General features: G+C 33.9%; 6 protein-coding genes across 7 annotated transcripts; all 6 read left to right on the forward strand.

Annotated features, from left to right (window-relative positions):
• Positions 1 to 22086: 22086 nt before the first annotated feature.
• LOC145011338 (E3 SUMO-protein ligase SIZ1-like) lies at positions 22087 to 26983 on the forward strand. The gene is made up of 15 exons (XM_078970038.1): positions 22087 to 22467; positions 23211 to 23291; positions 23422 to 23464; positions 23558 to 23630; positions 23721 to 23999; positions 24129 to 24197; positions 24303 to 24393; positions 24507 to 24582; positions 24665 to 24738; positions 24831 to 24938; positions 25016 to 25177; positions 25288 to 25392; positions 25514 to 25594; positions 25887 to 26364; positions 26464 to 26983. The coding sequence occupies exons 1-15, from the start codon at positions 22441 to 22443 to the stop codon at positions 26613 to 26615; spliced, it is 1899 nt and encodes a 632-aa protein (XP_078826164.1). The 5' UTR covers positions 22087 to 22440; the 3' UTR covers positions 26616 to 26983.
• Positions 26984 to 28622: 1639 nt separating this feature from the next.
• Positions 28623 to 30509, forward strand: LOC145012006 (Transcription initiation factor IIF, beta subunit). Of its 2 annotated transcripts, none has more exons than XM_078970763.1 (6): positions 28623 to 28940; positions 29363 to 29471; positions 29576 to 29706; positions 29798 to 29872; positions 29994 to 30140; positions 30232 to 30509. In XM_078970763.1, exons 1-6 carry the CDS (start codon positions 28671 to 28673, stop codon positions 30355 to 30357), a joined length of 858 nt encoding a protein of 285 aa, XP_078826889.1. In that variant the 5' UTR covers positions 28623 to 28670; the 3' UTR covers positions 30358 to 30509. The 2 variants fall into 2 exon arrangements, with proteins under 2 accessions (XP_078826889.1, XP_078826890.1); XM_078970764.1 differs by having other exon boundaries at positions 29997 to 30140.
• Positions 30510 to 31851: 1342 nt separating this feature from the next.
• Positions 31852 to 34060, forward strand: LOC145012254 (uncharacterized). The gene is made up of 4 exons (XM_078971049.1): positions 31852 to 32038; positions 32480 to 32633; positions 32864 to 33151; positions 33258 to 34060. Exons 2-4 carry the CDS (start codon positions 32499 to 32501, stop codon positions 33807 to 33809), a joined length of 975 nt encoding a protein of 324 aa, XP_078827175.1. The 5' UTR covers positions 31852 to 32038; positions 32480 to 32498; the 3' UTR covers positions 33810 to 34060.
• Positions 34061 to 36724: 2664 nt separating this feature from the next.
• On the forward strand, positions 36725 to 39466 carry LOC145011358 (Pseudouridine synthase family protein). The gene is made up of 13 exons (XM_078970063.1): positions 36725 to 36878; positions 36978 to 37035; positions 37350 to 37424; positions 37517 to 37607; positions 37704 to 37848; positions 37931 to 38018; positions 38103 to 38187; positions 38293 to 38368; positions 38452 to 38519; positions 38629 to 38698; positions 38817 to 38895; positions 38975 to 39068; positions 39207 to 39466. The coding sequence occupies exons 1-13, from the start codon at positions 36761 to 36763 to the stop codon at positions 39267 to 39269; spliced, it is 1110 nt and encodes a 369-aa protein (XP_078826189.1). The 5' UTR covers positions 36725 to 36760; the 3' UTR covers positions 39270 to 39466.
• A 16298-nt stretch (positions 39467 to 55764) lies between these two features.
• LOC145009456 (uncharacterized) lies at positions 55765 to 56784 on the forward strand. Its single transcript, XM_078968148.1, has one exon. It carries the CDS (start codon positions 55765 to 55767, stop codon positions 56782 to 56784), a length of 1020 nt encoding a protein of 339 aa, XP_078824274.1.
• An 81-nt stretch (positions 56785 to 56865) lies between these two features.
• LOC145009457 (uncharacterized) lies at positions 56866 to 57270 on the forward strand. Its single transcript, XM_078968149.1, has one exon. It carries the CDS (start codon positions 56866 to 56868, stop codon positions 57268 to 57270), a length of 405 nt encoding a protein of 134 aa, XP_078824275.1.
• The last annotated feature ends 9106 nt before the right edge of the window (positions 57271 to 66376 follow it).

The raw sequence follows: 66376 nt of genomic DNA on the forward strand, positions 1-66376 counted from the left end.
ATATCCACAAGTTTATGAATTGTTCAAAACTTGCCCTCAAGTTTTGGAATTTGTAAAGTCTCACACAAACTTTAATTCCAAACCCTTAGAGTTTTAAAAGTTAAAATTCAACACTTATACTATTTATAACATTAATGGTTAGTTATTATATATATGTATAAGAACATGTCGTTTTACCGTTAGTAGGCCTCATTCACGAAGCCGGTCTATAAGGTGGGTATAAGGTTGTTGCCTATAAAATGGCAACTTAATGGGTGTCCACTCTCACCCACCGCTTGCTTGACTGGTAGAGGGTCGTTAGCCGAACGGGTAAGACAAGGAATTATAAATTATCATTAAGTATGATGAATATTATAAAGTAACTAAATGTTTTATTTAATTCCCAATCTTAGTTACTTTAGGAAAAATGTGAATTTGGTGCTAGCCCATGGAATTCACACTTTGTACCTTACCAAGTCGTTGGTGGAGCGTGTGTGGTTAACCGGCACACTAACTTGGACTAGTAAGGATCACGAAGGGTGACTTAATGTTTGTCATAGATCAATGGAGTGTGTGTGGTTAACCGACACATTGATTAGGTGATAATATTAAGGGTACCAAGTGAATTGGTACGGTTATTCACACCTTGTTTTGTGATCCTTGGCATCCTAGTCACAAAATTTGAGAGGGCACACTCGAGATTGAAACATGCTATTGAAAAGTTCAATGAATCTCAAAAGATCTAAGAATTTCAAATCCAATTAAAACCTAATAAATTATTTCTTTTTTCATGGTGGAAATTGGTGAATCGTCATTCGCCTACCTTCAAATATTTTATAGCTTGGATTACGGCATCCCTCTTCCAAATTATAAAATATTGTGTTGGGTGCTAGCCTTAATATTTCATATTGGGTGTTATATTAAGGACTTTGAATCAACTAACTTGATTTTCTCCTATTATAGATGTCTGGTTCAGATAACTATGATCTTCCCAAATCTCTTGAAGATGGTGTCCCTCAACATCATGCTTCACTTCCTCCACCTCCTCCATTTATTCTCCCAAACCCACAAGTTTAAGGTCACTCAAGCCCTGTTGGCAAGCAAGATCTATATGTGATCACATCTTGGTGATGAAGTCACGTATTGACAAGCCGAGAGAGTTGGGTGTCGAAGTCTTGTGAAAGTTGGATGTTCAATCACTTTCTTCGTGCTATAGTGAGTCCCTTTGGGACTACTATGAGACAGACTATGACATGACCCTTAATGATCTTATCTATTTGCTTTGTTCTGCGGAATCAGCAATGATTTGGAACACTAGTAAAGCAAATTGTATTAGAAGATCAACTTCCCAAACCTTAAATGGACATTGACAATGGTAGCATTGGATATCTAGAAAAGCATTTCTCTTCCCAATGGAAAGGGATCGGTCATAGTCAACTCAGTTGACCAAATGGTAAAGAGAAAGGCTAAGTCTGAGATAGTCTCATGTGCCATTACCAAAGGGTCTATATGTTTTATTGCCAAAGGGAGGGACACTGATTGCGAAGCTACCATATTTACTTGAAAGATCATAAGATTGATCAAGTCAAAAAGTTTGACTCTACTTCAGCTAAAGTCCACTGACTAACTCTATTAAGTTCCTATTTGGAGATTCTTATTACATAATGTGAATGGGTCACATGTTGATGTTTTTAAGAATCAAATAAAAGATAGGAAGCTTAAAGAAGTATATGTTGATTCTGATTGCGAAGATGGGTTTCAATCACATGGTTGGGTTTCAGAATTTTGAGTTGTTGCTTGAGAGTTATGATATATTACTTAGGAATAGATAACAACAAGGTTTTCATATGAATTGTAAGGATAAGTTTTTCCGCAAAGTTTTAAAATAAAAAAAGGTGTTTGAATTTTGTTTATTTTAAAAATATCCTTACAATGACATTTGTGAAAAGTTGTTGCTTATATGTTTCCAGTAGTAGCAATATTGGAAAGTGGATTTGATTCTTTCATTTGTGGTAGTGTCTGAATTTACCAAATGAGGAAAGGTTCTTATCACCCAAGTTTCAGTTGGACCGAAACTTGGAATCATACAAGTTGTATTATATGATGGATGAGAATTTTCATCTTTGGAAAATTCAGACTAATTCCTTATGTGAACAAGGATAGGACTAAAGGGATTGAGTACACATGCTTGTGCACTGGTCAAGTCCACCACAAAGATTGATAAGACTATTCGTCATGATTTTTTAAAGCTTAGTAAATATGGTTATACTTACAAGTTTAAGTATAATTCTGAAGCATTGAAAAGTTTTCAATGTGTGACAGAACGAATGGAAAAGAATCAGATTAGGTAGAAAGATAAAGGTTTCTCAAATCTGAAAAGATGGGAGAGTACTTTAGTATTGTGTTTTATGATCATCTTAATGATTAAGATACCATATCACAAATTCATACTCTAAGGACATCTTAGTGCATTGTTATGACTAAGAAGAGGGGTCATGAATTGTTGGAATGGTTAAAATCAAGAAGATGAATCATAATTCGTTCCAAAACAACTCCTAGAGTCATACTCCAAGATTGTAACATTGAGTGACATAAATTAAGGTTTAAAACACTTATCAAATGTAGTGTAAAATGTTTTCTACTCCTGTACATTTGAAATTGGTAAGTGTGATGTCTTGGACAAGACAAAGACAAACTAAGACCAATTGTGTGAAGTGTTTATCTTGATAAGAATCGACACTATCCCTTGAATATTTGTTTTGTCAAGGAATGGTCCTTGACTAGGGAAACTTATATGTCAAGAGGATAGTAGGAGTCTTAAAGATCCTGAAAGGATTTCAAGATTTAATCAAGAGTAAAACCTATAGTTTATCACTAGCACGCGACTTAAGGTTTACAACCTATCGTGTTGACATAATTCTTATTTTTGTGCCTACTTCAAATAAGTTAAATATTCATGTGAGTTATCAGAGTTCAACTTGGAAGCAATGGTGGGCTTTTGTGCTACCAAGTGGCATCAATTAAGATTGAACAAGTTCAATCCATATGAGTTTGAATTTGTCACTAACCTTGTCTTGTGATTATCATTATGACAAATTAACATGGATAGGGACTCATACACCATAAAATCTAAGTGTCATAAGGTTTCTCTCCGATTCATGAGAATGATGGTGAGGAAACGCTTTCACTAAGTAGATTTTAAGTAAATAGCAATTGTGTTATTTGCATTTTCAAAAGTCGTTAATGGAGCGTGTGTGGTTAACCGGCACACTAACATGGACTTGTGAGAAATGGCAAAGGTCTAAGAAATTGAGACTATGATTACGGCATCCCTTTTCATAGTTCTTGAAATTGCTTAGATACACAGGTGAGCTATCTACGGAAAGGTGTACGAATCTAAATTTTAGAAGTCCAACCGATTTCTGAATACATGTCAAAGCTAGTGGGAGCATAAGTGTTATGCTAATAATCATCATGTTAGTGGGAGCATGATAATTATGATTAGTATTGCAATCTAGCAATGTTAATTATAGAAAAACAAAAGTTTCAATTCGTGAAGTTGCAGGGGTTGAAAAAGTCGTTTTGCTATAATTAAGGGAGAGAAAATTATACTTCATTTCAATTCTAGAAGCTTAGATTGAGATTTTAATCATCTTTAGTCAAGGACATATATATGAATTTTATGTCTGAATGGTTCGACTTAAGGAAATTCTATATATATATATATATATATATATATATATATATATATATATATATATATATATATTGCATTCTCAAAATTCAATTATGACTACGGCATCCCTCTTTATAGTTAAATTTTGAAAACATGACAAATAAAAAAATATTGTAGCAAAATACTGGTCTAGTATCATGTCTTTATGTGAGACATCATGAATCATGTCCCATATGCTTCGGATATAGGATCGATTTCATGTGCAATAATATTCATCCTTTCTAAATTTTCCAAATGCTCAGGGCATTTAGAAAGGAAAAGTCTAGAACTGGATATGACTAAAGTGATTAAGCAATTGTCAAGGACAATCTGAGGTTTCCCAAAGATTGGTTGCTCAGGGACATTTGGAAGTATAGTGTTAATTTTGGCAGGACCATATTGACATTTTCTGAAAAGAGGTAACTCTTGTTCAGAAGTGATAGTCAAAATGGGACTATGGAAATGTCCCATAGGAGGAAGTTATTCAATCTGTGTAACATTAGAAAAACTTAATGCAAGAAGGATGTTCAAAGATATGTACTTTGAATATGAGACTTCGTTTCCATAGAGTTGATCTCCTTTGGAATCCTCTGTAATGACTGATGACAAGGTTTTGGTGACCTTGCGCATAATCATTATGAGAGGATCAATGCATATAAGTCTAAAGTCTAACAGATTTTTGGTAAATGGTAGAAATTAGAAATTCCTACATTTACAATAAGGATTTGGGATTGTGAAATGAGCAACATTGGAATCATGTTCAATTGATCTACTTCACAAAGTAAAGATCATAGACAAACATAGTGTGCATACTTGAAGTATGGCATAACTATTGTTTAGAAAAACAAAGTGTACATGCTAGGAGCATGGGATAACTATTGTTTTATTCAAGTATTAAGTTGATTATTTGAAACATTATACAATGAATAATGTGTAATCAATATGGTGATAAATAAAAGGTGGTTTTATTTATATTCAAAAGGGTTCTGAGACCATATTGGATTCGATTATTATTGTGTTTCACTTTGCATGTTTTGACTTCCAGAATAGCTAGCTTATTCTTTCGAATGACTAAGTTATTTAAACATTCCACAGTCATTCATATGTTGGAAGTAGGTATGAATTAAGACTGTCATGAATCAAGGTTCTAGATGGCTAAATGTGTTTAGACATAGCAATGGTTGCTACAACATTCATGAGTGCTCATAAGTTATGAGTATTGGATTAAACCCACACTCACTTGTATCACTTCATGGAATTTATCTCGAGTGATCGTGAGACAGTAATATCATATAAGTCTTCAAACCTAGAGATATGAGTTGTTACCTATGAGTTGGTTGTGCATTGATTGCACGTAAATGCATCAGTAACTTGATGTAATAAAACGTGCATTTGTGTACAATTCAACAAGTAGTAGAACAAGCATATGAGTCGAAGTTTATCTGTTCCTTCTAGAAATAGAAGCGATATATGGGCCCCTCGATGATTTTGTGTTGACCCATGTATCGGGCTCGGTCAGAATCTAATTGATGTGTTCAATTTAGTTCTTTGTCAAACAAATCAGAAATCGAGAAACAACTGCCAGACAATAAGTAAGACATTGTTCCATGTATTTGTCCGGCTGATATCATGAGAACAGAGGATTGTACGATCACTTATCTAAAATGGCGCTTCATAGTTCAACAAAGTTTTCGAGAGCTACGATTGCTGGTTGGTTCCTGAAGTAATATACGCAAATATAGTTATTAGACTTATCCAAGTGGGAGACTGTTGGATAAGGTGTCTAAGTCCATAACTTATTTGGTACATACTTGACCCGACTCGGCATGGTCCATTTGGGTTGCACTTCACCCGAACAATTTATATGGATAAACTTATGAGAATAGTATGTTTATGATTTATTTATATATTATAAGTTATAATATATTAATATAAAGTCATGTTATTTAATTAGTTTTAGTCTTAAATTAATTATGAATTAATTTAGTGATTAAAAGGAAGACTAATTAAACATGGGCTATTGCATTTTATATAATGTGGGCTTAAACTCATTAGGAATGGGCTAAGCATGCATGGGGGGTCCATGGAGCTTTTAACCCATGGATACTTGGAAAGGAAAAGATATGGGTTATTAGGGTTTACCCTAATCCTCCATGTTATATAAAGATGCACATATTGCAAGAAATGGGAACTAGTGGTGTGAGAACTAAGGGTGGCCGATTTCTACATAAGCATATTATTCTCTCAAGGTTTTTCCAAGTTTGTGGTGATTTGTGATTCCACTTGAGGCATTCACATTATTGGTGCTAGGCTCTCAAACTCGAAGCAATCAACCACCATCAAAAGGTATGTATTTCTACTAGTAGTTTTATGATTCATAATCCTTATACTGTGCTAGTTAGGAAGAAACCTTGGAAATTATTATTTGCATGTATTTTAGAAGAAAACATAGATCCAAGGTTTATAGGGTTGCATGCACACCATAGGAGTGTTAGAATGCTCAAAACCCAACACTATCTTCATGTAGACAGCCATAGCAAGAATCTAAGTCACTTTTTTTCGATGAACAATAGAAGAAAAAAGAAGAAATGGGTAGATGAAACCGACTAAAGAACATAATTTCTTGCAGAGGAAGGGTTGGTCTCATTTATGGATAGAGTTATACGTGGCATGTGATTTGGACATATGAGCTAACTTTTTTTAATGACATGTCGAAGACAAGCTGCTGATTGGGATTGGGGTCACCGGGTGACCCCTTCACTTTTTAGAAAATGCTCTTATTAGCCGGTTAAATGTTAATTCATGCCCTTATAAAGCCAAAAAATAACATAATGGACCTTTTAAACCAAAACATGTAAGTTCTTGGGGCTACAGTGACATTTTCCCATTTATTTATGAGTATCGTACTACCTTATTCAATTATGTATTCTTGTGTTTCTTTTTGCACGTTTATACTTCCTGAGTAATTTAAATTATTCAAGCTTCCAATGTCTTTCATCCTTTTGGAAGTAAGTATTGAATGAAGGCTATCATGAATTGATTGTAGATTGTCAATTGAGGTTAATACATTGGAATTTTAATTACTACAATATTCATGAGTACTCTAAAAATAGGGATTTGAAGTATTGGATAAAACCACGCTTAGAGATTACTTCACGGATCTTGTCACGAGTAATTCTAAGACAATAATATCTTCTATTCTTCAAACAGAGATACATAACTTGTAATTTACAAATTAGTTATGTATTTTTGTTACATAACGCATCAGTAGCTTGATGTTATAAAACACAATATCATATATGATTTGGTGACTAAGGGTTACAATTATATAGTCAAAGTTTATTCTTTCATTTTTCCCTAATAGGAAAAGCGATATCTTTGGGCCCTTTGATGATTTGATGTTGACTATATAGTGTTGGGCCCAGCCAGGACTAATTGATATGTTCAATTGATGTCCAGTAATGTCTTTACAATTCGAGAGATCGAGAAACAGAATCTTGGACAATGAGATTGATTATGATCCATGCCTCATGTCCATAAAATATCTTAAAGAATGAAGGAATAATTGATCACTTATCTTAGGGTTGGCGACTGATTTGAATCCGAGTTTGGCAGTGGCTTTAGAAAGCACACTTTGCTCCTTTTTCATAATTCAGGAGTTGGATAGTTGACATATTTTAGATATTATCATTATATTCAAATTAGGGTTATACAAGGCTTCCTTATCAGCTATAAATAGGACCTTAGGGTCTCATATTTTCGTCCATGCTTCCTTAGCCTCCTAAAGCCAAAATTGTGCACCTCTCTTCTTTCTCCTCTTGAGTACTTGTTACTAGGATTTGGGCACAAACTATTAGAGGCATCATCTCTTTGGTGCTACTCTTTCTAAGCTTCAGAACTACAAGGATTAATGTGATTTGTTTGCAATAACAAATCAAAAGGTACGTAATCTTAATCCTTACAATTTTCGAATTACACTAAGGTTATGCTAGTTTAGTTGTTCATTGTATGTTGCTATCAAGGTATATAACATAGATCTTTTATAAGATGCATGTACCTTATTAATTGTTAATAATTTTTCGCATTGTACAATTTTTTTTTCTATAAAACCCAACATACATACAACTAATCTTCTTAGATTCTCCTTCTAGGATCTCTATTACCCAAGTTCCCACACTAGCATATAGTGACATTCTTCCTAAGTCATAAGGGATTTCCACCCCACCCTGATATTTGCTGTAGAAGAAACTTTTTATATATGTCAATGTAACGCCCTGAGTTCAGAAGTGCAAGTTCAGGGTGCTGGGTATAATTAAGGAGGATCGACTCGGTGAGTTGAGTCGCGATTTTGGTCGCGTGTTAAGTGACCAACTTAACGAGTTGGCAGCTGGACTCGGCGAGTTGGTGTTGAAGGGAGAAAAACCCTAATCCGAGGTTTGTGCCATATATAAAGCACATTATAGCCACCCTCAGCCTCTTTACCTTCCCTTTTAGTTCCAGAAAACCCTAAATCGTGAGAGGCTCCGTTGTTGAGAAGATTAAAGCTTGGAAGAAAAATTTTGTGTAGAGAAGTTAGAGGACATTGAGGATAACATCAAGAGGGCTTGTGGATCTGAAGTCTACATCAATTTAGACTCATCTTTGGGGTAAGAAGCCACTGCCTTAAGCCTTTTTCCTTATTGTCATCCATAGTGGTTGTTTTGGGGGATTCTTTAGCTTGGTTTGGATCCACTTCGGGTTTAGAGGTTAGATCTGGAGTTGCAACTTCAGATCTAGGTTGTATTGGAGTCATAAGGGCAGAAAGCATCAGTCCTTGGGCTTGATTGAGAGTGTCCTTGCCTTAAACCTTCATTTTTAGGTTGTTGGAGCTTGTTGAGCCTTGCATGCACGTAAAGTTGGAAACTTTACGTGTGAATCTGGCCCTAGGAGTCCAAATCAATGTATTGGAAGCAATGGAATGGCTTGAAATCGTCTGGATGAAGATGTCACGTCTGGACTCGGCGAGTCATGTGGGTGAACTCGCCGAGTAGTATGAATATGTGCATGAGCTCGACGAGTTGGAAGAACAACTCGGTGAGTCCGTTGAATATTGCCTTAGACTTGGCGAATCTGTTCTTGGACTCATCGAGTTCCTTCAGTACTCAGAAAAACGAGAAATACTCGACCCAACTCGTCGAGTTGTTAGAACAACTCGTCGAGTTTCTACAATATCCAGAAAATGGGAAAACTCGACTCAACTCACCGAGTTAGCTTGGAAACTCGTTAAGTTCTTCTAGTCTTAAAGCATTCAGCCAATTTCCAAGTGATTCTAGTGCCGCAACCATAGATCTGGTCCCTTAGAACTGAAATACCATAAAAAGTTGCTAACTTTACGTCCATGCATGACATCAAGAGGCTAAAACACTAAAACAATGCTTACTAAGGGACTTAGGGCATGAAGGAGGGCCAAGACTTGATAAAATTGACGACTTTAAGTCCATGGAGGCCATGAGATGTCCAGCTCTGAAGTCATATCCTCATAACATGCTCAAATCCAAGAATTGTCCCAAAATAAGCTAATAATGGCCACACATTTTCAAATGAAGAGATCTAGCAAAGAGATGATCAGGATAACGACTTTATACCTCAAAATGACTGCAACAACAATGAAAATCCCGAATCTAAAGCCTTCCTCTCAATCAATCCTCTTCAAGCTTCAAGTTCCTTCCAAAAGAGCACCAAAAATCACATTCCAAGCTCACACACACTCAAAATGAGAGATGAGGCACAAATTTAGGTTTCTATGGACTGAAGGGACGATAAGGGAGGCCAACAATGAGTCAAAAGGTCTCTAAATAGGGTGCAAAACCCTAAAAATTTGGGTTTCATATTTAGCCTTCAACTCGTCGAGTAGATCTTGAAAAATGTGCGGCCATTATAACTCTACACGATGAGTCGGCACCTCCCAACTCGTCGAGTTGCCCTGAAATATATATATATATATATATATATATATATATATATATATATATATATATATATATATATATATATATATATGAAACTTTTAAAATCATACCTGAAGATTGGGATGTTACATTAGAGGTGTTCTAGAGGAGGTGGAGGCTGAAAATGACGGTCTCTTAAGGTTATTGTCCTTTACATACTCCAAAAACCCTAAAAATTACGCAGCCCACTGAGCCGAGGGTGCCCTATGCTTTCCAATAAATTCTTAATTTTCCGGTTGAAAATGGCTGAAATGACGTTCTCTTAAGGTTATTGACAAGCCCCACAACTCTATCCACTTACTTTTATCTTAAAGCATACGTAAATTAATTTATTAATACACACAAAAGTATATAATATTACTTATCCCATTTTACCCCTTTAGCTCCAACTAACAATACAAGAGCTTAAATCACTTAATCAACCTTATCAACGTCCAATAAGGTCTAAACTTTATTTCCTTGAAGCCCAAGACCTTTACCCGATCAAATTATGGTCCACTATCTTGAAATCAGGAACATCTGAAACTGGATGTTACATGTTTTCATTTTATTATATAATTGATCTTAAATAACTATTTTATTCATAGTTTGATTTTTATATTAATTGATTTATATTAATATCCTAAGCCACACCCCAACACTACAAACAAACACTACACCTATGAGGATTACATCTCTTGGTTTTCTTCCTAGTAGTCATAATTTAACGTTGTTTGTTAGAAGCATGGGCACATGCCATATTCTATTATCCTTATATCTAGATGACATGATTATGATCATTAATGAATCTGATGGTATTAATTTTTTGAAGCATGAATTGTCTCATTATCTTGCTATACACTTGGGGTTATACATTACTTTATAGGTATTGGGATTTCTCAATATTAGAAGGGTTATATTGTGTCTTAGAGAAATACATATATGATCTTTTAAATGTGTAAATTTGTCAGACAACAGTACCGTTGATATGCTTCTTAAGATGTATGGTTGATATTACATGATTGATGGTGTTATGCTATTAGATTCGTGCTTATATCGTACTATTTTCAGTAATTTGGTTTATCTTACAATCACTCATCTGTAGTTGGTAGTTTGGTTTATCTTATAACTCATGTAGTTAATGTGATTATCAAGTTTCTTGTTGCTCCTTTTATTATTCACTATGGAGTTATTACTTATATTTTTTAGATGTCTTTATGGCACTTAGTTTCAGAGTCTTTTGTTCCATTTTACATATTTTTATGATTATATGCCTATAATGATGTTGATTGAGATAGTTATCATAATGGTCACAAATCTTTTGTTCTAGTTGATGGATTTTAGGTAAAACAAATAAACTAGAAAAACAATTCCTAAGTTCACATGCAACCTACTTTGGATCTATGTTTTAACTATTGGACATATAACTTTGCAATTGAAAAACAAGAACCCTAAGTAGAGATGCTATTTTTTAAATCAACCAGATAGGATTTTAGAGTTACATACCTTTCAATTGTTATTTTAAACAATTGGTAATCCTTTGATCTTGATCTTCTTGGAAGCCTAACACCACAATTGTAATGCCTTTTATGGTATCACACCCAAGAGCTAGCAAGAAGGAAACTTGTGAGGAGAGAGGCTAGGATATGTAAAAATCGACCTAGGTTTTCTTCAAGAGAAGGAGTGCAAATTTTGGGAGCCAGGAGGCTCCTTATATAGCTGAGGGATCTAGGGTTTAGGGAAAACCCTAATATTCCTCTGCTTGGGGCCTAAGCTTATCCAAAGGCCTTATCCAAGCCCCTTGGACGAAATCATTAGGGTTTCCTCTATTGATTTCGTCCATCCCCTTCCAAGGAGGTTCTGGAACCTTCCACTCAACTATTAGATAATTGCAAACTAGTCCCTACACTTTATAGTTAATACAATTAACCCCAAAATTAATTCTAATTAATTTCTGGCTAACTATTAATTAAACATTATGATTTATAATTAATATATTAATCTTTTAACATACTAATAAATCATTTATATTAATTTACTAATCTTATAATAAATCAATATCTCTCCTTTTCATAATTTCCTTGTCTAGTTGCTAGGTTTGAGGGCAACCCAAAAGGATTGTGTTGCTATCAATTCAAGTACACACCAATTATAGTTATGGACTTAGACACCTAATCCAACACTAGTTGTGGGTGAGACATTAATTTCCCTATGAGCTTTACAAGGGAGGCATTTCAAATATATTGTTGTTGCTCGTCTGAAAATTTTCTCCCAATCTATTAGTTCATAATAAGATCGACCTCACGTGTATGCAACAATTATCATAGTCCTTTGTATTTGATAGATATTATATGTTTGGAATAATCATTAAGCTGAGCAAACAAAAAAAATGAAGATTCAGGAAACCATCAACATGGAAAAGTAGAGAATGTTCCCAAATAAAAAATGTTTTTCCTTATTTCATGTTTTGAAAAAAATGCATTAATGAGAAAATCATCGGGTATGAATCTAAGAAGTAGAAGATGCTCTAGAACATACTTTTTGTCCAATTAATTTATTAACCCAAACTATCAAACCGTGAAGGAGTTAAGAATGACCAAGAGGAGTAAAGGATGCTCTCGAAACTAAACCTCTTGTTAAATAGAGCATTTTGTTTAATCTAAAAACACAAAATCTAAGAAGTCATCGAGCATGGCTTAAAGCCATAATGACACCTTCTTCTAAAACATAAAATTTTCAAAAATAAAAATATATATATTAAAGTTTGTTTGGTTTTGATGTTTAGGACCCTCATCCTAACTTTGAGCTTTGCATTGTCCTCAATGCATTAAAAATAAAAACATATAATAATTAAAATTAAAATAATAAAGTAAAAACTAACTAACCATATATTTTCGTTGGGATAATCGATTGCAATAAGCACGTGCAACAAGCCGTTTAAACGCCTTGATTTATTCTAGTGGACGAGTAAAAGCTTATGAGGGTTTGTAGTGAACATATCCACAAAGTTCAAGGGATTGCAATCGAGTCAAGATTATATCAATATCAATTTGGGAATGGCATACTCATATGTTTCTATATGGAAACATAATCGAATTGATATTATGATGAAGAACCAATAGTTCGAAGATACTACTATACTAGACACTAATCTTAAGATATAAACTTCAAACACTCAAATAGACAAAATTAGGTCCCATTGCGACTCTTTAGCAATAACAAACTAGCGTTATATCCGTCCGGTGGTCGGGTTAACCGATGTAAAAAAAACGTATTAATTTTACTTCTTTTTATAACATCTTACTTTTATTTGTTTCCAGTACAGCATCTGTATTAGTTTGTCACCAATGATGGTTAGATCATGCAAACACATGTTAGTTGTCAAAACAAAAACATATATGCATTCCATAAAGTCCAATGACTTGTTGGTTTCTTTTATACCATACCAAGTTGTGATCAAGTATTGCATCATAGCATCATTAGCTAAGTAAGAAAAGACTTTTCTTACGCAATTATGCAAATGTTGTAAAAAGAATATGTATAGAAAAAAAAACAAAAACAAAAACTATCATGTAACAAAAAAATGTATCTCCATTTATATGTTTATATCGCAACTCATTTTTACTTTTCATATTATAGTATTTAAATTAAGACCTTATGTTTTTTTGAAAAAAAAATGGAATCGGTGAAAGGAATTGTAATAAAGATGATATATTCGTATACTAATAAAAGAGTAGTTCTTTTGTCATGTATCACCATATTAAACCTCTTAATTAATGTGTTGCCACTTGTCAATCTATTAGTTTTCTATTTTAAATTTATTAGATCTCTTCAATAATGTGATGTTATTTGTCAATGTATTTATTCTCTATTTTAAATTTTATATTATTGTTTTCATTAATTCACAAATAAAAATATCTAATATATATTAAAAAATTAATTTTACATATTTATTTGAATCAACGATTATAATTTGACATAACTAATAAAAATATCTCTTAAATTAATAATTTATTTAAAATAACTAATTAATAATTTTAAGATTTTACTATAAAAGTTTAATTAAATTTATAACTGTGGTTCTCACGAGTTATAAACTAGTGTGTGTGTGTGTATATATATATATATATATATATATATATATATATATATATATATATATATATATATATATATATATATATATGGGAAAGTGAATATACCCTTAAGGGTATATAAGCTTAGGTACCCAAACTCACCATATTATGTCGTTTTGTATCATATATATACATTGTAATTGTCTAATGTTCTTATAATTCAACTTCTAACTTGATTTCATTCAAAGATTTTTATAAATTTCACATTTATTTTCCTCTTATATAATTTTCATTTTCAACTATAATATATATAGCTTAATTGATGTTCGTCAAAAAGATGTGATGTAAGAGGAAGATAATAATGAAATTTTGAAAATTTTGAAAGTAAATCATGTTAAGGATTGAAGTTGAAGAACATTATAATAAATATATCAAACAAAATCACATATTATTGTGAGTTTGGGTACCTAAGCTTATATACCCTTAAGAGTATATTCACTTTTCCCTATATATATATATATATATATATATATATATATATATATATATATATTGTTAACAGATGAACAAAAAAACATGACAGAAAACTCAAACTTCAATTATTAAAAAAATACATTGTTATTATGACCAAGTCTTGCAAACTTGGTCAGGTAACAAAGTTATCATTTACATTAGTTCTAAATTGGGGACCAAAAGGCTTAATAAATAAGTAGATTAAGGGTACTGTGACATACAATAGCATCATAGTTATATTTTGTTTTCAATAATAACAACATACTTGTCGGTCACAATAAATAATAATAATAATAATAATAATAATAACAATAATAATAATAATAATAATAATAATAATAACAGAAACACGGTTGCTATTTAGTACAAGCCTCAAAAGAAAATGAATGCAAAAAAGAATAGTTTGTTGCTATTTATTGTTGGTAGGAAAATGAAAAAAAAAAAACAATATGTTCCCATCCTTTCTTGACATGGCAACGACCGATCAATGTTTCGTCATTTTATGAAAGAGTTAAGATTGAAAATTATTAAATATTCCATATGTTTTTAGGGGATTTCACTGAAAAGATAAAAAAGAAAATTATGGACTAAGCAGTTGATCAAAATCATGAAAAGCCTCTGCATCACAATGAAAAAGAGGGTGAGATTTTGATGGCAACAATTTCTTATTCTCATGTCTTATTCAACTTGTTGTTCTACCTCGATTTTCAAGTGATAGTATAGTGACATCTACAACATCAGTGCAATAAAGTTTAAGTAAAAGGCACAAATGATCAATAAAATTTATTGAAACTTATAAAAGAACTACAATTTAGAAAATAATGAAAGTAAATTGATGAGTAGATTACCAACCAAAAACCATCCTTCATTACAACAACTTTGAGTTTCTTTTACTACTTTGAGTTTCTTTATCTTCTTCTCCTCATATCTATTCTCTGTGCCATTTTATTTTCCATTCTCAGTGGCCTGGCCAATGAAAGAAATTCATTATAGAATTGGTCATTATGTTACAAAAAATTAAAGAAATGGCCACTCTGCACAAAAAAATTACGAAATAATCTACCGAAACATCACCAAAATTAAAACAAAAAAATGAAAATGAAATCATATCGTGATCAAAAAATTGCCCATAAATGAGACTCTAAATCATACCTACATCAAAACATCTCTAAAATCAAAACCACACATCTCTTAATAATCTACCAAAACATCACCAAAATTAAAAAAAAAATGCAAATCAATTAGATAAAACAGAATAAGGTGGAAAATAGATTATGAGAACCAGAGCAGTCGCCATCACCCAACAAAGAATTTAAATTCAAAAGTTAAAGCTTCAAGTTTACTATAGTTATCCTAAATGTTTGTGCATCTTCTCTATAAAAACCTCAATTTGATCAAGAATATAACATCTTACTCACACTTCAAAAAATATTTTTTAGAATATGGAAAATTGTTTTAGAGTAAGTTTCAGAAGCAGAAAGGCGATACCAATAAGGGGGCATATCAAACCCAAGTTAGCATCAACTGCTATGATTCTGTACTTTCTATCTTCTTACGAGCATCTTTGAATGTAACGCCCGTGTTTCTGGGCTAAGCATTAAAGACGATGTAATAGTGTAGGTCAACTATTGCAACGTGTTTTGAAGTAATAAGAATAAATTATGTGAATTTATGTGCTTTATACTTAATTATTATAATTTAATAAATTACGGATAACAATAAGCATCAAAAATAAATGTTAGATAAACCCAATAGCTATGAAGAAAGTTGTAGTAGTTGAAACAAGGATTCCGGAAATATAAAGAATACCGAAATCCAAGTTATAACGAAGAAGTTATGACCTATCGAAGTTTCGCGACAGAACCAGTACGACGCTGTGTGACGTAAAAAGTGAATTTATGATAAAGTGTTTTTTAGCCTTAGCAATCTAAATGAAATTCGTAGTACACATTAAACCAAGAGCGTGCATAAAAACAATGTCCAAATCTGAATTCGTATGAGGAAATTATGAATTTTCTAAGATTTGACATAACACTATGCAACCCGGAATTCAAATTATAGATCGAGCGATTTTTAGCCGACACAACCTAAACGAGAATAGAAGATCTCGTCAATATTAGCCCAACAGTAAAAAGACAGACGAAAACGGACGTCAGATGAAGAAGTTATGAATTTTTAACGGACTTTTCCTATCTCGGCCTGTTAAAAATATAGCTTTAAAAATAAAGTCAAAATTAGCCGACGGAGTCTAAACGAAACTTGTAAAGTCTCAATGAGACTTTTTGCTCCCAGGTTGATGGATCAAGAAATTAATGAAAGGCTGGAAGATCCTGCCCAGGGGGAGAATTCTCAATGGGATGCATTTGCAGAGAGAAATAGAGATGCCGCTGCTACCAAAGGTGCACCCCGACAAAGCTACACTGCCTAAGGAATCCCACCTACGTGTGGAGATAAAGAACGTAAAAAACAGAGCCTGTACGCAAAATATATGAAATTTTGAAGTTTTAAATATAAAATTCGAAGCTTGTCTAAAGTCGTACGCCCAACGTACTCGGACTAGGTCAGAAGTTGGTCACGTCACCTCTTTCTTCGGAAGGATGTAACGTATCTCGCACATCGACGCGTCTGAAGCCCGGTAACCGAACCAGCGACACGTCTCTACGCCAGTGTACCGAAGTTACACCCAACGTAGAGCATCAGAAGCCAGTACGCCTCGCATACCTGAAGATTACGCCCAACGTACCGAGGGTCAGGAGCATACTATAAATAGCAAGCGAAGCCCTCTGGAAATGGTTGCTAATTTTTATACTCTTACACTCTCAATACCCTCTCTAGCTACTCTAAATCACCCTGAAGCCTAAGGAACATCCCTAACACCCGAACAAGTCCTGAAGCCTCGAAGTCCCCGAGAAAATAAAATTTTCAAGTCAAAACTCTGCCCTCGTGAAGCCCTTTTTTTTTAGAAAACATCACGGTTTCATCGAAAAAGCTTGTTTTAAGGGACGAAGTGCTGCCCAATCACTGTTTTATCAGGTGAGTGTATAGTCACTTTCATCTTACACATAGATATGAAGTATTTTATATAAAATACGTGCTATGTGTATATATATTGTTTGTTTATTTGGGATGAATGTTGAATGAATGTTTTATACATGTTTTAAATGATTTAAACGGTATATGTATTTTATATCTACAAAAATGTTGGGTAAAACATCGGTAGATGAAATAGTTGTTATGTGATAAACGATGAGTTGGATAAATGATATGATCGGTGATATAGATCATGAGATGAGGGTGAGGGATGAAATATGAGAGAAGCCCTTACCTAAATGTTGGCCCCCATCATCTAACAGAGTATGTATGACAACCATGGACTATTCTTGACGGTTTGTGGAACACTGGAAGGCTTGCAACCTGTAGGTGTTGTGAACTATATGTTTATCATATGTACTCTAAAAACCCATTGACATGTATTGCATGTGGATTCCCGTGAATAATATTGTCGATAAATGAGAGATATGGACTTAGCACATGTTGAATAAACCCTGGCAGCTATGGAATTAGTGCCTATTGTATAAACCCTAGAGACAATGTGACTTCGTGCCTATTCCTTAGGATGAATCCTTATGAATGAGTGATAGATGAATCTTAGGGTAAATCCTTAAGAGATAAAGAAGATAATGGGGATGCGTAATTTGGTTAATTGTTTGATGATAAAACATAATAACTTTATTATTGTGGGTTGAAAACCCTATTGTACTCATCGGGTTTCCCAACCTGACACACTCATGTTATTTTTATCACATGTGTCGATACGAAGCTACGTTACACTGAGAGATTAACGAAGATGTAAAATCACTAGTGTTAATGAATGTAATTTCTGTTTATGCTTATGTTTTTGTATTAATGATGACATCCCAAAGTTTTAAATTGAATAAAATACATTTCCTCAGGAAATGATTTGATAATATATTATCATGTTTTTGGGAACAAATTCCGCAACGTATTTCTTTAAAAGATACTCTGATTTTTAAAATCAAGCATAAACAAATCGGTATTTTCGGGCTGTGAAATTGGGGATGTCACATTGAATCACAAAGCTTCTTACAAGAAACCTATTAGAGATAAAGATCAACCCTATTATGTGGCTTCAAGTTTCTTCCTTTAAGCCCTAAATCATCACTCTATGCTACAAACAACACAATAGAAAACCACAAGTAAAAACACCAGAATTAAGAACAAATAGTAGATTTTGTAGATATACTTTTTTTTTGATGGATTAAGAGAATATTGTTTACCATAAGAAATTGTAGATGGTTGGTAAAAAGCATTGACATTTGAGGACTTCCTACACCAGCCATTCCATGGCCACCCCTTCATATCTGCTATATTCACTACTTCTTATGATGAATGAATTTTGTTAAATGCTACAATGATCAAACCTACAAAGATTTTTACACCCCGTTCCCAAGTTCAACTTAACGAGAGAAAAGAAAGGAAATGGGTGGAAATGAGAAGAAAATAAAAGAAATTGGTGTTCTCGAGTTTCATTAAAGGAGGGAAGTGGAGGGAAATGAGAGGATTACTTTCTCTCCTAACTTTCCTTCCGATTTGGGAGGATTTGGAAAGAAAGAACAAAATGATTCATTTTCCTTCCGCTTCTCTCCAACTCGGGAACACAAAAGAAAATTTTGTTTTCCTTTTCTTTCTCTTCTTTTCTCTCGTCACTTTCTTTTCTCTTCTCTTCTTTTCTTTTGTTAAACTCGGGAACGAGGCGTTAAAGTATGATTATAACATGATATTGACATATTGTTAGCAAGCAATTGATTATGGGCGAGGAAAAGGATTTTTCACCTATTGGAGGGCTGGTTTTCAATTCTTGTTACAAGGGTGAGATAAGTAGTGCCAACAATTTCAAGTTCCCTTTTGTTTGTGAAGTATCCTTTTCTAAGAAACCGACCCAATAGGATGACACCTAGGAACATGGTTTCCCTCTAGAATTCCTTGTTAGCTGATTGTTGCTACTTTAAAAGCATGAAATATTCGTTAAATAGGTGATCACTCTTTAATTGTACAAATACTTGAGCTATTAAGAACTTTAATGGGTTCAAAATATGATTGAAAGTGTGGATCAGACAAGATACAACAACAACACGAAAACATTTCCATACAAATGGGGGGGGGGGGGGATAAAATGGTCCAAAATAAAAAATGATGCAAGAGGGGTAAAATGGTCCAAAATCATTAAAGTCAATTATGAATTTGTTATGATTGTAAAAAAAAAATAATACATGTATTTTGCTTTTTAAAGAACATTGTTGATAATGGTAATAAAAGTATGAGCACTTGTGCTTCCCTATTCCAGACATACCTTTAATATGTTAGTCTCTATTCCATACGTACCTTGTTTGTTCTTGTAGGGTATGTTGCAACATGACCTTCAAACATTGTGCTTCCATCTGTCATGTAGGATGTAATGAAAAATACTACTATGAATCAAAAGCAACTTAAATTCAAAGCAAAATGACTATTTTTTTCCATATACATTTCTATAAAAGACCCAAGAAAAATCATAATTCTCTTTATATTAAACTTTAAAAAGAAACCCAAAAAAACTATAACTAAGAAAATCAACATCCAAATCAAAACAAACCAACGAATTCACCAGTTTTATTTAAGTGAATTCATGATCATGCCGGTAATCGTTATTTCTTCTCCAAATTTCAAGCTTTGTAAATTAAAATAATAGATAAAGGTAAATTTTTGGGTTTCATTTAAATCAGATATTGTTTTATAAAATTTGTGAAATGTTGCTTACTTGCGAGAACCACCAATCACGAGACCACTTGGTTAAAATATATCACCTTCCAATGTCACACCAGGGGTACTAACATGGTGATTAAATGCAACATGTGAAGAAGAAAGTTAATTTGAAATAAAAAAAAAAATTGTTACGAAATTGAGCAAAAGGAAAAGGGTACCTCTTTTTTGCAGCATCACTGGTCTTCCAAACAAAAGTTATACCAAACAGATATTCCATTGCATTATGGAGTAGATCATCATAACCTTCTAATAATATCACAAAGAAAAAAACCATCAAACAGAAAACCTCAAATTTAAATAAGAGTATGGAACTAAAAGGTTTAATTGAGCTTGGTGGTGCACCGCCACCATAACCACCACCTCCATGACTAAAGCTATGTGTCCCACCACCACCCTACAACTTCAGTTCATAACAAATCGATCACAACCTTAAAATAAATGAACCTTAAAATAAATGATTGGTTATCTTTTTGTTACAAATGTAGATCAATAATCCAAACTTTCCATGCAAGTTATCAATATCTGTTAGCTTGAAATGAATAGACATCAAGAATGTTTGAAACAAACATGTAGGTAAGAAACAGGAGTATGTCACCGGTAGGACGACATTAAATGAGAACAACATTTTCAGTGTGTTTGCAAGATATAAAAGATTGTACCTTTCCTTGCATTCATGAACAAACTATAGAAACTAACTCAATCCCTGCACCTAATCCAAGAACATTAAACATAGTAGAAATCGTCTCTCCTTTTGCATATAAGTCACTAAGATTCCCCTCTTTTGCAAATGAAGAATAAATTGCCAATCTTATTGCCCTTACAGCAACCATGGCTATTCCGTGTTAAATTACAAAAAGGTTATAAATGCAAACTCTTACAAGGAAAATGATTAAACATTAATTTAGTATTTAGTATTTACCTTTGCAAAATTTCCATAGGACTCTCATCCCAACTTTGAGCTTTGCATCGTCCTCCATGCATTAGAAATAAAAAATATAATAATTAAAATGAAAATAATAAAATAAAAACTAACTAGCCTTCTATTTATGTTGGGGTACTCGATTGCAATAAGCACGTGCAATAAACCTTTTAAACGCCTTAATTACAATGGACGAGTAAAGGCTTATGAAAGTTTGTAGTGAGCATATCCACAAAGTTCAAGGGATTGCAATCGAGTCGAGATCATATCAATATCAATTTGGAAACGACATACTCATGTTTCTATATAGAAACATAATCGAATAGAGATTATGATGAATGACCAACAATTCGACTAATGCCAATAATCACATGAAAAATACTACTATACTGGACACTGATCTTAAGATATAAACTTCAAACCCTCAAACAGATAAAATTAGGTCTCATTGCGACTCTTTAGCAATAACAAATTATGATTACATCAGTCTACATGTATTGAATGATATGTTGAGAACCAACAAAACATATGTTGAGAACCAACAAAACATTAATACCTGTAAATCATATCGAGTTTCATTAGACGGAGATCATGAATCTATTATTAATATTTAACATGAAGAATAAATTTGAACCTGCTGCACTTTATACGATGCTTTATATCAAAACATTAATATTCGTGAATCATATCGAGTGTCATTAGACAGTAACCGTGAATCTATTATTAATATTTCTCATGAAGAATAAATTTGAACCTGCAGAACTTTATATGATGCTTTATATCAGACCAACTTTATATCAGACCAAGTTTTCGGCTGATTACAGTTTTATATTTTTACTATTGTTTTATGGTAACCTGCTACCACAAAATATGATTATTTTAAAGAATAATTTCATAGAATTTGTATAAGATTCAAACTTTCTTAGATGAATTTGGTATAATTTTATTAACAAATTTAACTATATATGGGCTGAAAATGTATCATCTAATTGTTCATCAAATAATAATTAAAAATATATTTTGAAGAAAGTATAAAAGGATTATTTCTTAACTATGATCGATGAATGTGAAGTTAAATACGAAAACCTTGATGCGATTGACACTATAAAAGCAAGGAAACTAAAAATCCCCTTACCGAAAAACCCTCGTTTGACGTCCGGTCCCCGAGCTGTCACACCGCTACCAGTTCGCCACTAATCGCCTCCGCCTTCTTCGTCTCCTTCATCTTCTACTCTCAACTGACTATCACCGCGAATTACTACAACTACAATCGCCCATTCCCAAAAACACAAGCTAATCCACCAAAAGAGCACGCACTTTTCAGGATCCCTAATCCTCGATTAATTAAAATTCACCGTTGCGGTCACCATTACAGTAAATTGCTATTTGATTAATCCGGTTAGTTACCTGAACTTGTGCCGCTCATTTGGAACAGAAGATTGAATAGAGATGGATGATATCGTGCCTGAATACAAGGTAGTTTTTCACTTGATTAAAAAGTTTATGGTGTTTTTATGATCAGTATAGTCGTAATTGATGTTTACGGATGTTAATTTTGATTGATTTGCTGCGGAATGTGAATGTTATGCGGTTGAATTTTCCCTTGTGATTGATTTTCGAATAAATTACAGCTATCGGGGATATTGTTATGTTTTTTGCCCATATTGTCTGAAATCACGCAGAGACAAGTTGGTGTTCTGGGATCCCTACGGATCGTGCTCTTGAATCCCTACGGACGTGTCTGTGACTGTATATTATGTATGTATCTATGGGTGTATAAATGTCTGTCTAAGTGTGGGTAACAATCGGTGCACATTTTCCTTGCTTTGCTTAATTCTTCCATTGCCAGTATAATGCAAGATGTATAACTGTAGCACAGTGGACTATCAGTATCAATTTAGCATCCATTGTGAACAAATGGTAGAACCATAGTGCCATCTGTAAAATTTCAGGGACTAAGTTCTGTAATAGGATGTTGAGTGGGCTATCATGTGTGTGTTTCTAGTCAATCTTCATATTGATGTGATTATTTTATAAGTTTCCAAAATTAGTAACTGCATTTCCCTAGATACTCTCTAGTATTTATCTATCTTTTTGTGTTACTACTATTATTGACATTACTTTTTTTTTTTTCTGGATTGTTCTATGTTCATGTGTTTTCTTTTTTCTTTTTACAGCATTAACTCTTTTTTCTTTTCTATATACTTTTTATTTTTTAGAAAAGAATGGCACGTTTTAGAATCCAAGAACTCAAAGATGTCCTTGGCCAACTTGGTCTTGCAAGAACCGGGAGGAAGCAGGTATATCTAATTATTTATAATTTGTACCTGTTTATTATTTTATAATCTTCATTTGATTATACATTTTATAATCTTTCCCATTTCCCCCACATATTTTTCTAAAATTTATGACATGTTTACTTTAATATAGGATCTCATGGATAGGATACTGACTTTGCTTTCTGATGAAGAAGGTATATAGGAACAAGACCTCTTGTTTTCCAACCTTTTTCTTCTTCTTCTTCTTCTTCTTCTCACATTCCTCCTAATTTTGTTTCTATTATCAGATATTCATGGTCCACAAAAGAATAAACTTATCCGAAAGGAAGATGTAACAAGGATAATTGATGACATTTACAGGTAAGTTTGTTTTTCTTTTTTTTAAACACTTTTTCAAATAAGCCCACATCAATTGTTCCTACACTTATTTATATGTTTTTATTGTTACAGACAAATGCCACATACAGGGGCAACTGAACCAATAACAGGTGGACATTGTGTCTCTGATAGTAGTAGCATTACACCAAAAAAGGAGACTGTGGATCAAAAAGTTCGTTGTCCATGTGGCAGTCCTCTGAAAACAGAGTTCATGATTCAGTGTGCAGATCCACAGTGTCATGTTTTACAACACATTCCATGTGTTATCATCCCATTAGAGTCCACTGAAGAAACTCCACCTGTTTCTTCTCAACATTATTGTGAAATTTGTAGAATCAATCGGTGTGACCCGTATGTATAATCTATAATCTACCCTCTTATTTATCTGATCAATTTGGTTATTTTTTTTTTCTGTATTTTATATTGTGATAATGTTAATATTTATGTAATTGGTTTTGTTTTGAAATTTTATTTGGTCAGATTTTGGAAGAGTTTGGCTCACCCTTTATGTCCTGCAAAGCTCAGTGTCTCAAATGTTCTGGATGATGGGTAAGTTATATATTTTTGATCTTCAATACAGTGATTTTACATATTTTGCTTAAGTCTTTGAAAAATTGAACTGTTTTATTGTAATACAATATTTGTGTTTCTTAGTGAACCACAGTTACTACAGAATGTGGAAACAAGTTTCCAAATTACAAGAGCAAATGTACATTTACTTGAGAAATCAGGATACGATGTACAGGTTTGATTCTTTTATCATCTTATTACATTCTCAGATAGGTTGGATCATTTTTTTATTTTTTTATTTTATATTTTCTATTTTTTTTAAAAGTCTGTGTCACATTTCTTGAGCAGGCATGGTGCATTTTACTCAATGATAGTGTTCCATTCAGAATGCAATGGCCTCAATACCCTGATCTAAAAGTCAATGGTCTGTTAGCTTTTGTCATTATACTATTTGTTTTTTATGCTTTGTATTTATAATTTTAAATTCCAAGTTGTGGATTTTCCAGGAATTCCTGTTAAGACAATTAATAGGCCTGGATCAAAGACACTTGGAGCCAATGGTCGTGATGATGGTCCTTCAGTAAGTTATTTTATGATTGATTCTTCTGTATGGAATTAAAAATGTTTATAAAAATAAAAATGAAATGAAATTAATTTTCATTTTCTTTTCAGATTTCGGTGTTTCTGGTGGAGGGACACAACACAATATCTTTATCTGGATCTGATGGTCGACCTTTTTGCTTGGGTGTCAGATTAGTAAAACAACGTACTGTTCAACAGGTACATTCTTTTATAAAGCATAAAAAATTATCTGAATAATTATTAATTATTAAACAATATCTGAATATTAAATGAAGGTTATCAGCATGATTCCTAATGAACAAGAAGGTGAATCATTCACTGAAGCTGTTTCCCGTGTGTGTCGTTGCATTGGTGGAGGAATGGCTGCTGCAAATGATGATAGTGACAGTGATTTGGAAGTTATTGCAGATAATGTCACAATTAATCTTCGTTGCCCTGTAACTATTCTGATTAAACCATTAATTAATTTGCATAATTTAAGTAATTTAAGCTTATGTGGTGGTTTTATAGTATATATTCTTTTGTTGTTTTTTGATATGAATGGCAGATGAGTGGGTGTAGAATGAAAACTGCTGCTAGATTTAAAGGATGCATTCACCTTGGATGTTTTGATCTTCATACCCTTGTCCAAATTAACCAAAGATCTAGAAAGGTAACTGTTATTATTTTTACAATCTGTATGATGGAATGGAATGATCTATTCCATTCCCTTTCCGATTGCTTTATAATTATACCTGTAATTTGCATAAATGATACTTTGTTTTTGTTTGCAGTGGCAATGCCCTGTTTGCCTAAAGAACTACTCCTTAGAAGACATCATCATTGACCCCTATTTAAATCGTATTGTGAAATTGGTATTATTATTATTATTTTTTTTTAACTATGTTACATTCTAGAGCAAGTTACATTTTTGGTCCCTGAGTATAACTGCTTTTTTCATATTTGATACTAAAAGTTTTTCCCTTGCAGTTTTGGTCCCTGTTCCTTACTAAGGACCAAAGATATTCATTTTACTTGGAACAGTGACTAAAACTAAAGTGCTACAAGAACCTTAGATAAGGACCAAAATTGCAAAAACCAGCTATACTCAGGGACCAAAAATGTGATTTATTCAAAATTGTAATTTAATTTTTTTTTTAATAAAAGATGCAAGCTTGCGAAGAAGACGTAACCGAGATTGAAGTTAAATCCGACGGATCTTGGCGAACGAGACTGAGTCGTCCGTTTATGGATCTTGAAAGATGGCATCTTCCGGAAGGATCTTTATGTACATCTGAATTTAATAGTAATAGTAATATTAATTCAAATTCAAATATGGAAATCTCCGAAGCGAAAAGCCAACATGAAGGAAATCAGTTAGAAGAATGTGTTGCACCATATGGGCATGAAGTAATATCAATGAGTAGTGGTTCTTCTGATGATAACATGAAAGAAGATGATGATAATAATGAGATGATGGATTCCATACCATATAATCATAATTATAACCAAACATCCGGAATCACAAACAGAAGTTCTTCATCTTCAATTGGTGATCCAAGTGTGATTGTTCTTAGTGATTCAGACGAAGATGACTGCGATTTAGTTTCTGCTACAGAAGAAGATCCTATAGTAGCTCCACCTGGTATGACTTTTTTACCTTTTAAAAAAAAAGAAGTAAAATCAGTATATCTTATTTATTTATTTTTTTTAAAATATGTCGCTATATCTTTTATTTATGAAGGGTCATTGGATGTTAAAGCGGAATCTAGCCAGATGAGTAATGGGAGAGGAGGAGGGTTAGGGTTAATTGGAGGCGACCCTTTTACATTTCCTCGGCAACCTAGGACTGTAAGAAACCATCATGGGACAAAAGATGTAGCTGCAGCCGACTAAAACCAAAAGTTAATAATAATAATAATAATAATAATAATAATAATAACAATAATAGTAATTATTATTATTATTATTTAACTTATTATAATTATGCTTTACTCTTTAGATGTAGTTATAAGTGAGACAAGTGTGGTTTATAGATGATAGTGGAGAAGAAGTAGGTGGTAGGTAGGGGTGGTATAGGTTCTGGTCGGTTTTGTAAATCGAAGGTTTGATTGGCCTCTTTTCACAAATCTTCTTGTTTTTGTTTTTGTTTTTGGGTTATCAAGAAAGAGCTTTGTAAATCGTAAGTAGTATCTGTTTTGTATATATGGCGAACGGTACCCTACCTTTTTTTTTTTCCTAAAAAATATTTATTTATTTATTTATTTGTGGCTTCGTGCACATTTTGCATATTCATTTTCCATTGATGATGCTATTTGTTACAAGTTGCAACTGCTTTAAACACGAAGGGTTGTGTAATTTTGTTCATCTGAATTCAGTGGTAAATGGATTCACTGTATGTAATGTAATCGAAAGGCTATGAGGATCAGAAATGTGTAATTGCGTTTCTTCAATTTCCAATATAAATAGTCTATCCTTATAACTACCATCAATTTAGATACAACAAAACGGATAGCTTGACTAGATTGGGTAGTGGGTAAGTTGGTAATTATGTACCAATCTTATTCTAGTATCCATTTTCTTTCTTCTTTGTGCAACATATCATGTTTGAGGCTATGACACTCGGGATTAAATACCACAAAAACATGAGGTTTTTATTATGAGATAGAACTAAGGCAACAAAAAACACATGCCAAAAAGAATCGGTCCAATTTATGAGTGTTAAAGTTATATTGTTTTTTTTGCTCACCCTTACAATAGGTCCCGTTATATTTAAATCCTTTAGAAATACAATCATATAAGTGGCTCTTTAGCGCAATGATTTCTCAGTTGTAGTTGATATATATATATATATATATATATATATATATATATATATATATATATATATATATATATATATATATATATATATATATATATATATATATATATATATAATTTATCCATAATACTGAAGATTATTGTTATAAGTTGTTAATCCTTGAGCTTGTTTATGAAAAAGTTAACTTGATTTAGAAATAAGAAATAATAAAAAAAAATGTGTTTATATGCCGCAACTTTTTTTTTTTTTTTTTTTTTAAAATTTTTTTTTATCGATTATCATGTTTGACAAACTAAAAAAGTTAGGAACAATAGTCTTTTTAGGTAAGATATGGAGCAAATGCGTAACAAAAATAAATATTAGGGACCATCCGAGTTAAAAAAATAAGTTAGGAACCAAAAACACAAATTCCCCCAAACCACATGGACCATTCGTGTAATTTACATTTACTTTTTGTTTTATTCATATTTGGGTAACTATTTTTTGTGTACACGTCTATCTATGTAATGAACTTTTTGAAAATGTTCACATCTAGGATACAACATACTATAGCCGATCATAATGATCATATATGAACATTTCAAACAAATTTGTTATCTAGGATGTAACATGCTATAGCCGATCATAATGGTCATATATGAACATTTCAAACAAGTTTGTTATCTAGGATGTAACATGTTGTAGCCGGTCATAATAGTTATATGTGAAAATTTATAATAAGTTTGTTACCTAAATACATACATAGTTACCCATATGTGAACTTACTCAAAAGTTAATTACCTTCCTAAATCATTTTTCCTAAAATCATTGGAGATGGTAACAATCTTGAGTTATAATACAAATTGACCATCAAAGATAAACCAAATAAAACAATGCAAGTAGTAAAGTGATTTCTGGATGAACACTTACAAAGAGAATAAAGTGGAAATGGAACAAAATATCAAGAAGACGACTAAAACATACTTTTTCATTAACTAGGAGCTATAAATGTACTTCGAGTATAAGTAAAGGGGTAATTTACGTAATTTATGGGAAAAGTTCTGACACGCCTGCGCTAGATATACACGAGCATACAATCATCCCCGAGAACCTCTGTCATTCCTCTCCCAGAAAAAGCCGTTACAAAAATGGAGGACCAAATCATCGCCACCAGCAAAACCGTCGGCGCCGTGAAGGCTAACAACGGCGGTGGACAACAATTGCTAGAGACGACCAAATCAGAGAGACACGTATGGCTCATGAAATGTCCTCCAATTGTGTCTCGTTCACTTACGCAACAACAGCAACAACAACCGCAATTATCGACGCCTCTCGATGCCTCTTCAGCTCCAATCGGCGCCAAGGTTGTCGTCACCGTTGATCCTCTCCTCCCTAACAACGATTTCTCATCTACACAGGTACAATGCCGTTTCGTTTTGTTACACGTTGTGAAAATGTCAACCCTATAATTGTATTTGTCCTCCTGTATAATTATCAAACGTATGTTGTTTTAGTTTTGTGATCGCGATAGTGAATAAATCTAGTTTTCGATTGATTTCACTAGATCTTATCTCCGTTTATTTTAGCAGAAGTTCAATTTTGCATTTATGTATGCATGCGGCATGTAAATGAAGCGCGATGACAGTCTAGAACAATAAATTCATGTTAATCTATAATCCTCAATGTTGCTGAATGATATCTGGATTTTACAAACGGTTCTTATATGCGTTTATTCTTCTTAATGATTTATAGCAATTTGTGCCTCGTATCAATCAAAGATCTCGGGAGCTTGTTACTTCATTTCCTTCTAATTAATGCAATTCTAACATGATATGATCAGTTTACTATGGAGTTGCTTGGCACTGAATCTGGGAGAGTACCCAAATGTTACTCCATGGACATGTCAACAGATTTTATTCCAATGTCTGTATTTTCCGAATCCAAACAAGGTAAAAGCATTAGCATTCTTCAACTTTTTGTATACAACTATCAATCAAGACATTGTTTCTGGGACAACAATGGTAATGACTAATGCGACACTTGTGGATTTCAGGAAGGCTTTCTGTTGAAGGGAAAATATATCATAAATTTGACATGAAACCTCATAATGAGAACATAGAGGAGTATGGGAAGCTCTGTCGTGAAAGAACAAATAAGTATATGACTAAAACTCGACAAATACAGGTCTCTTTACTATTTCTTTTCTTTTCCCAAATGAAAAGTAAATCAAAACAAAAATTTAGAAATTTCTTATCATTCTTCTTTCTTGTTTCAGGTTATTGACAACGATAATGGAGCACATATGAGACCCATGCCAGGGCTTATTGCCTTCAGACCCCCCTCACAAACTGTAATCAATGCTGCTTTTTCTCTGTCTTAATTAATTATTATGTTTTTAGAAGACTTGTTTCTTTTTAGTCTTTTTTTATAGTTTATACTGAGTTTCTGTATTAATTCTGCCATTTTTACAGCAGAGGAAGAAAGCTCCAGTGAAAGGATCAGATACAAAAAGAACAAGAAGGGATCGTGGAGAGATGGAAGACATTATGTTTAAGTTATTTGAGAGACAATCCAATTGGACATTAAAGCAGCTTATTTCTGAAACAGATCAACCTGAAGTATGTTGTTACCTTAATTTCATATTCCTTTTTTTCAATATATTTAATAAGAAGCTAAAAAATCATGAAAATGTGTTGTTTTTGTTTTCAGCAATTCTTGAAAGATATGCTTAAGGATTTGTGTATCTATAACAACAAAGGATCAAACCAAGGGACTTATGAACTGAAGCCAGAATACAAGAGAACCACAGAGGAACAAGAACCTTCATCAAAATAGCTCTTTTTTTTATTGTTCTTGTGAAAAATATTAAATTCCCATTACTTTTCATTTAGTTGAGTTTTGGTGCCACGTCAACAAAGTAAAAAACTTAACAAACATTCATTGTAGTAGAACTTTTTGGTTGTGTTTCATTACTTTGGATTAACAAACATTCGTGCTTGTGAAATAGATCAAACATTGTTGGAAATACTTGTAAAAAACGTAATACTATCTTTCAACTGAATTTAAGAGCTTATTTAAATAAGTAAGATTAGGTTTAATTAATGAGTTTATTTTAGTTAAACATTTTGACAAGTAAAAGGGCAGTAGAGTTTGTTAACATCCTTTAGTACTAAATTAAGTCACAATTTGACTAAAATGTTAGTCCAAGTTTAATACACAAGTCAACATTGAATGTACTTTGACATTGGATGTTTTTAGTTTTTACTATTTATCTTTCCGTTTACATATTCATTATATGCTTTTTTTTTTTTTTCAAACACCAACTTTTTGTCACTTTCGTGCCAAAGTTCAATCTCACATTATCCTTAAGGAAACAAACCCTACTAACATTATATTATTTATCTTGTGTGCAACTCTTAAAATCTTTATGGAAACATGTAAAAAGATTATTGTAATGGCCAAAAATTATTTTATTCTTTTTATTTGTTGGTTTGAGAAACTAATATTCAATATTCATACACAAAACTAGCACTAAATTTAGTAAACCATAGACAACCTAATGTTTTAAAAATGTTTATAGTTTCAAACTTGTTCTAATGCGTTTCAGAATTTGTTTTTGTTTGTATAAACAATAGAATTTCACTACATAGAAAATGATTACTTCATTAGTGCTATCCATTCGGAAAAATAATAATTCATAACCTTATTGGATATACTTTTTTTATAGTTTCAAAATACACAGGGAGAACACTATATGTTGTGCATACCATATATGAAAGTTTTTACCATTTTATATAGGGCACCAGCAATCATGAAACTCGCAAACAATTAATTGCCAAAATGTTGGTAGTTATATTGGCAATTTTAAAAAAGATGGCTAAATTATTATATGTAATTTAAAATAATGGCTATTTTGATGTTAGTATATATAAATAAAATTTAGTATGTGTAAATAAAGGTTAATATACAAAAATAAACACTAGTATAAAATATAAAAATTTATTAATAATCAATACCTTTTCTAACCAACTTTTAGTTGAACCCGCTAGATAGTTGGTTAAAATATTATATTGTTAACACATGTGATATTATGATTAAAATATTACGACCATATTTATAATACCACTCATGCTACCATAAACATATAAACAATAAATAAATATCGAGTCAGAACGCCATTAAAGATTGCAACTTTGAGAATGCGTTTCAGTCGAAAAATGTCAAAGGAAGGCAGCAACAAAATCAACAAAGAAAGAATGGGTCTCGTCGTCGTTTTATATTCAGCCCCCAAGCTTTGACCAAGTGCGTGTGTACATCACGCTGTCGTTTTGGGGGTCTTCGAGAGTGTGGAAGTGGAACGCATATTACCCCCCTTTCCCTCCTTTGTATTCAACGCATCTTCTTCCCTTCATTACTCTCCTTCAACATTTTTTGATTCTTTCATCTGTTTTCTTCATCACATATTAAACTCGTTGATTTCCCTCAATCAATCTTCCCACATCACCATCTTCTAAAGGTATGACGGAATTACGCTTTTTATTTTCCCCTTTTGAATGCTTGATTTTGATTGTGTGATTCGTTTGAATTTAAGTCTCAGATTGAATTGTTGATGGGTTTTTGCTCAAATTGAGAATTAGGGTCGATTAAACTTTGTATTGGTGGTTTTTTTTAAAGCATTTTCTGTTCGTTTTAAGGAATTTGAGAATTAATTAATTCACTACTGTGTTCTTAGGTTCCGAAGGTCAAAATTCTATTCGCCAAAATGATGTATTTTTTTACAATGTTTCTCTTTATAGTAATAATTGCATCTTTTTATTTAGCTAGGGAGTATGGTAGAAAGTGAAACATATTCATTAATTCACATCATTATGTAGAAAGTGAAACATATTCATTAATTCACTAACAGTTTGAGATCACAACATTATGATGTTTATTTATATTTTCTTTTCTCTTGCAGATCAAATTGCCATAAAAAAATGAATTTTTTTGGTAGGAATATGACCGAGGATTCATCAACTTCTCAACGAGACATTCTTAGCTGCCCATTTTTGCATAACATCAACGAACCGACTAATTTCTCATTTTCATCTTCCGTGGCTATCCCATTACCGGTAATTTAATATTTTTCTTATAATTGTTATTATTATAATTCAATGACTAAATCGATTAAAAAACAATAGTTCAATGATATGTTGAAAATACATTGTGTTTTTCTGTATTTTGCATAGAATCAAAAAATGGTTAAATCATTACAAAAAACAATTATTATATTGATATGGAAAATTGGAAAGTTTGTTTTTGTTGTTAAAACCATCCTCATAGTTTCTTTTATTGTGATTAGGCCCGAGGAAGGGGAGCAACAAAAGGTCCTATATTTGAAGATGGTCCTAATTTTGATAGAGCATTTAAGGTTTTCCATGGCCAAAACGGTGTGGTTCCACTTTCTGATTCCGAACCATCATCACATGGGTCCGAACCGGTTCCACAACGGTTCAACCCGTTAGCGGCTAAAGCGGCTACAATTAGTCTCTCAGGGTTTGGTGGGGCCTTTGGTTTTGATGCATTTAACGAGATGTTCAAAAGTCAACAAAGAAAACATAAACCATCCAACAAAAAAAAGTCTTCAAAGGTACATTTTTCACTTTTCCCAAAAAAACACAACATACTTTTTCAAACATATATAAACATAAAAAGATCTAACATGCCTTCTTATAATATTTATTTTTGTTTTTCAGAACAAAGACTCGAATCATGAAGCAATGGGTGAAGAATGGCTACAAAATGGGAATTGCCCGATAGCAAAATCGTATAGATCAGTGATTAACATCCTACCAATCATGGCCAAGGCACTTAAACCACCATCAGGGATAAACTACAGGTGCCCGCCGGTCATTGTGGCGGCCCGGGCAGCTCTAGCTAAAACCGCGTTTGCAAAAAACCTCCGGCCACAACCGCTGCCCGAAAAAGTATTGGTGATTGGAGTTATGGGCATGGCTGCTAATGTTCCATTAGGGATATGGAGAGAACATACCAAGAAATTTTCACCTTCTTGGTTTGCAGCTGTTCATGCAGCTGTTCCATTTATTGCCATGCTTAGAAAGTCGGTTTTGATGCCTAAATCAGCCATGGCGTTTACTATAGCGGCTTCTGTTTTAGGTCAAGTGATCGGGTCTAGGGCTGAACGGTATCGCTTGAAGGCGATAGACGGTAGGGATGGGCGGTGTGGGGAGACGGTCGAGTGGGAATCTGCAACTATGCAGGTCACTGGACCTGCAGTAGTAGCCTGAGTCTAGTTGTCCAATTCCAGCATTGGACAACTGGAGTCATCTGTTATTGGATGAATGGATTTTTTTTTTTTTTTTTTTTTTTTTTTTTTTTTTTTGTTAAGAGGGTTGGAAATATTAATCTTTTGTAAGACTGTATTATAAGTTTTGGAGGGGGTTATTATTGTAAACTAAATATCGGAGGTGATTGGAATTATCATTTGTTGTATTGACTTAAGTTGTATTTAAGCTAATAAAATGATTCTTTGAATGAACGCTTTATTGTAAGAGGTTTAATTTTATTTTAATTTAAGTTGTTTTTACAATAAAAGGCTCCAATATCAGTCTTACACTCATCTTGTGAGGTAAATCAAATACTAACGGTTAGCAAGAAACTCCAAAGACAACGGAAGTTACAATTGGCGAAACCTCCACTTGGGCTTAAACAAAGAGGGTGTTTGGACGTGCTTCTTGAAGTGACTTATTGGCTTTTCCAAAAAGCCAATAAGTTTAAAAAAAATGTTTGATAAGGGTAAAAGTGCTTTTTTAAATGACTTTTTGTGAAGGGTTAAAAAGCTCAAAATGAAAAGTAATGGGCAAGTGACTTCTTAAATGGATGTTTGGTTTTTTGGCATTCAAATTATATTTGTGCCTTTAATAACCCTTAAAAGAAAACGGGTCTTCCTCACATCGACGTATGCATATCCTCCTGTTTACATCGATGCATGCCAGAAGCACAAAACCTCTTCTTTCTCGTTCTTGAAACGATCACGACAAGCTTCTCCCGTTTTTCTCCAGCGATTTCCCACATTGGCGATCGAATGAAAGTTTAACTAACGCCACTCATCATTATGAAATACCATTGAACGAACTTTTTAAAGTATGGAAAACTAAGTGGATGTTATTAAGAGACATGCATGCTAATTATAGATACGAGCATCAAATGAGTATTTTGATAGCATCAATGATGATCCATAACTATATTAGAAAGGCTGATAGGTTTGATGAAACATTTAATATGACACAACAAGAATCCTACAATCCTACACAAGGTGGTACTAGTAGTGAAGGTCATGAAGAAGGTTTAACTACACGTCGTATGAGTAATGATGATTTGTATATCGCACTGATACAAGATGTTATTGTACAAGATCTAATGGAATCGCAACGATGAATGTAATACGACACATCTCCTTGTTCTCTGATGTCGATGCCAAATATGAAGATAATGAGGGGAAGTGTTTTGCCCTCTACCACCCTAGTTCATCCTACCTCCCAAATTTGCTCATCACGTTGTCAATAGGTCATTTCTAGACTATGGTAGCTTACTGAAGACGATGATGGTGATGGTGGTTGACGGATGTGTTTAGAGACGATGGTTTGCATAGGGAGAGTTCTAGGATATATGTGGGGTAGGATAGGTAGGACCTATGTGCTTATTAATTAAAGGGCAAGTCGCTCGTTCATGTGCCAAAACACAAATTTGGTACTTATTTTCAAAAATTAACGCCGACCGTCCTTTATATCGTAAAAAGGTGCACGCTTCGTCACTGTAAACATAAAATGACTATATTGCCTTTTTTTTTTTTTTTCCTTTTTATTTAATTTTCAGGTTTATTTATAATTTTTAGATTAAAACAAAACAAATCACATCACCCACACCCAACCCACCCTCCTCCTTTTCTTTACATTTTCATTTTTCTTTCTACATTATCTGAAACTAGCACCACCAGAACTATTGTCTACCACCGGAAACCATAGTCCACCACTATCGGAACCCACCAGATAGCATCACTTTTCTCCTTCCCCCCTTCTCAGTCTTTTTCTATTTCATATCCTCTCTCTAAACTATGTCACCACCCTCTCTTCCTTATCCTCTTTCTCAAATTTGATAGTGGAGCTCGATCTGAAACCTGTGGTGGCTGTTCGGAAACCTAGCGACGAAGATCTTAGATCTGAGACCCTAGGTGGCAGTGGCCTTCACGATCAAGTAAGCAGAGTAGTTCCTGACGGTGGCTTTCACGATCCATACCCTTTGACGATGTAGTTGATGATCTTAAACTGCTAATTCGAAACCCTGGACAAAGATCTTAGAGGCAGTGATTCTGAAACCCCAAACGACGTCGATGGCGACACACATTTGACGAAACCCTAGCCAATGGAAAATGTGTTTGGCATACCTGGTGCCCTTTGTCGGAAAGATACTCGTCGCCCCTTCTGGTCAAACATCTTCTTTGTTGTCGCCACCTGTAAGCCCCCTCAATCGCTGAAAAGCTCTCGACCGATCTTTGTTTTTTGTCTACAAATTTCGTTTTTTTGTTTGTGTGTGTGTATGTTTCATACTAAGAGAGAGAGAGAGAGAGAGAGAGAGAGAGAGAGAGAGAGAGAGAGAGAGAGAGAGAGAGAGAGAGAGAGAGAGAGAGAGAGAGAGAGAGTTATGGTTCGTCGATAGTCCGATGACTCTCTTCTCTGGCAAGATAGTGTCTTCTTCGGTGGTGGTTTGTTGGTGGCTCAAGGGAAAAGTGAGTTTAAAGGGAAGGGGTTAGGATAAGGTGGGTAAGATGTTTTTTTTTTTTTTTTTGTACGTTATAAATAATTATAAGAAGAAAAAAAATAAATCAAAATAATAATAAAAAGGGGTTATAAATTTAAACTAACGAAGGATAATATATGAAACTTTTAACCAATCGAAGGACAATCTAAATTAATTTTTGAAAATAAGCACTTAAAATAAACATAATAAGAAGACAAAATGATAGATCCTAAAGAGGGACATTTTGTTAATTTCACACATATCTAACGGACATATCTAATGGAGCATCTTAGAAGGTAACCATAAAGATGAGCCATTTCAATAATTTCAAAGGTAAACTACAACTGCAGATGAGTATAAACTATAAGGACTATAATTGTAATTTACGTTTAAACAATTAATGTTTGTTTTTGACACGAAAGTTTTGATTGTTTGGCATAATATGTCTCCGAACAATGAAGATACACCCGACAGTCCATCTCCGGCGACGTTTGGAAAGCCTTGGCCAGAGTTCAACGACGGCCTTACCTATCGTGACCTTGTCCGATCACCTGATTCCGGTCCTTCTCCCCCTTTCTAAGCATATGCACACGCACGATTCTCTAATTGCACAGAAAACGAATGAAGATGGTTTAAAACTCTAACCTTAAATTGTGCAGGTTTGACGTTGATTGACTTTTACTCTATCAAGCATCAGAGTTCAGCTCCTTTACTAGGGTAAGTTTGTATTACGAATAATTAAATAAAACATTACTTAAAATGTTGTCGAGTCTCATAAGATCGCTAGCTACATTACATCGATGTAGGTAAATCTGTGCTTTCTCTAAACAAATTTGTTCAATAACAATCGAAAACCTCAACTGTTAGCGTATAAAAGTTCAGACTCGATGAGCGAATGATTTCTTCAGTCTTTTTTTGGTTTCAAATTAGGGTTTTACTATAGGATTTTAACGATTTCGCTCAATAAGATTCAGTTTTAATCGCAAACCCGAGGTGTGTCTTACTTCTTCATAGTACTAAACATTCAACAGTTGGTTGCAGAGAATCGAAAATGGGCAGATCACAGTTAATGGTACAGTTATCACTGATCCAAAGACTGTTCTGAGGTTACCCTTCCACCTATCAAGATTTTGTTTCATTTTAGCCAATAAATTTATTTCTTCACTTATTCTGAGTTCTGGCATTTTGTATTTGATAGGATTGGTAGGGAACTAGTATATCACAGACATCCATGGAAAGAACCATATGCACCACACTTGCTTGAAGTTCTGTTTGAAGATGATCATTTGGTAGTTTGATCAAAAACTTGTGTTTGTTAATCATTCAAATTTGTTTATTATTGTTTTATTTAAATACTGATTTGGATGTTTATTCATTGTATTCAGATTGCTCTAAATAAACCCTCTGGTTTACAAGTTTTACCTGGTGGACAATTTCAACTAAGAACTGTTCTCACACAGCTTCAATGGCATATGAAGAATCAAGAATCATGTCCTGTTCCAGTTCATAGGCTTGGAAGAGGAACTTCAGGTAACACTTTTTAATGAACAATTGTTTATGATTTAGATAATAATATAATATTTCTTTTTTTTCATAATCTTCTCTATGACAGGAATATTACTTTGTGCAAAAACAAAGCTTGCAAAAACTAAGCTTGCAGCTCTTTTTGCTGAAAAAACATCACAGGTTGTTGGTAACAGGTTAGCAAATAAAAATCTTATGTTTTGGAAAATTAATAATTAATAATTTCATTAGCCTTGCTAATATAATCTTTATGTGAGCAGAAAAGTCAACAATGAGGTCAACAAGGTAGTGAAAATGTCAAAGATATACAGGGCACTAGTTTGTGGAATTATAAATGATGATGAGGTGAATCTCTTCTACATATTTCCTTTTATGACATGTAACTTTTTTATTTTTTTTGCTAAAATCTTGAAATGTATTATTACAATATAAACACATTGTGTTACACAGATTGTCATTGAAGAACCAATTGGAACATTGAAATATCCTGGAGTTGCTAAAGGGTTATATGTTGCTTCTTCTTCAGGTTTTCTCACTTTATAATTATATTTCTGTGGTTATAAATGTAATTTTTTTTTAAAATTTTTATTATGTCTGTTTTTTAAACAGGGAAGCCAGCATTGAGCAGAGTTCATGTTTTGAAAAGAGATGTAAAAAATAACCACACAGTTGTTCAGGTAATAAGATTTAAAGATGTATATGAATTATGCTCATGAATTGTATTTATATATATTTTTTATGTAAATGTTAAATTTCATGGTTGTGTTTTTTTTGGAATGTGAGTAGGTGGAGATTCAATCTGGTAGGCCCCACCAGATCCGAATTCACCTTTCGTTCATTGGACATCCTTTGCTAGGTAAACAAATCATTTGATTAAAAAAAAGTAAATTTCATTTTTATATTTTTTTAAAGAAAAAAAAATGAAAAAAAGGTTTCAAAAGAAGTAAATTGTGAGCACATAATAATATTGGCAGGTGATCCACTTTATGTTAATGGTGGGATACCAAAGTGTTATGCTCCTGAAACTGTTGATGAAACATTTGCTGAAGATGGGTAACATATTTCTTTTTATTATCTTCATCTTCATTTATATAAATATTTTAGATTATTTAAAAAAAAAATGTATTTTTAGAGGGTATAACAAGCCTTCAAATCCTGTTCCTGGAGATTGTGGTTACTACTTGCATGCTCATCAGTTAATTCTTTGTCATCCAATCACAAATGAGGTATTATGTTATGAGATTTTTCATTATGAGTATGATGCAATATTTTTTATTAAGTATTTCTATATAATATATCTAAATCTTTAATGTATTTGTGTAGCTTGTTTAAATAGTTTGATTTAAGATTCTGTTTGCTTGCAGTTGTGTAAAATAACAGCTCCACTACCACCCGTTTTCTTAGGTGAATCAACAAATCAGGAGTGATCATATCGAGTTGACTAGAAGTAGATAACATTTTCTTGTCATATTTAAAATATGTTACAATAGTTTATTTGTTAATTATGATGTTAGTTCTTGATCTTTTAGAAGCTCAAGAGTGCATGAATTATGCATACGGGTTAATGTTGTAAATGAGTAACATACTATTTGTGGATTTTGTTCTTCTATAAAACATTGAAAACATTAGTGCTCAAAAAACACTATGACTCTATAAGATAAGAAACATTTCAAAAAATAAAAGCTAAAAGTTTAGGCTTGTAAAAACTCTTTAAAACTTGTTTCTAAAAACGTACTCTATTTTTTGAGAAATCTTACCTTAATCAGATTCACATGCTTGAAAAATCAAAGTGATAATTAGGAAAAAACATCATAAATGGTTTATGTGATTTCTTCAGATCAGAAGTTTAGTTTTCGTGGTTTAAAAAACATAGATGGTTTGTGCTTTTAAAACTTTTGACAATTAGTCTTTTTTGTTAGCTTCATTAAGTTTTATCTGTTAACTAAACGATATTTTCGTCATTTCATTAACACAGGGACCATTTATGATGTTTTCACTTATTTTTTTAATAAATGAAAGAGTAAATTACACGAATGGTCCCTATGGTTTAGGGTAATTTGCACGTTTGGTCCCTAACTTATTTTTTTAACTCGGAAGGTACCTACTGTTTGTTTTTGTTACACGCTTGGTCCCTATCTTACCTAAAAAGACTATTTTGCCCTTGATTTTTTAATTTATTTAAATAAACACACTCCCAACCTCACTCCACTCACCTTACCCTACCTATCCCATCATCTTTCTCTAATCAAATAATAATCTTTTTAGGTAAGATAGGGACCAAGCGCGTAACAAAAACAAATAGAAGGGACCAAACACGTAACAAAAACAAACAGTAAGGACCTTCCGAGTTAAAAAAGTAAGTTAGGGACCAAACGTGCAAATTACCCCAAACCATAGGGACCATTCGTGTAATTTACTCTAAATGAAATAATATGCAATGGTCTCTCTCTTGCTCCTTTCATGTTTCTTCATCTCTAGCTACAATCATCCATTTCACCCTTATAATTTTTGAAGAAGATAATGAATTTTATCAATACAATGACGATGGCGACTAAAAATTCAACAACTTTGTTCATAAAAGAATTTGGGATTTTGGGTTTGTTTGTTTTTTCCAACAATTTCGAAGAAGGAAGATAGAACGAAGAAGAAAACAATGCACAATTTGGAGAATAACAAGGTCTGCAGACTTCGCTGGGTGTGTTGTTGAGCTAGCAAATGTCGAACATCACTCAATTCACTCTTTGTTCAGATTCAGTTTCTGTTCGCAAGTTGAGCTTGAATATGTGAGTGTTAATTCGTCATCTGCTACGGTTTTAATGATGAATTTGGACAAATTGGTTAATAGAATTTGGGAAAATGACTTATATGGGTAACTATGTTCAAAATCGTTCAAAAATACCATTCAAGTTTGGTGTGTCCAAAAAACAACCATCCAAGTAAAACATTTATACAAAAAACACCAACAAAGTACATTTTTTTTTGTTCAAATTTGACCTTGTGGTAACCGACAATTACCGGTAAAAAAATAAGTAAAGGAAAAAATAAGAGGAAATGACTTAAAGGGGTAACTTTGTTTCAAAATCGTTCAAAAAACGCCATCCAAGTTTCGTATGTTCAAAAAACACCATCCAAGTAAACTTTTTGTACAAAAAAAACACCAACAGACTATATGTTTTGTTCAAATATTACCCGCCGGTAACTGGCTCTTACAGGTTAAATGATGACTTTGCTTAACTATTATGACATAACATAATAATTATTGATAAAACAATAAATGATATATTCCTCCTTTAAAAATCGATTTAGGGTTTCTTCATGAACGAATGACTTCTTCTTCTCCTATGATTGCTCTTCTTCTTATAAAGTGATGATCTCAAACTCAAGTCCAAAACCCTAATTCTTGACTTAAGGTAAAAAGGGCTACTTTACCCCTGCCTCAATGGGCACTCCTCCCCCTAAGGCCCAAATCCATAAAAAGCCCAAAAAAGCCCAACTACACGGCCTCTAAGACCTAATATGGCCCAAGAACCCCCAACATGACCTTAAGCCCAAAAATGACCTGCTACAATCAAGTGGGCCTGGGGCCTAACTTAAACAAGTCCATGCATATGCCTAACATATGCTAAAGCCTCTGTGATTCGGATGTTGAGCTAGTATGCCCAACGTACTCGACTAGGGTCAAGAACCGCCAATCTTCCGAAGGCCATTACTTCTTCATTTTAAGTCAGATTTCATCATTGTTTATATCCACGGGAAGGAAACGAGAAGCTATACACTTCTATCAACTTTCCCTTACCTTAAAACTTTTCTAACATAAACCCACACTTTATAAAGGCTCGAACTGATACTTACTGATATGCCCTTGGGCTCCAACACAAACCAAACACTCGGTCCCGACAACCTACATTATCCATCACTAAATGGGCATTACAGATACCACAAATTATTACGAACGAATATAAATTCGAATACATCGTACACAAGTATCAGAACCATATCCCATGAAACATGCAAAAGAAATGGTACGAAACAATAAAATAACAAGGAAAGAATAAAAGACGTGCCTGTCTATAGACCGGATAATAAATGAAGGACCGATCAAGAATATAAACTCTTCTAACAACATGCAGCCTATAAATACCCCAAAGACATGATATTCGAGGCAGAGTAAGGTAAGGCAAAAAAGAGATAGCATACATAGCATTAAGGTAACACTAACAATCACAATCTAATTTAGGCATCAGAGAGCTATTTCAGGGTCCAAATTAGATTGCAATTTCGTTTATGATGGCCATAACCCTCGGTTGGACCCCGAAATGACGAAATCTAATCTAGTATTAAGGTAACACTAAGAATAACAATATGAAGGCCATAACCCTCGGTATGGATGTCTGGTGCCTAAATTAGCTCTTGTGGATATAAAAAATGACGAAATTGGACTTAGAATGAAGAAGTTATGGCCTTCAGAAGATTATCGGTTCTTGACCCTAGCCGAGTACGCTAGGCGTACGCCGGGCGTACTAGCTCGACATTCGGATCGCAGAGGCTTCAACATATGTTGGGTGTATGCATCGACTTGTTTAAGCTAGGCCTCAGACCCACCTAATTGTAGCAGGTCATTTTTTGGGCTTAAGGTCATGTTGGGGGTTCTTGGGCCATATTAGGTCTTAGAGGCCTTGTAGTTGGGCTTGGATGCCTTTTTGGGCTTTTTATGGATTTGGGCCTTAGGGGGAGGAATGCCCATTGAGGCAGGGGTAAAGGAGCCCTTTTTACCTTAAGTCAAGAATTAGGGTTTTGGACTTGAGTTCGAGATCATCACTTTATAAGAAGAAGAGCAATCATAGGAGAAGAAGAAGTCATTCGTTCATGAAGAAACCCTAAATCGATTTTTAAAGGAGGAATATATCATTTATTGTTTTATCAATAATTATTATGTTATGTCATAATAGTTAAGCAAAGTCATCATTTAACCTGTAAGAGCCAGTTACCGGCGGGTAATATTTGAACAAAACATATAGTCTGTTGGTGTTTTTTGTACAAAACGTTTACTTGGATGGTGTTTTTTGAACATACGAAACTTGGATGGTGTTTTTTGAACGATTTTGAAACATAGTTACCCCTTTAAGTCATTTCCTCTTATTTTTTTCCTTTACTTATTTTTTACCGGTAATTGTCGGTTACCACAAGGTCAAATTTGAACAAAAAAAATGTACTTCGTTGGTGTTTTTGTACAAATGCTTTACTTGGATGGTGTTTTTTGGACACACCAAACTTGAATGATATTTTTTAAATGATTTTGAAACATAGTTACCCATATAAGTCATTTTCCTATAGAATCTCAAGAACTTAAATTGAGGCGAATTGTATCTTTAGAGACGAGTATTTCACCTGCTGCACATTCCTTAATTAGATTCAGCTATGGCGACATCTATTGATGCTATTCCCTTTCATCTTAATCTCAACAAACACATGGGTCCATCATGTAACATCCCAAAAATTTAAGACTGAAAATTTGATTTTGATTTAATAATAAAACCACAAGTGCCAACAATTCATTCAAAACATATCATATCAGAGTATCATGTCTAAAACAATTATTTTATTTTATCAGAGTAACCACCCCAGGCTGAATAAACAATGGTGTGTGCCATGCAATCACCCCGAGCTCTTCCCTCCGCTACCGGAAGTACCTGAAATCAAAACTGGAAACCGTAAGCGTGAAGTTTAGTGAGTTCCCCAACCTACCACATACCATGCATAATCAAATACTGCAAGCATTGGGCCTTACATGCTACTTCGGGCCCCGCCCGACCCCAGACCCCGCCTGGCTTTGAGCCTCGCTCGTTATACATATCTGTTTCTCGTAGCCTCCCGCTAAACACGTAATAACATTTAACATAACACATAACAAGTAGCTAATATACTCTACTATAATCCTGATCTAAGGCCTTGCCTGGCTTTGAGCCCCGCTCGGTTATACAAATCTGTTTCTCTTAGGCCACGCGTGTCTCTGGGCTCCCGCCCGCTAAACATGAACATTTAACATAACACATAACAAGTAGCTAATATACTCTACTATAATCCTGATCTAAGGCGTCGCCTATCTTGGGCCCCATCCCTGACCTGTTACTGGTGAGTCATGAAACCCCGTCCATGCTCCTGCTGTTGGTGAGATATGGGTCCTCGCCCACACTCACCTTCCTACCATCCACATACAAGTATCACACAGACAACAAGTATAAACTATCGTACAAACATTCTTCGGGCACCCACCCGAGGTCGGACCTTGGTCTGAAATAACATACTAGCATACATTGCCTAGGGCTAACCCCCGGGTCTTCCTACTCATAAACTACATGGGCCAACATTGGTGCCTTAGACCCATTCACAACATGAGGAGACTCACCTTGCACTGGTGAACCCTTGCTGATATCCTTTGGCTGCTATGTGACAATTCCCGAACCGCTGCTGCTTCAGCTCCCCGAGCTATCAATACCAAAACTATTGGGTTAGTGTCTAAGCCCGTAACCATATTTGTCAAGTACTTAACCCGATTGTGCATGGTCCTTTTGGGTTGCCTTCACCAAAGCAACTTGACTGGAGAAATAATAGAGAAAGAGGTTATTATGATTTATTAATATGTTATAAGAATAATATATTAAAGGAGAAATCATATTTGTTTAATTAATATTGGTCAATAATTAATTATGAATTAATTTTGTGATCAAGTGTAATTAATAAAACTAGAGGGGCTGAATTGTAATTATGTGACAGTTTCAAAATAGGGCAATGGTTATCCTAGTAGTAGGATGGATGAATTCAAGGGATATGATATCCTTGAAATCGTCCAAAGGTCCACGAGATAAGGGTTATCAAGGCTTATCTTATGATTGCTTGGTGGGCAAACAACTAGATAAGGATAAGGACTGAAACCCTAATCTCAACCCTATATAAAGACCCCTAAGGCATAAGAAATCATACACTTGATCCCTAGGGTATCTAGATCCGATTTCTACCTCTCCCCTTCTCTCTTTATAGCCTCTCCAATTGCTTGTGGTGTTTGTGAGCCATTAGAGGCACTACACTTGTGGTGCTTGCTTTCAAGACTTAGGGTTTGAAGATTTAAGTTGTTATTGCAATATAACAACAAGAGGTATGTGATCTAACCTTATATATAAATTTCGAAAATAGCAATCTACTTTAGGGTTTTATTCATGTGTTCGTAATGTTGTGTATCTAATAGTGAAAACATAAATCCAAATCTAGGGTTGCATGCACACATAGGATTGTTTGTATAAAACCCATAAGTGGTATCAGAGCCTTTGGTTAACTTGTTTTCAATTAGTATTATACATTTGTATGAACTTGACATATTAGGGTTTATTGCCAATAAACCCTAGGAGGCTAGAAATTTCGAGATTAGGGTTCCTAAACCCTGATTTGCGAAAACTTGGTAAGGGTTTTTCAAATCCTTTCCTTAAGTCCCAAGATTTCGAAATCTAGGGTGTGCTAACCCTAAGATTTTCGAGATTACCCTCCACCCCAAGATAAGATCCTAAATTTTAGGGATTTGGATTATCCCATATCTTGTAATTATCCTTTAATGGTTATATATGGTAATTAAAGATTTTGAATTATCCTATCCCATGATTTTCGAAATTTAGAGAGATTAAAAGGATTAAGATAAATTAATTGTTTAATTTGTAATTATCCTTTATGATCTAGATAATCCATTATGATTTAATAATTTAAATTAATAGTTTAATTCAAGATAATTATTAAATTAGGAGTTTTAATATTTAAAATTTTAATTTAAATAGTCTTAAATTTCGAAAATTTTAAATTGAGATTAAAACCTAATTGTTTTGAAAAGTTTCAAAAATTGCCCTCAAGTTTTGGAATTTAAATTGTTTGATTAATTGTTTAATTTTGAAAGTCTAAATTCTAAAACCCTAATTTTGAAAAAAAAATTCAAGTTATACCCTTATGGTTTTATTAAATTAATTAAGTGTATAATTAAAAGAGATTTAATATATCCATAATGATATGGTTTATATTTTAAGTGTAAAACTTAGACCACCTAGTATTTTAAAAGTGTAAAATACACCCTTATACTATGTATAACATTAAAAGTCTAATATTATATATGTATAACTAAAATGTTAGTCTTACCGTTAGTAGGCCTCATTCACGAAGCCAATCTATAAGGGGGTATAAGGTTATGACCTATAAAATGGCCGTTTAATGGGTATCCACTCTTATCTACCGCTTCCTTGATTGGTGGAGGGTCGTTAGCCGAACAGGTAGGATAGGGCAATCCTCTACTCATCAATAAGTATAATGAATCTATGTAAAGTAACCTAACACTTTTACAAATTCCCAATCCTAGTTACTTTAGGCAAAAGTGAAATTGATGCAATCCCATGAAATTACACTTTGTACCCTTGCTAAGACGTTAGTAGAGCGTGTGTGGTAACCGGCACACAAATTGGTTCTAAGCAAAGGTGGCAAAGGGTGACTCATTGTTTGTCAGCGTGTGTGGTTTACCGGCACATTGAATAGGTGACTATAACAATGAGGGCACCATGTACATTTGCATGGTTATTCACACCCACTTTGTGTTCCTCGGCATCCCAATCACAAACGAGAGGGGCATATTGAGATTTAAACATGCCGTTGAAAGGTTCAATGAATCTCAAAGGAAATCTAGGAATTCTCAATACATTTAAAACTAAAGCCTTTATGTTTTTCATGGTGAAGAATTAGTGAATCGTCATTCACTTACCTCCAAATTATTTGCATGTTGGATTACGGCATCCCTCTTCTAATGTGTAAATAATGTTGTTGGATCCTGGCCTTAATGTCTTATTTGGGTGTTTCATTGAGGATTCAATCAACTAAAAATTTCTCCCTTTTTGTAGATATCTGATTCTAACCGTGGTCTTCCCGAATCCCAAGGAAAAGGTGTTCCTGTTGAAAGTGAAAGCTTGTTCCAAAGTGAAGGATCAATGTGGACTAGCTTGATTTCACTCTCTCCTTCTCCTCCTATTGTTCTCCCGACCCACAAGATCGAAGATTTGAAAGGTTCAAGATCACTGAAACCCTATTGGCAATGGAACATGAAGATGGTGAACCCGTGTGTGCTCACGTCCTAGGGATGAAATCACACATTGATAGGTTGATTATGTTGGGTGCATCTTTTCCCAATAAGTTGGTTGTGGACTGGGTTCTTCAGTCACACCCTAAATCATATGATAAGTTCAAAAGAGAGTATTATATGATGGGTCTTGACGCGACCCTCATTGACTTAACTTACATGCTTATTGCTACTGAATTAGAAATGATTTGGTGAAGTAATGGAGCATATTTGTCTGGTAATTCAACCAACCATGCTTCCGTGAACATTCTAGAAGAACCCACCTGTTTCTGCTGCCAAGAGAAAGGAACTGGATACGAAGCTGCCCAAAGGACCTGAAGAGTCTAAGAGATGAGAGAGTAAAGAAGTATGGCTCTACTTCAGGTATAAAATCCACTATCTAACTCCATTAAATTCCTATTCTTTATACATAATGTGATAAGATTATATTTGCATGTTTTGCAGGATTAGAGAAAAGAGAGGAAGTTTGATGGAAGAGCAAGATGAGTCTGATCACGAAGAAATGGATTACGATCGCATGGATTCAAAGATCAGATTTTGAGCTTAGGAAGTTATGATAGTGTTAAGCGTGTCAAAGCCAACAAATAAAGGGGTAAAATAACTCCTTAGACACTACTACTTTGTACTAGAAATGTAATACAAGGTAAGTAGGGTCGATCCACAGAGACACGGAACAAATGTTTATACCTTTTTGCGGAAGGTACAATAATGGTCACATAAATGGGGGGTTGGTATGCAATGATTTAATCAAAAGAATAAAACAATAAGTAAATGATCAATTAAATGAAACAAATTCAGGATTTGTGAGAACTCCAACTCTATGCAAGACAAATTAGCAATGTGATTCCATGGATGACAAGATATTTGTTTAATTCTATCTAAGTTGGTACTTGAAAGTGTTAACAAGCTCTAACACTTCCCATTCACCACAATAATTAACCAAAACAAGCTCTTTGATTAATCCTAACCTTACTAATCTAATCTAAACAAGCTCTTAGAATTAGGTTGAAAGATTGCATTAAACTTTATGTGAATGTTCCAAACAATAATCAATACTCCTCATAAGCTCGGGAGCATAAGAATGTGTGAATAGATTTACACTAATTTCATTCAATAGAAATCAGATTAGTGCTTGTTACCTAGTCCAGTTTACAAAACAATTACAGATTTTGCAATTAGATAACTTGAATGATCTAACCCTAATCCAAATGGCCAATAAGAATCACAATTAGAATCAAACATTCAATTGAGACAAAATCAAATTCACTAGATAGAAAATTGAAAGCAAACATCAAGTCATATGATTGAAATCACATCCAAATGTCAAGACATAAAGTTGGAGAATTTAGGGTTCTAGCCACTCATGGCTAGAACAAGATCACAAATCTAGAAAATGAAATTAAAGTTCTTACAAAATGAAATCAAATGTTCCCAAGTGTTAATCAACTTCAAAATCGTCAAGAAATTCGCCTTCTCTGCTCCAAAAGTCGACCCCCCTCTGTAAAAAGTCGGTTCCCCCCTTTAAAAATGGTGAAAAACTGCTTTAAAACTCGCATTTACGTTTACACGGCCCGCGTAAATTAACACTGTCATTTACACGGCCCGCGTAAACGCAAAAGTATACTGCACAGAAATCTATGTTTACATGGCCCGCGTAAACGCAAGGCTTGCATTTACACGGCCGTGTAAATCTCTGTAAAGCCAAAATGTTCTTTTCTTTGATATCTTGCTCCTCGGTGCTCCGCAAGTCCCGAAATTTTGTCCGCAACTTTTATTTACCTCCTCCAACAAGATCCTACCTCCAAAAGTCCCTGAAATATCACAAAAGTATTTGAATGAAATTGCCTCATGAAAAATCCCGAAAAACATGCTAAATGCATGAGTTTAAACCTAAATGCAATGCACTTTTATGGATTAAAACTACAAAATGGGTACATGAAATGCACCTAACAAATCTCCCCAAGCTTAAACCTTTTTTGTCCTCAAGAAAGAACAAGAAAATTTAAACTGGAGAAAATAAAATAAAAAGAAAAGAAAAGAAAATCAAAGTTAAAACTATTTGAAACTTAATGCATGAAATCAAAACAAACTTGAAAAGATCCAACCCAATTACCTTGTTTTGTACCATAGTTGAGAATGTACCTATCATGCCTTGAGTTAACTTGGCTTTAGTCTCAAAATATTATATGATAATAGAAACAAGACTTTGGCCACTCCCTAGTACAACTCAACAGAATCAAAGATCACAACACTTATTCCTTTTCAATACCATCAAGTCAATTCTTGGAACAAATTATGGTCTTACTCTCGTGAAATTATATGTGACAAAACATGCTCAACCATCTTTGTTTTATAAAATATAACAATGTTTGATTCCAGCTATTTGTTGGTCAACAACAATCTTTTTCTGAAAAATCTTTTCTAAAAATTCCCTAATATTTATCCAGATTGGTTACAAACTTCAAACCACTTACACCAGTCGAAGTAATTAACATTCAGTCTAATGTCATAAATTCAAATCCAAGTCCAAGGGAATCTTTTGATAGCCAAGTATTTTTGCTAAACACAGTATTCAATTAAAGTATAAACACAATTATATACAAACTTCCTAATTACATTTTTTTTACAAATAAAGCTCATGGCTTTCTTTGAAATCCGTGTAACGGGCTTCCAACCAACACATCCAAATCAAATGACCTTAGTGTGCTAGATTTAAAGAGATCCCTCGGGTTTACTTGCCCGAATCTCAAAGGCCACAGATTAACTTTATTTGCTATTATTAAGTTCATAACTTTCTATGGAACCCGTGTAACGAATTTTCAACTCAATCAGTCCCATACAATTTAGCTTTAGGCGATTAGGTGTAAAACACCCCTCAGAGTTTACTTGTTCGAATCCCAAAGGTCACAGATTAACTTAAGAATGGTTTTTTTTTTTTTTTTTTTTTTTTTTTTTTTTTTTTTTTTTAAATTTTATGTAACACATATACAAATAACTAAGTTAACACATAACACTCTTATTAATTTATTTATTTGGCCAATTTCTTTATATTTTTGTCCTTGACTTTTCTATTGTGGGACATCTCACGATTTATTACCGTGAGGGACTTCTACACATTTTTCGAGGGACTAAATGTTAACATGCAAAGACCCGTAAGTATAGTTGAAAGCTATGTCCCCAAATAGGGTATATAAAAGGGAATGAGTAGAAAAGACTTTTAAGAGCGCTGGAAGGCGGGACAATGAGATTCTGCATTCTTTTTATGAACTTTTGAATTTGGCATTTTAAGTTTAATTGAGCATTACTACTCATAAGACCGGTCATATGTCCCAAATAATCGACTCATACCTGCTGTTATGCTCCAGTGTTGACAATCTTCTCATTTTCTGCTTTGCACAAGTAGCTTCGGGAGATGTGCTCGTGTGATTAAATTGCTTTTATATATTTTTTTAATAAAAATAGCAAGTAAAATCTCAAGGCACACAACTCACTTACCATCTTAACTGTTTTGAGAAGATTTGGCTGCTTGAAATTGGATCAAAAAATTTTACTTTTACTTTTTTTTTTTTCAAGTTAAACGAAAATACAAAAATTTAGATGCAAAATGCAAAAAGTATAATAAAAATAGAGTATAAAGAAAATCATTTTGGTTTTTGAAATTTTTTCTAAAAAATGACAAAGAAAAATAATGCAATGCAATGCAATATGTACAAAATTTACATGCAACCTACATGCAACGGGATAATGCATGGATGGATGCCCCTCTCCAAGCTTAAGATAAGCATCGTCCTCGATGCTTGGAGAGAGGCATAGTCGGCCTATTAAGAGTCAGATGGTGGAGGATGGTAGCTGATGAATGGGTCCAAAACAGTCACAAATGCACACAAATTGAATTTTAAGTAAAATATGAACGATTAAAGATATGGAAAGAATTTACCAAATCGTTCTTGGTGCCTCACAATTGTGGTGTGAACCTCCTCTTCATCCTCCCCATGCTATCCGTGAGGTATTTTTGGAGTCGGAGATTCATTTTCTAGGCATAAAAAATAAGTTTAAAACCATTTGGGACATTAACAAAAACTTGAAATTTACCGAAGACTACAAAGTTTTAAAATAAAGGAAAAAAAAACCCCCGGGTTGCCTCCCGGTTAGCTGCCCTTGTTTTAAGTTGTTGGCTCGACTTGGCCCCTGAATGTGCTTTGTTCTAAGTAGGTGGGCCTTTACAACACATTAACCTTCTCGTCACTTCCTTCAATTGAAAACTTATCTTCTACCTGACTGTTTTTTTAAAGCACCTGCTCACAAAATGCTTGGCATAAACAATTAGTAACACCGTGTCCCCGGCAACGGCGCCAATTTGTTAAGCGTGTCAAAGCCAACAAATAAAGGGGTAAAATAACTCCTTAAACACTACTACTTTGTACTAGAAATGTAATACAAGGTAAGTAGGGTCGATCCACAGAGACACGGAACAAATGTTTATACCTTTTTGCGGAAGGTACAATAATGGTCACATAAATGGGGGGTTGGTATGCAATGATTTAATCAAAAGAATAAAGCAATAAGTAAATGATCAATTAAATGAAACAAATTCAGGATTTGTGAGAACTCCAACTCTATGCAAGACAAATTAGCAATGTGATTCCATCGATGACAAGATATTTGTTTAATTCCATCTAAGTTGGTACTTGAAAGTGTTAACAAGCTCTAACACTTCCCATTCACCACAATAATTAACCAAAACAAGCTCTTTGATTAATCCTAACCTTACCAATCTAATCTAAACAAGCTCTTAGAATTAGGTTGAAAGATTGCATTAAACTTTATGTGAATGTTCCAAACAATAATCAATACTCCTCATAAGCTCGGGAGCATAAGAATGTGTGAATAGATTTACACTAATTTCATTCAATAGAAATTAGATTAGTGCTTGTAACCTAGTCCAGTTTACAAAACAATTACGGATTTTGCAATTAGATAACTTGAATGATCTAACCCTAATCCAAATGGCCAATAAGAATCACAATTAGAGTCAAACATTCAATTGAGACAAAATCAAATTCACTAGATAGAAAATTGAAAGCAAACATCAAGTCATATGATTGAAATCACATCCAAATGTCAAGACATAAAGTTGGAGAATTTAGGGTTCTAGCCACTCATGGCTAGAACAAGATCACAAATCTAGAAAATGAAATTAAAGTTCTTACAAAATGAAATCAAATGTTCCCAAGTGTTAATCAACTTCAAAATCGTCAAGAAATTCGCCTTCTCTACTCCAAAAGTCGACCCCCCTCTGTAAAAAGTCGGTTCCCCCCTTTAAAAATGGTGAAAAACTGCTTTAAAACTCGCATTTACGTTTACACGGCCCGCGTAAATTAACACTGTCATTTACACGGCCCGCGTAAACGCAAAAGTATACTGCGCAGAAATCTATGTTTACACGGCCCGCGTAAACGCAAGGCTTGCATTTACACGGCCGTGTAAATCTCTGTAAAGCCAAAATGTTCTTTTCTTTGATATCTTGCTCCTCGGTGCTCCGCAAGTCCCGAAATTTTGTCCGCAACTTTTATTTACCTCCTCCAACAAGATCCTACCTCCAAAAGTCCCTGAAATATCACAAAAGTATTTGAATGAAATTGCCTCATGAAAAATCCCGAAAAACATGCTAAATGCATGAGTTTAAACCTAAATGCAATGCACTTTTATGGATTAAAACTACAAAATGGGTACATGAAATGCACCTAACAGATAGATTTGTTAGGAGTATTTGATTACATAGTTTTTCATTCGAATTTTGCATTGTAAGGACATGTTTTCCGCTGCTTTTATAAATAAAATAAAATTTGGTTATTTGTTTATCCTTACAATGGCGTATATGAAAAATTGATGTTTGTGTATTGATAGCTTATTTTATTCCTTATTTTTATTAGTTTATTTTAGATTTTTAGATCTTTTTATCATTAATGCATTGTATTTTATTTATTTTTCTTTAGTATGGATCGTACCGGGTGCTTGTTATGTTGCATGAGATATTTTGTAGGTTTTTTTCGGTGCTTGTTGCGGTTGCGGGTTGATTGGAGATGGGCTTAGTGGGCTCCCGAGGCATTATTGGGCTTGGCGGAATCAAAGAGGAAGAATTGGGCTTTGAAAGTTATTGACTTGGATTATTTGGGCTTGTGAAGATGGATCATAAAATTCAAATTTTGGGCTTGGAGCATCCATTTGGTGGCTAAATGATGATTGGTGCATTTCAAATTACATGGACAAGGAGGGGGGACCAAAGGAATCTTTGGTAGTGGAAGGGTGGAGTGACTTGGTGGACCAATAGCATTACAGCAACATTTGCGCGGGTGAAATTTCCGTCGCGCGGGTACCCGCGCAACTGCCCAGTTTGGGCATTTTGGTCATTTGGCTTGCCATAACCCTTGGGGATCAGATCTAGAATTTCATTTCACGATTTTCCACCATTGGAGACCTGCAAGAGGCGATTTTGGGAGCTAGAAATCATTTCCTTTCATCTTTCCAAATCTTAGGTAGTTTCTTTATGCAATTAGATTATTGTTCTTGTTACTTTGTTGCCATGAGTGGCTAATACTCTTATTTGGTTGACTTTGGCTGAAAACCAATGAATGTTTGTGGGTTTTGAAGGATTTATGTTGATTATCAATTTATTCCATGTTTATGATTCTAGTTTGCAATTCTTATGCTTATTTGATACTTTGATCATGAGCTTAGTGTTTGATTGAGCAATAGTTGATTTATTTCATTGATTTTGCATTGGATCATTGAATTCATCTAGAACAAAGGCTTTATGATGGTAGAAATCATCTCTAGCTAATGAATCATATCTCCTTTATGGATGTGTAAGCATTTGACATCCTCTAGGAATTGGGGATTCCTTCATTCATAAGGCTAATTGATTTCTTAGGATTAATTGCTTCAATTAACCCTTGATCTTAATTAAGAATGTGTGTTGTGGGCTTCCCCAACCTCCATACTACCTATGAGGAATCTTGGCATATCATGCTTCATGATTGCTATAACCAATTTGGGATGAAGGATAAGCTTTGTATTAGATCCTAATGATAAACACACAAATGTTCATTGTGTTGAATTGCCTTAGTTAACCAATTATTCCCAATCTTTGAACATCTCATCAACTTGCTTAATTGCAAGGTTATTAGTTATTCAAGTATTTTAGTTTTCAAGTAATCAAACACCCCCCTCTTTTATTTTAGTTGTAGTTAGTTAGTTTAATTTCACTAGTTCTATTGAATTGCATTGGTGATTGAATACAACCATTTCCCCGAGGATCGATACCCCTTTTTACCATTATATTACGTTTATTTAGCAATCAAAGGGTGTAATTTGCTTGGTGGGCTTGACATCCCAACCAAGTTTTGGCGCCGTTGCCAGGGAAATTGGTTTTTGTTATTTGATTGTTTATGCCTAGGTCTACAAGAACCGGTGAACTACTCTACAATCCGGAAATTGAAGGAGAAGCAAAAAGGTTGAAAAAGTTAGCCAAACAAGCAAAGCAACAACAACTAGTTCAAGCTTCTTCCTCTTCTCCACTAATCAACATAGAAGATCAAGTTCATACTTCAAGTGATACCGACACCGAATCGAGTTCTCCAATTGTTGGTCATTCCTTTGAAGACATTCCGTTTGAAAACCACATAGCCATGAATCACACTCCACCTCATAATCCTAACCCAAAACCAATCAATCAAGATGCCAATACCCCACCCCATCAACCAAGACAACAACCACAAGAACCTCTCATCGATATGCCACCTTGGAATCAAGCCCCTCCTCAAAACCAACCCAATTATCAACCACCACCACAACTACAAAACCAACACTTCCACCAAAACAACCAACCTCAAAACAATGCTTTTCAAGTTCAACAAGTACATTACCCAAATTAAACCAATTACCAACCCCCTCCAATGTACCAAAACCCAATGTACCCACAACAACAACCTCCTTACAACCAATACCCTAACTACCAACCTTATCCACCACCAATCTACAATCCCCAACAATACCCATATCCACCTTACCAACAACCACCCAATTACTTGCAACAATATCCCAATAACCCCAATCCACCCAATCCTCCTCAAGAGTTGACACTTAGACAAATGATGGAAACGGATATTACTCATACACCTCTTGCTATTGTTTATCCCGCAAACCGCCGATGGATTGAATTGAAGTCGAGTTTCATCCATCAACTTACCAAGTTCCATGGGTTGGATAGAGAAGATCCTCAAAAGTATTTGAAGTCCTTTCATATGATATGTCTTAGCATGTTGCCCGACAATGTGACATTGGATGATTTCAAGTTAACCGCATTCCCGCTCACCTTGGAAGACAAAGCTAGAGAGTGGTTATTCAACTTACCACCAGGATCTATTCACACATGGGAAGAGTTAATCAAGGACTTCAATAGCAAATTCTATCCCACCTCCCGAATATCAAGCCAACGAAGTGACATTTTGGGGATTCGTCAAGGGGAAAATGAAACATTTCATGATTTTTGGGAGCGCTTCAATAATTTGTGTACAAGTTTTCCTCAACACAATATACCCGAACAACTACTTCTTCAACAATTTTATGAGGGTATGAACGAAAAAGATCGGAGGATGATTGATGCTTCAAGTGGTGGTGACATCTTCAACAAAACCCCTCACGAGATCCGATTACTTTTTGGTACCATTTCTCAAAATCAAAGGAATTTTGGGACTTGAAATGACATGAAGAGAAATTCTACACAAGTGGTTGGTGAAGTTAGCAACACTCAACATTTGGAATCAAAGCTCTTGGATTTGACTAATGTGTTAAGTCAAATGGTGGTGGGAAGTGGTCAACAATTGATGGTATGTGGTATTTGTGCAATGATGGGTCATTATACGGATAAGTGTCCCACACTTGGAAGTGAACCGGAAGATGGGAATGCAATGGACGGATATCAAAGTCAACCAAGACCCATGGGATTTCAAAATAACTTCAACCCAAATTGGAGGAATACCCAAAACAACCCTTATCCACCAAAGAAAAATCCACCAAATCTTTTGATGAGACCCCAACATCCACAATACCAATCCCAAAAACCTCCATATCCACAAAATTCTTATAACCCTCCAAATTACCAACACCCTCCACAACAAGGTCAATCAAGTGGTAACCATCAAATGAGCCTTCAAGAACTTGTTACTTCTCTTGCTCAAAGTCAAACCCAATTTCAACAAGAAACCAAGAATACTTTCTCCAACATTCAAGCACAAATTGGAGACTTGGAAACCGCTCTCAATAAGATAGAACAAAGGGGTAAACTTCCATCACAAACCGAGAAGAACCCCAATGTGAATGCCATCACCTTGAGAAGTGGGAAAACACTTGGAGAAAGTCAACCTAAAAGAGTTTCAAGAGAAGAAGAAGATGAAGTGATCATCGTGGAACCTCCAAAAGTTGTAGCTCCCCCAAAGGAACTGGTTGTGCCAAACGTTGATCAACCCGACTCTTCCAACAAACCCATCAAACCATTGGTCATACCACCTCCTTTCCCTTCCCGGTTAGCCTTTTCCAAGAAGATAGAGGTAGAAAATGAATTATTTGAAACTTTTTGCAAGGTCCAAATCAACATTCCACTACTGAATGCTATTAAGCAAATTCCAAGTTATGCAAAATTCCTCAAGGATGTATGCACCAAGAAGAGAAAATTCAAGGCAAATGAAAAGATTCAAGTCAATGCAAATGTTTCTGCGATTATCTAAAAGAAGTTACCTCCCAAATGCAAGGATCCGGAAATATTTGCTATCCCTTGTACCATTGGTGATTTGCATGTCGAAAGTGCTATGTTAGATCTTGGAGCCTCGGTCAATGTGATACCATATTCGGTTTTTCAATCTCTCAATGTTGGACCTTTGGAAGAAACTGGAGTAATCATTCAATTAGCAGACAAGTCAAGTGTGTCTCCAAGAGGAGTGTTGGAGGATGTGTTAGTACAAGTTAATCAACTTGTTTTTCCGGCGGATTTTTATGTCATTGTTCTTGAAGAGAAGACTCCTTCCAAATCATCTATGATCCTCCTTGGAAGACCTTTCATGCATACCGCTCACACAATCATTGATGTCCATAAAGGAAAGATAACTATGGAGTTTGATGGAGAAACCATTCACTTCAACATCTTTGAAGGAATGAGGTACCCTAGTAACATTTCTCCATTGTATCGGGTTGATGTGATTGATTTTACCAAATAGACTAATTTATTATTAGCAAAATGGATTTGATTCTTAATTAGGTTATTTGTGGAAGTGTCAAGATTTTACCAAATAGGGAGAGTTTCTCGTCGCCCAAGTTTCAAGTGGATAGGAACTTGGAATCGTGCAACAAGTATTGCATAATGAATGAAAACTTCCACATTTGGAAAATTTAGACTAATTTATGACAAAGTGTCAATTTAAGGACTAAGAGATCGAGTACACTAGGTCGTACGTTGATCAAGTCTAACACAAGAGTAACAAAGATATTAGTCATGATTTACTAAAGTTTAGTGAATATGGTTATACTTATAAGATTGAGTATAATTATGGGTTGATTAAAAGAGTTTCAATCAATAACAGAACGAATAATAAGAGCCAAGTAGGCAGAAAGATAAAAGTTTCTTCGCTCTAAGAAGAAGGGAGAGTACCTTTTATTATGTTTTATGATAGGTCTTAATGATTAAGAGCCATATCTCAATTGATCCTCTAAGCGAGTCTTAGTATAATTTGTATGTCTAAGAAGAGGAATTGGGAATTGTGGAAATGGTTAAATCAAGAAGTCAATCATACTTCGTTCCAATATCAAGTCTTAGAGTTATACTCCAAGATTCTGAACTGAGTGACAAGTCTTAAGAAGGTCTATAACATTCATCAAATGTGGAATTTGGAAAAGGTTTTTTTTCTTATTCTTGCACATTTGAAATTGGTAAGTTGTGATGTCTTGGATAAGACAAAGACCAACTAAGACCAATCATATAAAGTGTTTTGTCTTGATGAAAACTGCACTAGCTCTTGAATATTTCTTTGTCTAGAAATGGTTCTTGACAAGAGAATGTTATATGTCAAGGAGTCAGTGAGAGTCTTAATGGTCTTGAAAGGTTTCAAGAACAGATCAAGAATAAACCTTATCATTCATCACTAGCACACGACTTGAGGTCTACAACCTATCATGTTGACACTATTTTTGTTTCTGTGCCATTCCAATTGAGTTAATTATGCATGTGAGTTCTACGAGCTCTCGATGGATTGTATAGGGGCAAGGCACCTTGTTCAATGGAAAGTGCATTGAAATGAAGGGGTGGGCTGCTCAATAAATTGGAAGTAATGGTGGGACCCTTGATGTCAAGAAATGAAGAATAACAAGTTCTATCCATAAGAGTTTGTATTTGTCACTGACATTATCTTGTGATTATGGTTATGACGAATTCACATGGATGGGAACGTATACACCACAAAATCTAAGTGTCATAAGGTTTCTTCTCATTCGTGAGAATGATTGTGAGGAAACACTTTCACTAAGAGAGATTTTGAAGATAGCATTAAGTAATTTGGGTTTCTCAAATTTAACTATGATTACGACATATTTCTTCATAGTTCGAATTGTGGGAAATGGCAAATGGGTCTGAACATCTTAGACTTATTGATATGAGTCCTAGAATCGTTTAGACATATACATATGAGTTGTCCAAGGAAAAGTGTATGAGTTTGAGAAGCTTAAATAGATACTTATCGAAGCATCTAGTATTAGAAATATGAACTTAAGAAATTGTTTTCTTGAAGTTCAACTGGTTTCTGAATACATGTCGAAGCTAGTGGGAGCATAAGTGTTATGCTGGTAAAGAAATAATCATCATGTAAGTGGGATCATGATTATTATGGTAAGTATTGCAAGTTAGCAATATTAGTTATAGAAAACAAGAGTTATACTTGGCAAAGTTGTAAGAGTTGAAAAGTTGTTTTTGCCATAATTAAGGGAGAAAATATTGTACTTCGTTTAAAAAATCTAAGGCTTACATTGTGAATTTTTTAATAAATTTAGTCAAAGGATGCATAGTAAGTTCTTAAATTTCGATTATGATTATGGCATCCCTCTTCATAGTTCGAATTGTAAGAACGTGACACATAAAATATTATGGCAGAAGATTGATAGAGTATCGTATCTTTATGTAAGACACTATGCATCATGTCCCATACGCTTCGGGTATAGGAACAATTGCATATGCTATAACATTTAACCATTCTAAATTTTCCAAATGCCAAGGGCATTAAGAGGGGAAATGGACTAGAACTGGTTTTGACTGAAATAATTAAACAACAATCAAAGGACGATACAAAGTTCGCTGATGATTGGTCGCTTGTGAGTAGTTGGAAGTATGGTATTGAATGGACCATATTGACATTATTATGAATAGATAATATTTTATTAAGAATGAGTTGTCACATGGTAAAGATGGAAATGTTTCCATAATTGGGAGTTGGAAATTAAGAATTTATGTAGATTAGAAAATTTTATGCAAAAGGATATTCAAAGGAATGTACTTTGAGTGAGAGACATCACATCTATAGAATTGTTCTGTAACAATTTTGATAGAGCACCTTGTGATTTCGTTGGCTGAGTCTTTGTGATTTTTATGCCATGACTTCACAAGAGAATCATTGCATAGAATATTAGAATTTTACTTATTCTAAAAGGTGGCAAGAATTTGGTATTCTTACACTAACTATAAAGATTGGGGATTGTGAAATGAGTTTCATTTTAAAAGTTTTAATTGATCCATTTCTCAAAGTATGGGCCATAGGAAACCAAAGTGTGCATGCTTGAAGCATGGGACAATTGTGGTTATGATTCAAGTTATAAAGTTGATTATCTGGAACGTTAAACAATGGATAATGAGTAATCAATATGATGATTAAATAAAGTTGTTTTATTTATACTCACAAGTTTAGGGTCATATAAGATTAAGTATTATCATTGTGTTTCTCTTTGCATGTTTTGACTTCCTGAATAATTAATTATTTCATAATCATCAAATTATTCGAAACGGTCCACAGTCGGTCATACGTTGGAAGTAGGTATGGAAGAAGACTGTCATGAATTGGTTTGTAGATTGTCCAAAGTGTATTAGACATAGCAAAGATTTGCTGCAACGTTCATGAGTGCTTATGAATATGATTTTGAGCATTGGATTAAACCCACGCTCACTTGGATCGCTTAATGGAATTTATCATGAGCGATTGGTGAGATGATAATATCTTGTATTCTTGAAACCGAGATGTGTGAGTTGTGTCTTGCGAATCGGTTGCATATTAATAATATGTAAACGCACCAGTAACTTGGTGTTATAAAACTTATTGTTGTGTGTGATTTGGTGAGTGAGTGCAAGCAAACATTGATTCGAAGTTTATCCATTCTTTTTACCCAAAGTAGGATAAAAGCGATATCTGTAGGCCCCTCGATGATTTAGTGATGACAAACGTAAATGCTCGGCCGGGCTAGGGCTAATTTGATTTGTTCAATTAGTAAGTCGTCATAAATCGGAAATCGGGAAACAACACATAGACTGAGATAATGATTTCAATCCATGTCTCACGTCTATACGATATCTAGAATGGAGGAATATATGATCCCTTATCTAAAGGACAAGTTACTGATAAGATCAGAGTTCGACAGCGTCTTTGAGAGCTACGATTTCTAATCGAGTTGTACTTACATTTGTGGTTACTAGACTTATCCAAGTGGGAGACTGTTGGATTAGTGTCTAAGCCCATAACCATATTTGTCAAGTACTTGACCCGATTGTGCATGGTCCTTTTGGGTTGCCTTCACCAAAATAACTTGACTGGAGAAATAATAGAGAAAGAGGTTATGATTTATTAATATGTTATAAGAATAATATATTAAAGGAGAAATCATATTTTTTTTAATTAATATTGGTCAATAATTAATTAGAAATTAATTTTGTGATCAAGTGTAATTAATTAAACTAGGAGGGGCTGAATTGTAATTATGTGATAGTTGCAAAATAGGGCAATGGTTATCCTAGTAGTAGGATGGACGAATTCAAGGGATAGGATATCCTTGAAATCGTCCAAAGGTCCATGAGATAAGGGTTATCAAGGATTATCTTATGATTGCTTGGTAGACAAACAACTAGATAAGGATAAGGACTGAAACCCTAATCTCAACCCTATATAAATACCCTTAAGGCATAAGAAATCGTACACTTGATCCCTAGGGTATCTAGATCCGATTTCTACCTCTCCCCTTCTCTCTCTATAGCCTCTCCAATTGCTTGTGGTGTTTGTGAGCCATTAGAGGCACTACACTTGTGGTGCTTGCTTTCAAGACTTAGAGTTTGAAGATTTAAGTTTTTATTGCAATATAACAACAAGAGGTATGTGATCTAACCTTATATATGAATTTTGAAAATAACAATCTACTTTAGGGTTTTATTCATGTGTTCATAATGTTGTGTATCTAATAGTGAAAACATAGATCCAAATCTAGGGTTGCATGCACACATAGGATTGTTTGTATAAAACCCATCAAAAACATCACTTAGTCTAATAAAATAATTCTTCATAGGGTAGAATAAACATTCTACCCCTCCTAGCCCAACTTGATACATATCCATGGTCCACTACCATGATTCACAAGGCCCAATACTAGGTAAGCTTCTCAAGCCCACTAGTGGCCCACTAATGGCCCAATTTGCTATATTGGTTCCAATCCCTTTAATGGGCCTTACCTTAAGCCCATAACATATTTTTGGCCCATATCAACTGACTCCTGATGACCCACTATTGCCTAAAGGCCCAAAGCACAGCCTAAACCGAGGCCCAATAATGAAAATCCAAACTGACAGAGTACGCGGGGGGTACATTCACGTATGCTAAGCGTACTAGCCGATGGTGAGTATGTTGGGTGTACCTGCATGTGTGCTTAGTGTAACCCCTTGTTAAGCCCTTTTCTCATTAAGCGCTTAATACTCCACTTCAGAAGCTACAATTACAGATCCTGGTCCTTTTCCATGTCTTAATCCATAAAGTCACTGACTTTGTGACTTAACTTGGCCGAAACAAGCCTAAGCTCCCAAAATGACATTCTTCTTCCATAAAGAAGGCTAGATCTCATGCATGAATCCATTAAGACGTTAAAGATGGAGATTTTACTACTTATGGAACCTTTTTAGCTCTAAGGGTGGCAACCCTAAGCTCAAACACCAGGTTTCATCAAAAAGGTCCATTCTTTGGACCTAAGAAGGTCCAAAGCTCCATCAACTTAGATCTAAACTTCTATAAGGAAAGTTGGAAGCTTTATACCTTTGGGGTTTGCAAATGAGTTGGAGAACTTGGATCTAAAAGCTCTTCCTTGATCAATGAGACACCAAGATGATCACTCCTCTCCAAGAAAACTAAAATACACTCCAAAATGATCTTACAAGCTCTAAGAACACTCAAAAGGGTTTAAGGTTTCGTAGCAGCTCTTTAGGGTGAGATGGAGGCTGAATCTTGAGGGTATAAAGTTCCTTATATAGTGACACACCCTAAATTAGGGTTTTCTGGACTCTGGACGTACGCTGGGAGTACGCTAAAGAGCAACCGCGACCATTTACCTTTATACGTTGGGTGTACCCCAGCCTTACGCTGGGCGTACTCGCGCGTTTTCCACCATGCATGCATGGTTCTTCTTGCCATTTATTTCCATTAGGGGCCATTTCTGTCAATAACTTCAAAGTGTCATAACTCCTTTGTTCCAAGTCCGTTTCCGACGAACTTTATATCTACGAAAATGTGGCGAGAAACCCTATGCTTCTAGCGACACACCCCAACCCAAAACCTCTTGAATAAAATCTCAAAACCCATAAAAGACTGAAACGCCCTTAGCCTTGGCCTCTGAAATCCATAAAAGTATATTTTCAGAACAAGGTGTTACACATCATCTCTAAGAAAACAAGATCCAGAATCAAGTATTTTGTAGAATGTGTAGGGTTTAGAAATAAAAACCCGATTCTGATCTGGATTTACCGAACGCATATGGTTTGAAGATGAAATCAAAATCGACCCCCTTTCCAGATATGAAGCTTCAGAAGAAAAAGAATCACAATTTTGATCTTTTTCTCATTCGACGATGGAGACAATTGGAAGAGCGTGGGACCCCCCCTTTTCCGAAGGTATGACGCCGAGTAATTTGAATCAATTGTCAACGCTTACGAATTTAGGTTTCAAAAGAATCATTTCATCGAAGCTTTACCTTCGTTAAATGGGTTGTCGGATTTGAGGTGGGTGTATTTCGATTATAACCAATTTGATTCAGTTCTGTCATATTTCTTCCATGGACTTGATAGTTTAGAGGTTTTAGCTTTGGATAGCAACCCTCTCAACGCCACCATCGGTTAGTCAATTCCTATTGATCTTCAGAATTATGCACAATTAAAGAATCATTCATTGATGAGTTGCAATTTGGCCTGACGTTTGCCGGAATTTCTCAGACTTATGCAGTCTCTTGGGGATCTAAAATTGTTGATGACTCAGATTTTCGGTGGAATTTCGACGACATTCAACTAATCGGGTGTAAGAATCCTTTGGCTAAATGGTTAATCCTGAGTCAGAATGAGTGGTTCCATTGATGTTATCGGAACTATGACTTCACTCACGAACTTATGGCTTCACGAGAATCACTTTTACGGCAAGATTCCTGATTCAATCGACGATTTGACTAAACTCAAAGAGTTCAACGTCAACATCAATGATCTTATCGGATTAATCCCTGACAGTTTAGCTTCTCTCACATTAGATAAATTAGATTTAAATAATTGAGAGAGAGAGAGAGACCCCTTTGCATATTATTTCATTTTTTTAAATAAATGAAAACATCATTAATGGTCCATGTGGTAGTGAAATGATCAAATTGCCTTTCAGTTGACGGATAAAACTTAACGGAGTTAGCAATAATGAACAATCGTCAAAAGTTTTAAAAGCACAAAGACCATCTATGATGTTTTTAAACCATGAAGACTAAACTTCTGATCTGAAAAAACCACAGGGAGCATTTATGATGTTTTTTCTTAGTGAAATATATATACATGCCTTGCATGCAACATGGGAATTCAAAATTGAAAATAGACATGGTGGATTAGTTAAGTTATTTTAAAAATATTTTTGTTCATAAACATTGACCTTATATTTATACTTTACTTTAGCTTAAACTAGGCACCTTTGTATTATTCTTAATCTTATCTTATATAATAGATAAACATATTTTAGAACCTACTCCAATATTACTTAATGTAGTGTGCAAAGTCTAGCCCTATATTTAGGGCGGGTCAAATGGCACTATTTATCTTCAAATTCAAGCAAAAATTACCCTAAAATTCCATATATCTTTTTATTTCTTCAACTATGATATAAAGATTGATGAAATCATATATATATATATATATATATATATATATATATATATATATATATATATATATATGTATATATATATATATATATCATTTTACAAATGCATATTCGAAAATATTAATAACATATACGGAATTCAAACTTAAAATGGATTTAGTCTTTACTGGTTTACAATTACTTGTCTTTTGATTGTTTGGTGAATTAACTAAGGATCACATGGGCTACTTATATTTTTGGCCCTGTGACTTGCAAATAAATTCATTGGTAGCCAAAAAATAAATAAGGATGTGAAGTGTGAACAAATAAAATTCCTTTTAACAAAAAGTAGAAAATACATTTCTTACAACGATTACACTTCCTTGCAGATAATAAACACGTTATCAAATTTTATTGTGCTTCTCGGTTATAAACTCATACATAAATATTTATTAGTTTATATACTAGTGGAGTCCTGATGATCTCAAGTATATATCTATATCATTTAATCAAATTCTAATCAAATTATCAGCTAACACAAAAACTCAATAAAAGTTAAAATGCGCGTTATTTTATCTATTAAATTATCCTTATTCTTGATTTCATTGATTAAAATATGACGAAATGATGGGATTTGTATAATGTGTAAAGTATTATAGTAATGTAACTGATAAACTTGCATTTAATCGTGTCATTGAGAAAATACAAAAGTTCTTTGACATCATATGTCTAGTTTTTGTGTGACTGAATTTATACTTTCTATGAATTTATTTAAGTTCAAAGATTAGAGCTCGACAACTATTTGTTTTCTTTGACTCTAAGTTAAGCATGCATAGTGTGAATATAGTATCTCAAGATCCCTATAAAAATGTTTCATTCATGATTAAATACTCATTTACTATTGATATTAATGAATAAGCTAATAAACATTATGAATTAACATGAATGTTACATTTTTAGTGATTAGCATGGTAAAAACCATAAATATTAATAAATATAACAGGTTTCACTAGACATGATTTTAAAAGTAATTGACAAAAGGATAATTGTAATCAATAAACCGGATAGACCGAAGTAGTTTTATGCTATTCTGTCTTGGAATATCAAAACAGTATATATAAAATTTAACTTAACTAATATAATTTATAAATACAAGAAGAATAAATGTTATCACTATATAGTACGATTACTACAAGTTTAAAATTTTGAACTTACAAATTAATTAATTACTACATATAATATTTATTTGTTCACACTTAAAAAAAGTATATGGTCAAAGAAGGTGGGATCATGAGCTGGGTCTAGTGTTCATCTTCTTTTTCTCGAGATCCATTTTCTATAATATTCTAATGTTTTATTATTATTATTTTTAGACAAATTTCATAAAATTTTGTTTTGCCTCATGAATACCGAATAAGATTTTTTTGCACAATGATGTTTTTTGTTAAAATAAATTTTTAACTGTTTTAGTGTCTAAATTGAAAAAAAATCTAAAATATATATAATTGTCTTTATAAAATTCAAAGCTTTATATAGTGATTTTTTGAAAACAAAACTCTTAATTGTAAATCAGAATTTTTTTTAATCCAAGAGGATAAAAAAAAAAAACCAAAGTGCAATGCATTTTTATGATTTGACCTTTACTTTTCTCTACAAGGTTAAATTTTATTAAATTTACTGAATACATTTTTCAATCGACAAAAGATATAACATATAATGATTATTTAGAAAACGGTATCTGCTCCAATATGTAGTCATGTATTTTAATCATTCTAACTTTCACATATATGATCATCAAACAATTTACTTATATATAAATAATACATAAAATTTAGAAAATTCATACTAGATGGTATATTAGTATATTGTTTAATTAACAAATATATTCTCAATAAAATTGTTGGTACAAAAATTATTATGAAAATCACAAAATTAA

The sequence above is a fragment of the Lactuca saligna genome, chromosome 8 (assembly GCF_052625555.1).
Source record: "Lactuca saligna cultivar CGN05327 chromosome 8, ASM5262555v1, whole genome shotgun sequence".
NCBI lineage: Eukaryota > Viridiplantae > Streptophyta > Magnoliopsida > Asterales > Asteraceae > Lactuca > Lactuca saligna.

Coding starts and splice junctions, on each gene's coding strand:
- LOC145011338 (XM_078970038.1), top strand. CDS start 22,441: ATGGATGATATCGTGCCTGAATACAAG. Junction 23,631..23,720: donor ATAATTGATGACATTTACAG/GTAAGTTTGTTT, acceptor TTATTGTTACAG/ACAAATGCCACATACAGGGG. Junction 24,739..24,830: donor GTCGTGATGATGGTCCTTCA/GTAAGTTATTTT, acceptor TTTTCTTTTCAG/ATTTCGGTGTTTCTGGTGGA.
- LOC145012006 (XM_078970763.1), top strand. CDS start 28,671: ATGGAGGACCAAATCATCGCCACCAGCAAAACCGTCGGCGCCGTGAAG. Junction 28,941..29,362: donor ACGATTTCTCATCTACACAG/GTACAATGCCGT, acceptor TGATATGATCAG/TTTACTATGGAGTTGCTTGG. Junction 29,707..29,797: donor CTAAAACTCGACAAATACAG/GTCTCTTTACTA, acceptor TTCTTGTTTCAG/GTTATTGACAACGATAATGG.
- LOC145012254 (XM_078971049.1), top strand. CDS start 32,499: ATGAATTTTTTTGGTAGGAATATGACCGAGGATTCATCAACTTCTCAA. Junction 32,634..32,863: donor CCGTGGCTATCCCATTACCG/GTAATTTAATAT, acceptor TATTGTGATTAG/GCCCGAGGAAGGGGAGCAAC. Junction 33,152..33,257: donor ACAAAAAAAAGTCTTCAAAG/GTACATTTTTCA, acceptor TTTGTTTTTCAG/AACAAAGACTCGAATCATGA.
- LOC145011358 (XM_078970063.1), top strand. CDS start 36,761: ATGTCTCCGAACAATGAAGATACACCCGACAGTCCATCTCCGGCGACG. Junction 38,520..38,628: donor ATAACCACACAGTTGTTCAG/GTAATAAGATTT, acceptor GAATGTGAGTAG/GTGGAGATTCAATCTGGTAG. Junction 39,069..39,206: donor GTCATCCAATCACAAATGAG/GTATTATGTTAT, acceptor GTTTGCTTGCAG/TTGTGTAAAATAACAGCTCC.
- LOC145009456 (XM_078968148.1), top strand. CDS start 55,765: ATGAAGAGAAATTCTACACAAGTGGTTGGTGAAGTTAGCAACACTCAA.
- LOC145009457 (XM_078968149.1), top strand. CDS start 56,866: ATGTTAGATCTTGGAGCCTCGGTCAATGTGATACCATATTCGGTTTTT.